Source organism: Calliphora vicina, chromosome 2 (assembly GCF_958450345.1).
Source record: "Calliphora vicina chromosome 2, idCalVici1.1, whole genome shotgun sequence".
Classification (NCBI taxonomy): domain Eukaryota; kingdom Metazoa; phylum Arthropoda; class Insecta; order Diptera; family Calliphoridae; genus Calliphora; species Calliphora vicina.
The window spans coordinates 51,094,211-51,166,299 of NC_088781.1; the positions used below are offsets into that span (position 1 = coordinate 51,094,211).

General features: G+C 31.0%; 1 protein-coding gene across 1 annotated transcript; it reads right to left on the reverse strand.

Moving 5' to 3' along the window:
- Window positions 1-29,228: 29,228 nt before the first annotated feature.
- LOC135950443 (uncharacterized) lies at window positions 29,229-34,361 on the reverse strand. The gene has a single exon (XM_065499987.1). It carries the CDS (start codon window positions 34,359-34,361, stop codon window positions 29,229-29,231), a length of 5,133 nt encoding a protein of 1,710 aa, XP_065356059.1.
- Window positions 34,362-72,089: the final 37,728 nt, after the last annotated feature.

Genomic DNA, 72,089 nt, shown 5'->3' on the forward strand with positions numbered 1-72,089 from the left:
TAATCAGAGGCTGGTTGAAAATTTATATGCTTCAATTGACCACCACATCATGTGTAAATAATTGTGGTATTCCTGTAGCAATTAAACTCATGCCTTGCTACTTGGAATTTAATGTATAGAAAATCTGAAAATCCGAAAATCCAAAAACCAATACATTTACATCATACACACAAACACACACACTCAGATGTATTAACAACACACATAAATATAGGCAAACAACATGTATGATGCTTAAATACATCGACGTAAATAATTATAAATACTGTATAGATTTTAGTAAAACTGTGTGCAGAGATATAAAGTACATTTAACCAAGTGTGTGTTTGTTTTGTAAATGTGGTATAGGCGTTTAATTAGAGGCAATTAACGCTTTTACATTATTAGGTGGTAAATTATTTAAAAGGTTCTTATTTACCAAAGTATTACCAAAAATAAATTCATGCTAACTAAAATACATAAACACGAACTGATAAATACAGCAGCTAAGTACATATCCAAATAAATATTATGTACATAAATAAGTAGGCATTTAATCAACATAAATATGGGAATCATTATATTAATAATAAACATATATGTATTTGTACACAATATAGTTAAACCTAGATACAAGGGTATTCAAATTATTCGATTTTTCTCTCGAATAAAACGAATAATTCGAATAAGAGATTTTAACTTGTTCGAATAATTCGATCACACGTTTAAAAATAATCGAATCATTCGAATAATTTAATTTTTTTTAAAAAAGTAAAGAATAAAGTTTTTATGTAGATTTTTTAATATTTTATTGTTAAAGAAAAACAAAAACTAATGTTAAAGTTAAAAATTCAAGTATTGATAATGTTAAAAAGCATTCGAAAACAAAGTCCATCGTTATATTTTCATTAGAAATATTCTGATCAGATTTCCTCCCGAACAATCTTGTTTTTTAATTCTTTAGTTTCGGTGTTGGAGTTATGCTTTAAACAATTTGAGCTAGTTGAGCACGACCCTGAATTCAAGTACAGTATAAACGTATTAAGATCTTTTTCAAGTCGTTCAATAGTTCGGGTTTTAAAATGAGTAACTAATTCTTTAGTAAATGAAGTATTCACATTTTCAAAATTATTTATAACAAATTGTATTATATACCCTCAAGCTCTATTAATTGTTTAATCAAGTGATCTTAGGAAGTTACACAAATATGTCCAAAGTCTGATATCAATATCAACGTAATCATTATAAATGTCATCCTCAATATCACTTTCGACGACTGTTTCAAAATCACATTCGCCATCACTTTCAATACCACTTTAATCTAAGTTAATATTTTGATTATTGATTGCGATTCTGCTAATATTTCGCCAGCATATGTTCATATTTAGACGTTAGTATTTCAGTTTCGAAATCAATTCTAAAATCATTTAACCTTTTGTTAAATAACAAATATTTTATTCCGTACCTTTTATTTTCATTGGATCAAGTCCTAAATTAAATATTTTGAAAGACATGTTTTTAGAATTGTAACTTCTTGTATTACATATTGTTACGAAATTGTACTTGAATTCAAATATAACGATTTTAACACGGCTGATTTAAAAGTAGTATAATGCTTTCAAATAGCAGTGCTGTAATAGCAAACTATAACATATCTGTGGGCATTATTAACATTGAATAAAAGCTTTCAGTTGACCATTGATCGTAAGTTGGTAACGCTGTTTGCTGCGACCGTATATTCGAATTCGAATATTCAGTTAAAGAACATTGTAGAAAGTACACAACAGATGGCGTATGAATTAGAAGCCTCTAGACAGTTAAAGAGAAATCTAGAGTGCAGATGGCAGTGTTATAAATAGTGGCAGAGGTTGCAGTCGTTAGTGAGTTTATCAGAGACGCTTTTCGAATAAACATCAACTGAGTGCCTTAAAGTGTGTTGTATTATTCAAGTGAATTCGTGTACATTATAAATTGTGTCTGTATTTCTGCGAATTTATAAACGTGTATAAAAAACATTGAGTGGCTATTTAATTCTGTTGTTGTTGTACATTTGAATAAATAAAGGGTTGTTACAATTTTCAAACTACTAAACGGCTTTTATTTGCAATCAAAAGTATCCGGTTTATTTAAAGGAAATAAACCAACGTTTTGAAAAGGTTAAAACGTAACAATATATTTATAGAAGGAGCTATCGGACCACTCATCTACAGTGATCGAAAGATTCCCTTATCTTTAGTTATTTGTCTAATTTCAGAAACAATACAATTTTTGTAAGTTTATTACTTATTTAAATTTGGAATTATGAAAAATTTTAAGCAATTTAATAAATTTAAATGTATATGTAAATTTATTCGTTTTATTCGATTATTCTTCATAAAATTGTTCGAATTATTCGTTATTCGAAAATAGTAATTTTTATATTGTTAGAATAATTATTCGTAAGAAATTATTCGATTAATCGAACGATCATTACTCATACATAGATATTAGGACCACTCACAGAAAAATTTTATTTTGTTACCTACTCAAAAAAGCCTTGCTTTGTTTTAGGATATCTCCCAAAATATTTGGCGTAATCCTTAATTTGTTAATAATATATTTTTGGTCAAAAATATGGCTTTAAATCTATTTAAAAGTTTTATTGTATTTTAGAAGATTATTATTGAAGATTATTATTGAATCGTCATCGTCACTCCGTTTGTAACACATAAAAATATTTATCGCAGACACACATTAGTATTGTGCAACTTCGACAATCTGGACACGTATAGTTTTAGGCTCCGTCGAATTATTGGGTTGTCCGAACTATAGTTGTGACAGTCCTTGAAATAATCCTTATGAATTAAAACATGAACTTACATTTTTGTTGCAGATATATTTATTCAAGAATAAAAATCTATATATATAAAAGAGTAACGTTACTGACTGATTCATCATCGCACAGCCCAAACTGCAGAAGCTAGAATCATGAACTTTTAACTGTGGATTCCTCCCTCCCCAAAACGATCCGCTAAGAAGGGATTTTTGGAAATTCGAACGTTGCGGGGGTAAAAAAATTGTAAATTCGGTAACCTTATATCTTCAAAACTAATAAAGATACAAGAAAACTTAAAATTGCATGTTACTCCATTTAAAAAATAAGCTGACAGGTGTTTCGTACTTTTTCGAAATTCGAACCTTTTAGGGGAGAAAACGGGTAAAAACTATATTTTGGTACTTTTTTGGCACCCAATGTATCTTTTACACCAATAAGCATAGAAACAAATTTTAAATCGTATTCTTTACTTATCAAAAAATAAAAAATATATTTTTGGTACTTTTTGGAAATTCGAATCCTTAATTGATAAAAATTGTGTTTATTTTTGATACTTTTTCATAAAATATGGTTTTCTATAATTTGGCATAGATATACGAATATTTTATTATGAGCTCCCACAAGGATACAGTAATTTATTTGAATAAAAGTTTACCACCGCAATGGGGATAAAAAACGTACCAAAAAAGGGATTAGATCGGGAAAATACATTTTATTTGCAATTATTAAGCCAATTTTGTTAATTTTTTTAACATTGCTTCCTGGATTCATACAAAAATTAACTAACAGGGTGTTATTTGGAGCTCGAATGCCAAGGTTTATATTGGGTCAAATCCGGGTAAACAGTTTGGTACTTTTTTAAAAACATATTTTTTCTTGGGCACATTAAAACAGATTTTAATCTTTTGAGACATGTCTGCAGTATAAACAATTTTTGCAAAATGGAATATTTTTAAATTTCAAACTTAAGGGGTGTTCAAGGAAGAACAGGGAAATTGGTACTTTTCTCCTAATGGTACTTTGTTAATGTTTTAAATTATTTTACTTATCGACATTAATGTTAGCTGATATGTATTTGAGTGAAGTTGGTGTTAGGAATAGGGGATAATATTTAGGTACCAAAATGTGAGAACTGAACTATAGGTACTTTTTTATTTTCTATAACAATGGACTTAGGAACATGAAATTAAGCGTATATGTTCCTGAGTGAGAATTCTAGGGGGAGACTTTTTGGTATTTTTTCTTTATTCGAATGGTTCTTTTTGTAATTCCTTCACCAATGAACCTAGAAACATGAAATGAAGCTTATATGTAACCGAGTGAGTGGGAAACCACAAGTGAGTGAGTGAAAATTGCATACTTCATGGTACTTTTTCTTTATTCTCATGGGTACTTTTTTGAATTTTCTATAAACCGAAGAATTTAAAAGCTGCGGTTTCGGTTTTAAAAAATTGAAACCCGATCGGTTTCGGTCTTTTTTCGATTTTGTGATAATTTATTTAATATTAAGTGCTTTAGAAACAAAATTTGTTGATAATATAGGAAATGCTATACAAATTTTATGTTCAAACTTGACGGGTTATGGTTTAGTGAATGTGAATTCAAAAGTACACAGAGAAAACAGATTCGAATGATTCTGCATTAGTGACCGAATTCTACAGTTATGGCTACAAAATTTTAGAAGGGGTAATAAAATATTGGTTTCTTCAACTGAAATTCTTCTGACTTTCTGTTGATAGAACCGAAAAATTCTATGTGTACAACCGAATCATTCGATTGGCAACAAATTCGGTTGCTATCACGAATTTGTTTTCTGTGTGTTTTCAATGGTACTTTTTGAATATTTTATAATAATAAAACTAAAAATTTAAAATTAGGCGCTCATGATTCTGAATGAATTTGAATTCACAAAAGGTGACTTTGGTGGTAACTTTATTTAGATTTTTCTATAATAATGGACCCTAAGCATGAAATTTACAATTTGTTTCACAAAGGGAGTGGCGAAGCGCACCGGGTCAGCTAGTAATATTATAAAGAATATATATATGAAATAAAGCAGAAAAATCGTTTAAAAATTTAATTCTGCATTTTCAGCGTTTTTCATAACATTTCTATTTCCTAAAAGAAAGTTTTATATTATGAAAATGGTATATTATATTATTTTTGTCCGTTATAGGTAGGTATTCGAAAACAATGGTTTTATCTTTCTACTTTTTTTTTACTCACAAATCGTTGATTTGGGAACATTGAATTTTTCGACATTGTTAAATATCACAATTTTCCTTTAAAGTTAGTGTTTCATGTTTTCGTTTATTATATAAAAACATGGCACTTGGTACGAAATTAGATAAACGTGGAAAAGAACCGAAACTGAAGTAATGGTAGTGCAAAATGCGAATTAATGTGTGAATAAAAAATATTCGAGGTAAAAACGGTAAAACAGTGGAACTTGATTTTTGTTCTTGTATAAAAAAAATTTATCCGGATTCTAGAGGTAAAATTTTAAAATTGTCGAAATGTAAAAGCGTCTGAATTTTTGGAGTGGCCGGACTGGCGCATGTCCGTACTATCGAAGTTGCTTGCACTGTATATACCTTCTGGATCCTCATAAGATTCTAAAATAATCTAGCTATATAGGTCTGACTGTTGAAAACACGATAGGGCCCAAACAAAAGGTGCTAGCCTGCTGAAATTTGTCACAAATACTCTCTAAGGTTTGTTTGCGATTGAAAATGGGCAATATCGATCCATAATATCACTTCGGCCCCATAAATATGTTAATTATGCGTAATACTAACAAAATGTTGCACAAATTAGTAAAATTTAAATTATATTTAAATATTTATACCAACTTTTGTGAGGACCGGTCAATAACACTATACAACACCAAAAAAAATTACGAGGTCCGACCAATAAATTTTGATAGACGAGACGTGTATCGGCGTTTTGAAAGTTTACATCTGAATTTCATTTGAGGGGGGGTTAAAGTTTCCCAACTCTGGTACATTAGTATTGTTAATCATCATAAGAAACCATGTGATCCTTACATTTTAGGTATAAAATGTGTTCAGCAAAGTTATGTAAAATGTTACGGAGAATATTTTTGTAGAATATGTTAACCCTCTAAATCCTCAAGGCATGGGTCTTTTTTGTCTTTCTTTTAAAAATGAGCAAAAAACACCATTACAACAGGGATTTAAGGGGTTAAAATGTTCCGCAAAAATATTATCCGTAAAATTTTACTATAAGTCCCTAAATACACCAAAACTGAAAATTCAACCAGAAAGTCAGAAATAAGACATAACAAAAGAGAGCCGAGGGTAAATTTCGCATTTATTAAGAATTTTATTTCAAAGAACATTTGAGGAATAAAATGTATTCAGCAAATTTATGCAAAATGTTACGAAGAAGATTTTTGTAGAATATGTTAACCCTCTAACTCCTCAAGGCATGGGTCTTTTTTGTCCTTCTTTTAAAATAGAGCAACAAACTCCATTAAAACAGGGAGTTAAGGGGTTAAAATGTTCCGCAAAAATATTGTCCGTGAAATTTTACTTGTAATTTTGGAAAAAAATTGATTTTGTTGTATAGTGTAATTGATTGATATAATCGCTATATCAGAAAAATATTTTCTTCATGATTTTTCGTAAATCATGAAATTTCAGGTTTTTATGGTAAATAATCACCAGCACAACTTCGTTGTCAAAGAAAAATGTGAGATCTAATTTAAATTTTGTATTATATCTCAATTTTCCGCTGTAGTTTGTGGCTTATTCGCATAGACCTTCAAACACCACAAGCAAAATCTCGGTGACCAGTTCATATCATACAATTCAGGATAAAATAAATTGGCCTGACCAAACAGTAACTTTTTCCAGGAATGGGCCACACCGAGTCTTCAACTCGTATGGTACCTAACTGCACTGCTTGTGGATGAAAACCTTTTGAAATTGCTCTCGTTGAGTTTGACAACAATTAGAGTGTCCAAAAAACCGGCAAATTTAAAAAACCGGTTTCCGGTTTAACCGAAAAAGTGTGTTTTTGAAAATCCGGTTTTGATTTTTATCTTTTAAAAAAACCGATTATCCGGTTTCGGTTTTTGTCTTCAAAAAAACCGGTTAACCGGTTTATATTAAATTTTTATTCAATATGAAAAATACGCTAATTTAAAATTTTGGAATTCTTAATGCAATTGTCTTATATATTTTTCGAAATATTGCTAAATGCTACAATTTTCCATACAATGAATCAATATTTTTAAAAATGGTATCAAAGTTTTTCAAAAATATGTTGAAATGAGCTTTTGAAAATATATTTCATTAAAACCGGTTAACCGTCTTACAAAAAACGGTTTTTCAAAAAACCGGAATGTTAAAGAAAACCGCAACCGGTCGAGTTTACAAAGATGAAAAAACCGGTCGACCGGTTTTCGGTTTCGGTTTTGGATACTCTAACAACAATGTTTAATTATTGGCCTTCAAACTTTTCGTCTGTCTTGGGCGATCTTTGTCTTTCGTGTAAAAATCATCACTTCTGAACCACACAAACCATCTCTCGGACATTCAAACCGATTCACCATAAGTTTTGGTGAGCAATCGGTGTACTTTAGCGGCACTTTTTTTCAAATTAAAGAAGTAACGCAAAACATCCTGCATATGATGAAGCTTTGATGGCAAACAATTCGACTTTTTCGAAACAAAAAAAAAAAAAAAAACGTTATTGTTCACACTATAATGCACAGTGGGCAGATTAAAATTTGTTGGAAATTAATCTGGCATTTCTAAACAGCTAGTCCGATCGGGATAAAATTTGATGTGGGCGTAGACAAGGAGTATTCGAGTTTATGTTATTAGATACTACAAACTTAATGAGCGGCGCTATGGGGGCTCAAAATAGGGTACCTTCGACATGTAAAATTTTTAAACACATGCAGATCTGGGTATGGCAGAATTTTTTAAATTCAATTTTGCAATGCCTATAACTCGGAAAATATAAGAGAAAATAGCACACCCAAATTTTATCCCGATCGGACTAGCCATTTAAAAATGCCAAATTTATTTCCAAAAAATGTGTATTCTGCCCCACTGTTTAATGTTGAATAACTTTGTGAGAATATCCACTTAGAATATGGACATGTAAAAATTTTACATGTCGAAGGTACCCTACTTTGAGCCCCCATAGCGCCGCCCTGGAGCATTTGTAGGGCCCATTTTAATAACTTAAACTCAAATACTCCTTGGCTATGCCTAATTATCTCGATCGGACCAGCCGTTTAGAAATGCCAGATTTATTTCCAAAAAATTTCGATTCTGCCCCACTGTGCATAGGCCCCCCATATTTGCAAAATGGATTTTTGGCAATTTTTTAAAACAATTTTAGATCTGAGATGACCAATTTTTTGGGGCACAAAAACTGTAAATCATATCCAAAATACTCCAGCTCCAACCTTGTGAAATTTTGTTACAATATCTCCAATAGTTCCTGACATACTGAATTATTTCCAAAAAACACGTTTCTAAACAAATGTGCATTGGCCTTATCTATTTGTACTTTTTAATCTCCTTAATAATTCAATAAAGACAACATAACTTTATATCTAACACTATATTTGAAGCAACTATTCACAGATATTTACGGTATGTGTAGATTTCATTTGATTATACTAAATAACACAAATTATTTCGAGAAAAAAAAACTTGTAAGCATTAAGCTGGAACGATTGACCAACAAAACTTGTCAATTTTGATATGCTTTCAAAATTGTTCATTTCAAATAATTTCATATAAGTATTAAAAAGCATGCATACAAACAATAATACAAGATTAAAAATTAATCCAATATTATTTTTATTATTACCATAAGTATTTTTTGGTGTTTAAATATTTATTATTGTTATCTGCAGCCTACAAATATTTAAGGATCATATTTATGGCAAAAGGAACAAATTTAAATCCAAAAAGATAAATTCATTACAATTTGCTTTAATGTCCTAATAAATTCAAAGCTCTTTGAAAAGGTAAAATTTCATGTTTTTAAAATAAGCCTTAATATAAAAAAAGGATTTCAAACTTAAATAACTTTGTTAGCCTCAAAGTGGAGGTTGGGGTGAAATATTTCTATGACACTTAATGTTGACAAACTCAGACATATATTCAAACATTTATAAAAAGATACAAAACATATCTACTAACATAGAAAATGATTATCCTTAATAAATACTGAAGAAAAGTGGGGAATGGTGTTGTATAATGTCATTGACCAATCGAAAGACTATTAATGTTCACTTTGACCACAATTTTTGGCATTGTGGGGTTAAAAAACTATTTTCATATACAACCTGTTTTGTTATTTTTATTTTTGTCTTTGGTTTTCTATTTCTTTTGGGGTTGACAGCTAAAATAACACCAGAGAGACTAAATGTCAATCAAAAATAAAGAGAGCAAAAAAATCCTATAAATAAATTTAAGGCTTAAAGATTTGTAATGTATGAGTATACAGATGATACTTTAGGTTCTGGCAGTAGAAAGTTGGCATAGGGAAAATAAAGTTTTTCATTATTTGTGTAAACTTCAGCTCCATAGACATGGCAGATAAATATGATATATTTGTGCTGATGTTTGTAACATGTTAAAGTAAAGAAAAATATCTGTGCAATAGATTTTAAGGATTTTTAAATCTCTTCTTACTTGTTTACTTTTTTTTGGAAAAGTTCTCGTAACATCTTTGACAGATTGTGATGATGCAAACAATTTAAAATGACGTTGTGGTATTTGTGTTAACACCCAGAGTAATTTGTCAAATTGTGTAGATTTGTGATGTTTGCTGGAGTAGAGATTTTTAAAATTTTAAGGATTAAGTTAAAAAACATTTCAAATACTTAACAATAAAAACAAAACTATTAATTTGTTCCTTAACAATGCATAAATCTACATTTTAAATGTGAGTACTTTTGTTTTATTATTCTTCAAATAACCATACACCTAATGCAAACGCTTTTAACAAAATTAAATTGCATCCTTAACAGGAAGACTACAACGAGCTCAAAATAATAGAATTCAAATCCTATCAAGTCATTGCAAATCTATGAGTTGCTCTTGATTATGCTTCCTTGTTTAGTTTTATTTACTCGATACTTTGTTTTCTGCTGTTGTATAGTTTGTAGTTTGTGCCATCATGTAATTGTCTGCATATTCTATTGAATTCTATTAGAGTTACTATACATTCGACGAAGCCATTGTGCTCTGGTTTTATGCTATGACTCGTACGTATCCTATCGAATCAATCAATGGCAACATCATCAACAGGAACTGCTATATAAAAACAACAACAGAAATAGAAACAATAACAATTGCTTTTAAAAATTCACCACAATACAATTTGAATTGATTGTAGGGAGGTTACTTTTTCGACAAGGCATCGGACCTTCTTATCCTTTCCAAATTTATTTATATTTAAACTTGGTATACAGCTTATTTGTGGTCATATACAATTTGAAGTTTCTCAAAACTTTTAAAGTTGCTTTGGTTTGTCTTTTATCGAGGTTCAAAGTTTAAATTTTATATAAGAGTTTTATAAAATTGCTCAATTTCAATTGTATTCAATCCAATTTTTACAATATTGGTCTCATAGTTACGTTTATGAACCCTAGTTTCAACATATTTCCCTAAATATCATTTTATTTTGATCACAGGGTATTGAACCATTAATTTGTCCTTAAACTAACGATATATTCAAAAAGATATCGTCCTGTTTCCAAAAAATTATCCAATAGAAGCCATTGTAGGGTTATCAAAACATATACCATTTAGCGTGGAACCATGATTTCCAAATTTCTCTAGAATAATCAACATACGTCAGATCTATATTTTAGCATATCTTTGTCATTACTCATTCGATTTTTAATGTGTCTTCCAATATGAACTTCGGATCTTCTGAATTATAAACCTGATAGCGGCCATATCCATGGATGAAGCGTTCAAAAATGCGTCCAAATGATATAATTGTTTTATCAAAATGGGTATTCTGTTCGCGCACGTTTCAAGCACTAGGAGGAATACGATCTGACGAAAACATCGCTGATGTCTGCGAGAGCGCTCAGGTGAATCCGAAGAAGTCGAATTCCCGTCGCCCACAAGAACTTGCGTCGTGACCTGGGCTTGCAATTCAACTGACTCAGGAGCTGAAGGTAAACGACCTTAGATAACGGCGTGTGTTCGCTGAAATGGACCTGGATCAGTTTCCAAAAAAAAAAAAAAATTATCTTCAGCAAAGAGGTGCATTTCTGAATAAGTATATCCTTAAAGGTGGATGAGTTAGTACATCTTCAAAGCCAACATAACCCATGACATCGGCCAAATTGAGCCTGATTTATGTGCTAGAGTTATGGGAAATTTTACATTTTGGATGAGCGCTACCCAGCGAAGCCGCGGCGGTCTTTTGCACGATGTTATATTCCATACATAATGGCATCGATAGGCTTTTAAAATGAGCTATGAACTTTTCCCATTTTTCTGGAAACATATGGATTCCGAGCCAAAAGAACTGCTCATCTTTTGAGGCCAAGAACGAATAAAGCCAATATCGCATACTCTGTTTCAAAGTGAGAGAGTGTTCTGCATCGATCGAAGCAAATACTAGTCGAAAGGGGCACTGTAAATGTTCCCTGTGATTGTCTGTTTAGATTTCAGCAGCTCATAATTGATACTACCCTTTTACTCCCACCAGATACAGAGAAATTCCTGTGTCATGTACATTAGGCTTTGGTGTGGATTCAGCTGTAATTCTAAATATTTGGAATTTCTAATTTTAAGACAGCGGAATCTTATTTATTTTTGGATCGATTTTGATGAAACTTAAGAGAAATATAACATGAAGTCTAGTATTTATAATAATAGAAAAAAATGGAAATTAACCCTTAAATGGCACTTGTGGTTAAAATGACCCACTATTGAAATTCCCAAGGTTTTTTATGACTTTAAAAGTTTGGGGTCATTTTTACCCCAAGTGCCATTTAAGGGTTAATTTTCCATTTTTTTCTATTATTATAAATACTAGACTTCATGTTATATTTCTCTTAAGTTTCATCAAAATCGATCCAAAAATAAATAAGATTCCGCTGTCTTAAAATTAGAAATTCCAAATATTGAAAAATTTGACCTTTGACCTTGACGACTTAAGGTTTAAAGTTTTCCAATTTTAATAAAATTTTTAGAATTACAGCTGAATCCACACCAAAGCCTAATGTACATGACACAGGAATTTCTCTGTATCTGGTGAGAGTAAAAGGGTTAAGGGTTTTTTTCTATTATTATAAATACTAGACTTCATGTTATATTTCTCTTAAGTTTCATCAAAATCGATCCAAAAATAAATAAGATTCCGCTATCTTAAAATTAGAAATGCGAAATATTGAAAAATTTGACCTTTGACCTTTACGACTTGAGGTTTAATGTTTTCCAATTTTAACAAAACATTCAGAGTCTATTTAGAATTATTTGGGCTATAATTTTCTGAATAGGTTTTACTTAAAATTCATAACAGTAATGAAATAGAGCACATTCTCCAAAAAATGGCCATATAATTGGTTTTTCTCGAAAATTACAAAATTTAAACCGCAGGTACGGAAAAACTATAAGAGATATTTTCATAATTGTTTCATATTTTTATTCCCTATTATGTTCTCAATAAATCCCAATGAGATGATCAACAAATTCTGAAATTAGTTTAGCAAAATTTTTAAAATTTGAAAATGGAGTTTTGAAACTGCCGTTTAAAAATTTTTATTTTTTGGCCAGATCTGCGAATAGGTTAACGGTATGCTACGAAGATAAAAACTCATATACAAGTAAATATGTGCATATTTTAAGTAAAAATGAGCTTTTATTTTAATATTTATCAAAATATGTTAATTTTGTTCCTACATTTCTGGTTCTAGTTGCCTGAGGCACGTTAATGGCCTGGCGAATTTTTAATAACTTTAACATTTTTTGACCAATTTCGGTTTTTTATGTCTCATTAGAACGACAATTACGTACACATTTCTATTCCTTTAAATTAAATTGCAAAAGTAATTTTTTCAGAGGGCTTGCGGCACGTCTGAACCCCAACCGATTTACCTAAAATTTTTTCAGGATGATTTTTTTTACCAATGTTCACCAAACTAGGGGGTGAGAATGGCCAAAATCCAACTTTCGTTTATTAAGGGCCACCCTAATGACGCTATGTTGGCACAAAATTCGAAATTTTCGAATTAAAACAAAACTTTGAGGTTTACACTATAATGTTCAATAACTAACTAAGAATAAATGACAGATATGTACCATCCAAAAGATAATCCATCTATTTAAATCCCCTATAGTACTTTATAATAAAATAATTTCAAGGACTAAGTTTATAAAAATTAGACAGTTAGTTATAAAAATATACACAAAAAATATATCCCTAAAGTTCAATTATCTCGAGAACCCCGCAAGGTCTAATTCGGAATTTTGTATAGGCCCAGTAAGCACCAAAGCTTGACTATATTTCAAGGCTTCAATTATACTTGCTTTCAACTTGAAGTCCAGTAAAAATGGAAACTCATGGAAAATTGTGTGTGCAATATTCTATTTTGAAAGCATGTATAACAAATATAATCGAAATCTGAAGAGTAATGATATAAAAATTAATATTTCGTCTACATTTTTTGTTTCCTCCCTGTAATTTATTGGAAACTACCTCTACTTACTCTGTCTCTATTTGATTTCTATTGTTTTTATTTTTTTTGTACTTGTATGAGTTGCTACCAATATTTCTGTATTATTTTGCATTTACAAACTAGAATATTCATTTATTTGTTAGTTATTGTTTTTATGTATGATTGCATCATACAAATGCTTTCTTATCGCGTTTTACTAGTTTTTCCGGAAGTTGTAGTTTGTTTGAATATTTCGTCTAAATTGAAAAAGCTTATGAAATGTAAATATTTCATGTCCGCCAAATGTAATTGATTTGGTTTTTCGAACAGGTTATTATTATGAATAATTTTATTACAGTTGTTGCAAGAACTGAACTTACTACTTCGTTAGCGTTAAATTTGTTTATTGAACATTTGTTAATAATTTTAGATTTTAGTAGAAAGCATTACTATTACGAACATTAATCTCTAGTGCTCCTACCTTCTCCGTTAAGACCTTGAATTCCTCATTCATTCTGCAAAGCGGGCCCTAGCTGTAACCGGTACACTTTCTTTGAATGTATGTCGGTTTATCTGTTAGTTTATTTGTGCTTTATAGGTGACTATTGGAAATTTTAGTAAATAGTTGTTGTGGAATATCTATAGTTGTAAAAACCGCAAAAATTCGAGGTATTTTCTTTGATACCATTGTGTGCAGCTTGGCTGAAATGGTTGGCAACAAACATACAAAGTAAATGGTTATTTTTAAATATCTGCAGAACAATAATAGTGACAGTCTTAAAACTTTATACGAATTAATTTCTTATTAAAGTTTAACTAAAATGGGTTTAGGACCTAAATTACAAAGCCAATTGTAATTTTGGAATTCTTTGTCTGAATCACATTCTAATTTTTTTAAGATGTTTGCCTGAAATTGGGCTAGATCGGGTTAGTGTTAAAGTAAATATTGAAATTAGTACAAACGGGTGGGATCAGAACCGTGGGATGGTATCTCTCATACCGGGAAGAAGTCGCGGACCAGTTCTTGCCATTTCCAAACGGGTTTTCCTTTTTATCGAAATAAATATCATGTGCAATCATATGGTATTATTTGTAATGTATTTAAAGAAAATAGGAAAATGTTTTTGAAAAATTTCTACTTTTTGGAGGTTGTATCATATTTTGGTCGATTACTAGGCTCTACGACACCGATTTTATTCATTTTGAATACCAAATTTTTCTGATCATCAAAATTACCTTTGTTTTCGTAAAATTTTTATTTTGACTACGAGCCCTTAGCGCCAAATTATCGTAAGCGACATTTTTAAAATGTTTGTTTTATTGCAGAAATTAAAATTTTATGTTTTAGCGTTCTCAGAATATCAAAATTGTTAATAACATCAAAAATATAGGGGGTAAGATTTTATCGTAAGTCAATGTTTATATTTCACAGTAAACAAATTTTATCGTAAGCGACACATAGTGGTATAGAAAAAAAAGAGGGAAATAAATCTGTAACTTCTAAATGGTTAGATTGGTTTGAATGAAATTTCACATGCGCAAAGAAGAAGTGTTGTCGAGTTTAAGTTTTGAACGTGGAGCTCATGGGCCCACCAGGGGCGCGACCAAGGGCACTCAAAGTAGGACACCTCGGGTATGTTACATTTTTAAAACGATATTATTTCATGGTTTGAGTTCCGATTTCAAAATCTTCTCATCGAGCACTACAAAAAACCTCGTTGTAGCTATCAATTATCTATTATAGCTTAGGAGATATTCGCATTTGAAAATTTAATTTTCAACATTTTTACCCACCCTACTCCAGTTTTTTGTTAACAGCGTATCCAAATATTTCCCGACTTCCCGACTAAAGATTCCCATTTTTGGAATTTTTCAACACTTTTTTGGGAAATGATAATAAATTTCAAAATTCGTTTTTATTTTTACATTTTAAATAGAAAAATCTACATAACTGTGAAATTTTATTAAAAACTATTTATAAATAAAAATTTTATTTCAATTCGAAAAATTTTTATCTATGCAAAAATTCAATAAAAAACATTTTTTGTCATATTTTTCTATAAAGTATTCCATGAATTTTTAATTGTCAAAAGTTATAAATGTTTTTGAAAAATAGATAAATAGCTTGAACGAAATTATATTATATATATACAATAGTAGGTCCAACTTACTATAGCCTTATATACATCGTTGCAATGGACTTTGAAATATCTATCATTAGATATCCATATAGCCTATATTAATGACTTAGTAATCCAGATATAAGGCAAAAATTGAGGTTGCCCCGGTTTTTTCATTATATCTCAGCCATTTATGGGCCTATTTTGTCGATTTTAAATATTAACCAAACCGGAAGAATTCCCGACATAGTGATGTATGAATCATGTATTTAAGTTATTTGGGGGCTACGGAAAGTTGATTTCACCATACAGACGGAATGACAAACTTATATACACTCAGGTCTCGTTTTATGCGGATTCAAATTTATGAGGTTTTTAAATTAACGATTTTTTTGGAATTTTAACAGATTTTAAAATTTTAGATGTTTTTTTTTTAATTCTAGTGATGAAAATGATATTTTACAATATGATGATATGATCTAGTGATGAAAGTGACGCTGAACCAATTCCTAAACTATGCCGACAATTATTCAGTCATTCAGATTGATCATACATATTTACAGAATTTCATTAAAAAATGTTTTAGCTTATTTTTTGGATCATTTTCTGTTTTTTCTCTTATTAATGAATTAATATTATATTTTTGTTTATTTTTTTTAAAGGGTTTTTGTTTTTACTGCTTAAGTAAATGAAATAAATATATTTCTATTGATTTTATTATGCAATTTTGCTTTGGATTTTTAATTAAAATTTGAATTTATGCGGTTTTTCAGAATTTTGGAACTAATCATTAGTTTTTATATGAAGCTAGAGTATCGTTTTATGCGAATTCAATTTATCGCATAAAACGAGACCTAAGTGTATACTAGGATGGGTCAAGATTTTATTTTTCAAAAAGTTTTGAAAGGCTCAGGGATAAAAATGTGCCAAATGGTGTAGTTAATATGTATCAAAAATTTTATTGCATTATTTTAAGTTTTACTTCCTCCGGATCGCGATTGAATTTTTAGAAAGAGCAAATTTTTTACATCATATTAATAATACTTTTTTATGCGAAATAATATTAACTACAGATACCAATATAAAATATTAGAAATCAAATCTGGATTTTTACTGTTACATATCAGCAGAACACGTACTTACGTATTACTTTTTTTATACAAATACCCTTAAAATTGTTTAATTGAGTTTTCTACATATTTCGATAAATTAGGGAAAAAGTGCTATTATTTATTTAGTTTTCATAATCTGAGAAATGGGGCGTAACAAGAATAGTTGGAAGTGTCCCTTATTTTTTGTTTTGTGTGATTTGTATTGCCAACCTATGCAGATCTGATCAAATTTTATGAGTGGACCAGTCATAGCCTTAAATATGAGAATCTAAAATAGAGCCAACATATAAAGAAATAGAAGCCAAAAAATACATGCTGGAGAACGAATTTTGATAACATACCAGAGAACGGTTACACAAATGCCTATAACTAGCCAGATATATTGTGCAGTGCATCTTAACTTGAATATTACAATTACGAACATTAAAATATTTTTCTTGGATACGGGTATATCACAAAATTTTTTAATTGCATATTCGTTTACTAGAAAAAAGATTGGGTAGACCCTAATTGTGCATCATTTGTATGTTGCATATGAATGAACTGCCATTCAGAAACCTGTTTCTGATGGTGGTAAATCAAGACCACAGACATTTTTAGAAAAAATTGCAAAGAACTTGAAAACTTTGAAAAAAGACCAATAGTGAAGTTTAAACCAATTCCCACGAACTTACCAGAGCTTTGCGTTGAATATATAAGCGCAGATCTTCGTCTATATATTTCAGTTGAGAACTAATGTAACAACTCTTGCAATATATACTGTAAATGTTTACGCTTCAGTGTGGTTTTCTATAAAAACTCTTCCCAGGTCTAACTTAGCAGATATTAACAACAACTTTGAAGGTTTGTCGGCCAAGTGATTCAAAGAAACTGCACATCCTGAAAACTTATTAATTGTAATGTTAACAGATCTCCAACAACATATTCGTGAATTAGCTGTCCATCGAATTTTCAAAAATAGATCCACAACGTCAAATAAATTACGGCTGTTTCAGATACAGATAAATTTTAATGCTACGTCATACTTCAAAATCTGTAGATGAAAAAAATCTTCTTCTGTTTATCGAAGAAGGAAAAAACTCATGCGGTAAAGAGAGCAGTCAAAGCTGTGAGTAAAGCAACATCAACTTTGTGCAACAAAACAAGAAGAGAATGATTCATCAAAGAATTCATAGAATCAGATAGAATCGAGAAAATCAACACCAAAATTTTATAGCAATAAGAATTTTGTCGCTAAATTAACACTTCATTATTATTTTGATTATCCTTTCTTTCACTTCTGTAAACATTTTTGTAATACTTTTTTTTCTCTAAATATTTAATATATCAAGGTATTTATAGACGGCAATACTGAGTATTAATATTTGTCAAAAACTCAAGTATCATAATACAATTCCATCGTCTAAACAAAATTTATATTAGATTTTCAAAAAATACGAATGATTTTTTTGATTTACTGTCAAAAAATACTCAAAAAATACGAATGATTTTTTTGATTTACTGTCGGTAATCAAAATTTGTTTAAAACAATTTCAAAACTTTTTATTTTCATATGTAAAAATAAAGTTTGCTGGAAAATATCAATCAACAAAGAAATAAAATATTTCTTGAAATACCGAATGACTTCAATAAAATTTCAAATTTAAAAAGTGTTAATACTCAGTATTGTGGTCTATAAATACATTTATATGTATGTAATTATAATTGATTTCTATTTTTAAAAATAAATACAGTTACCTAGAATAAACTTGCTTATCTTATATGGTCTATTGTCATTTTCAATTAAATTTTTGAAAATTTCAACATAAAACCGGAGGCAGAAAATTATTTCCGATTGCAACCAAACTTGGTGACATGAATATATTTATAATTTGGCACATTTTTGTCACCGTGCCCATAAAAAAACGTAAACAAAATTTTTCTTCATACACGGGTAACCCACCCTAGTGTATACCCTTGCCACTCATAGTGAAGGGTATAATAACCTAATAGGTATGCTATATTATTTATGGGTATACTTTTTGTTTATTTTCAAATATTACTCAAATTACGCATTGGTGGTCAATTTTATAATAGCAATTAGTTATAAAACTAAATTTAATTTAAAATAACAATAAACAATATTAGTTGAAGTTTAATTGCAGAATTTACTGTATTAGTTATATTGTTTGGACTTTAAAGGAATGACGGCATACAAATATAACATCATAGTTAAACCAAAATGCAAACATTTTCTCAAAGTTTTGATGGAAAACAAAATATTCCAGAAATCCTTATATTTAAAACAAGATAAAGTTTAATTTCATGTGGGTACTATAAATTTTGTGAGTAAATATATCCAACCTAATTTATATACATTTAATCCCACGTATATTACTCCATATTTAACTTTTAATTTTCTATCCCACACATGATTCAACTCTTAAATAAATATAAAAATATTGACTTAATATGAAAAAAAAGTTACACAAAGTTTATCTTATTGCTGTTATAGAAATGACATTTAATTTCCTTAAAATCATGTACAAATACAGATAACCCTTATGCTGACCTAGATCATTTCAATGTCAGGTTGTATACATATTTACACAATATTTAAAAATATCTATTCATATTGAATGCCATGTATGTATAAGTATGTATATGTTTGTTTTGCATTATTTAAAAATAAAGAAAACCCTTTAGTAGGTAAATATCTACAGGTGCTATTCATATTATGTGGTATTCAATAATAAGGTTAACAAAACGAATGGGAAAATGAGGACAGATGTTAATTAAACTAAGAAAATTGCATTTTTTGCAAAGAAATATTATATTTTTAATAAATACTGTGATTCTAAATAAGCCACACTTTAGCCTTGATTTAAATTTTAAAATGAAATTTGAACAACTTTTAAATCGACCTCAGATTAAGTGAAGCAAATGTCTATTCCAGAAAAAGTTCTCCAAGTCCAGAAAATAAAAAAAATTCAGATATATTTTATATAAGCAATATTCCCCCTTTGTTTTTACAATTTTGCAACAAACATGCCACAAAAAGTAGCAATATGAGAGTATTATTATCAACGTGTACATTAGGGCGACCTTTATATTGTGCTTCTTACTTTTTCGATGCTTCTTGTTTCCTCAAATTGTTCACCTTCATATAAAAACCAAATACTGAAAAGTTTAGCAAAATCAGATAACGTTTATAGGTTGCACATTAGAATTGTATTCCAAAAAAGTTTAAAAAATTTAAGTGTTAAAAAAAATTCTAGTTAAATAAATGTTTAATGCAAAATGTTACAATTTCTATGACATCGTCAAACCATTATAACTTAATACCAAAAAAAAATCATACAATTTTATGCATAATGTGATCCAAATCCAAAATTTAAAATTTCTAAAATTTAAATTTTTTTTTTGTCAAAGCCAAAGATATTGTCCTCCAAATGGTGTTAAATGACAATATCAATTATCGAACATTGTTTTCGATAATCTCAGCATGCTTCCCATCCAAATCGATTAATTTGTGGAGCAAATACAAAGATGCCATGTGTGCCACGAACAAACGTACAAGTATTGAATTGACAACAAAAATATGTGTTGAAAAAGATTGAATTGGAGTTATTTTTTTTGAAGCTCACTGTGGAACTGAAATTACTTTTTTGATCGTATTGATTTTGGCAACGATACGCTCGCGGAATGGTATTGCACTTGAGGAGCCGCAGAACAAAAGGTACTTTTTCGAGTTTTTTTACAAATTGATTTCTTGGTATTTTTATAATATTTGGGTTGAAATCTTCAAAAAAGTACCTTTTGTTCTGCGGATCCTCACTTGTGGAAGGCGGTTGAACTGCTCATTCAGCACTTAAGTTGCCATTGAATATCCAAATTAATGAAAATCAAACAATTGCAAGAACAGTGCGATGGCCAATGTTTTGCAGCAAAGCAAATTGATCGTTTCGGATGCGTGTACAATGGAGCATAAAGTCTTTGGAGGCATTAGACAAAACGTTGCAAACTTTACGAATCAATCGGTTTCGTGGTGCGATGATTCTATTGGCGGGTGACTTTCGGCAATCATTGTCAGCTATTTCAAGGTCAACACCAGCCGATGAACTTAATGCATGTTTGAAGTCATCCGTTTTGTGGAAACACGTCAAGAAACTCATATTGATTGTGAACAAGCGTGTCGAGCTGCAAAACGATCAAACTGGAGAAATATTTTTCAAACAATTGGACAACTGGACATATTTAACGGAAAAAATCCCAGTTTACATTTCGACCTTCTGCATTCAATTTCCCATCGCTTTCTTCCAGTTCACCGAATCAAAATCCGAACTCATCCAAAAGCTGTTTCCAAACATTGCACAAAATTACAAAAATCATGATTGATTGGTTAAGCGAACGTGCTCAAAATGAAATTTCTGTCGAATTGATGACGTACAAATCGGTGGATTCCGTTACTTCCCAAGATGATGTCGTCGACTAACCAACCCAGTTTTAAAACTCACTGGAATTACCCGGTTTACCGCCCCCCATTTGAAAGTCGAATCGGTAATCATAATGTTACCAAACATAAACCAACCACGTCTTTGTAATGGCACCCGACTTGCGGTAAAAAACTTAATGAATAACGTCATCGCAGCAAAAATGCTTAAAGAAAAGTACAAAGGAGAAAACGTTTTGATACCACGGATCCCAGTGGCTCCGACCGACATGCCATTCGATTTTAAATGCTTGTATTCACAATGACTATTTACAAATCCCAATGGCAGTCATTGCGTGTTTGCGGCATTAACATTTAAAATCCACGTTTCTCGCGTGATAAATTTTATGTCGCCTGTTACCATCAACATTATATTTTTACGCGCCAGAGCATAGAAATGAACGAAATTATTATATCATAGCAAAACAATAGAAAAAATTATTTTAATTGGTTACCTGATATTTTTTAATTGAACATCGATCTATCAATAAGATTCATTGCAAATATTTTCAAATCAAATGTGAATCAAACATAACCCAACTTGTATAAAAATAATCATTCACAATCATTTTCTCTTTTTAACTATATTTACTAATTTCAAACAGCTTTTCACAATTTCACAAATCGAACAGGACAACGTCTGTCGGGTCAGCTAGTTTTTAATACTTATTTAGCATTTTATTTAGCAACAATTTTTCTAATTTCTCGAAGTTGACAACTTAAACGTTATTCGATTTTAATAAAATGTTCAGCATTTGATTTGTAGATAACGGATGAAGAAAAATTTAAGGACCTTGGGGGCAGCAAGTACAAAACAAGGTTCACCCTACTGTTCATGTATATACAATATTATTCTATTACTTAAAAACATTCACATTATCCACCATTCATCCTATTTGGTTTCAGTGTTTCTAAGTGAAGGATACAAAAACACCAGACACACTCATATCATGTATTTTAACACCTTAATAGGTGTTGATGGTTTTACATCAAGTGTTTAGATGTTTAGAAGGATGTTGGGGGGAGATAAAATGTAATGTGGAAAAGTTCATGTTTTCTATGGGTTTGTAGGTATAGTGCAGCATATCCCTCATACAAGAAGAAAAAAGAAACACCGACATACTCGTACATACATATAAATAAATCAGTATCTTTTTTATACCCTCCACCACCATAAGTGGTGAATGAGGGTATATATAAGTTTGTCATTCCGTGTGTAACATTGAGAAATATTCATCTGAGACCCAACAAAGTATATATATTATTGATCCTTATGAAATTCTAAGTCGATTGAGCCATGTCCGTCTGTCTGTCCGTCTGTCCGTCTGTGTAAAACACGCTCACGTCCAAAATACGCAAACGAACTTAGTAGAGTTACAAGAAAAGTGTTTATTATTGTCCTAAGCAGTTTGGTATTGAAAATCAGCGAAATCGGTACAGTGGAACCAAAGTTATGAATGAAAATGTGGGACAACCTCAAAAAAAAATTTATAATTTTCACATATTTTTGGACATTTTTTGTAAATATATTGCAGCTAATATCATAAAATTTTGCACTCGTTACTTTTATGATAAAAGGAGTAACTCTGGTGAAAATTATAAGAATCGGTCCATGATTTCTCCTAGCCCCCATACAAATTTCTTCCCGAAATATGGTTCTATGGTCTATAAATGCCTACAAAATAGGAATATCCACATGAAATTCAGCAAAAATAAGTTTCGTGGTAAAAGAAATTATATTACAAAATTTTTCGTGGATCGGCCCATATTTGACCATAGCCCCCATATAAAGTACACTTCCGAAAATCTCTTAAATAAGCATAAATGTCTTATTAAAATCGCTATCAAGTTGAAATTCGACATGAATAATCCCAATATATACCAAAATTGCTGTACCTAATTCTATGAAAATCGGCCGATAATTGGTTATAGCTCCCATATAAGGACCACTTCCGAAAAACAATAACCTACATAAATATCTAAAAAATATCAATATCAAAAGAAAATTTCACAGACATCCACAGTTTATATTTAGAAATCATACTACTATATTTTGTGAATATCGGTCCATATTCGACCATAGCTCCCATATAAGGTCCACTTCCAAAAATCAGTTAAGTACTCATAAATCTCTTATAAATACATTTATCATGCTAAAATTCGACAAAAATTATACTCATATATATAGATATCACTGTACCAAATTTTATGCAGATTGGCCGATAATTGGTCATAGCTCCCCTATAAGGCCCATTTCCGAAAAAAGATATTAACCTTGAAAAGTATTAAAAACATATCGATATCAAAATGAAATTACTCACAGATCCAGTAATTTGAATCCAGTAATCATACTTCTGGATTTTGTGAATATCGGTCCATATTTAACCATAGCTCCCATATAAGGTCCACTCCCGAAAATCACTAATATCCTCATAAATTTCTTACAAATATAGTTATCAGGTTGAAATTCAAAACAAATTTATTCAATATATACAAAAATCGATGTACCAAATTTTATGATGATAGGCCCATAATTGGTCATAACCTCCATACAAGAACTACTTCAGGAAAACACATTACCCTGCACAAATATCCATAAAAATCTACACTCAACCAAAATATTACACCGATGAGTAATTTGTATCCAAGAATCGTACTACAAGATTTTTTAAATATTGGTGCATAATTTGGCATAGCTCCCACATAAGATCCATTTTTGTTAATAGCGTTGTTTATATGAAATTCTACAAAAATAGCCCTTAAATACTTAGGACCATAATAGGTCATAGCATCCATATATTAAATCAAAATAGTACACAGATCAGTAATTTGTATTCAAAAATCATAATACTGAATTTTGTGAATATTGGTCCATAATTGGCCACAGCTCTCATAAAATTCACGTAAAAATATTTTATGACAATCGAATCATAATAGGTCATAGCTCCCGCATAGGTCCCACAACCAAATATTTTGAAATTTGTCTAAATATATTTGTATACCCTTTTTTATACTCTGTTTCTTCACTTGAGGTTAAAAGGGAAAAATGTTGAGGTCCAGACTTAAACTCGACAACACTTCCCCTTTGCGCATGTGAAATTTCATTAAAATCGGACTAAGGGTTTAGAAGTTACAGATTTGTTTCCCTCTTTTTTTTCTCATACCACTGTGCGCCACTCAGATATTGTAGATCGTTTAACCCAGTTCCAACAAAGTGTTTACGTTTACCTATGTAAGAAAATAATAATTTACACGAAGATTTAGAAAAATTAAATTTAGACCACAATTTCTCAATTAAAAGACAATAATTAAGCGTGTCAAACCTTCTAATAGGAATTTCAGTTATAAATTGCTGAATTAGATACAATTTTTAGTACATTTGAAATAAAATATCTTCTACGTAAACTAGTTTTTCTAACAATTGTTATATTATTTCAGCTTTTATACCATCATATTTAGGTGGAGGGTATTTAAGATTCGGCACGGCCGAATATAGTACTCTTACTTGTTTTTGAATGCTTTTGTAAAAGTATTCTCATGTGGTTTATTTATTTTTTGTTTGATGGCTTAACAGTTGAGGGTTTCTTTTGTGGAAACATATATGCACGTACATATATTTTTACAAAAATGATTGACATTTTTCAAAGAAATTTAATTTACTATTGACAGGACACATTCAAACTTTGATATATTGGAAATTTATTTACCTAGAAAAGGATCAACAAATTTGGTGAAGTGTGATCACACCACACATTCATATATATACAATATATTCAACTTTAAGGATACCTACATACATATATGTTTATGAATCTAATCAAAAGTTGTACTTGTTGATTTAAAGTTTTTGAAAGTTAAATATAAATTGGTTGATATATGTAGTTGCATAATATTGTAATTAATTAAATTTAATTATTTAATTAAATATTATTAAAAATAATCTTTCATTATATTTGTTTGATTGTTCGTTATGTTGTAGTATTATTTTTAGTTTAATATTAATTAATTTAAAGTTGTTTTACTATTTCAATATTTGTGGTTAATTTACTGTATATAGTTTGAAATAGTTTTAACAGTAAGATAAATAATATTTCACACACGAAATTTTAATAAAACTGAAAGTTTGAAAATGAGAAATAAACGAGAAATTTATTAAATATTTTCAACAAAACCCAACTTGTAGGACAAACCATTCCTTGAACCTGAACCAGGTTTTCTATCAACCCGATACTGTTTAATAACATTGGAAACAGTATCGAGTTGATAGAAAACCTGGTTCAGGTAGAAGGAATGGTTCACATTTTGTTTCTAAATAGAAAGTATTTTCAAAAGAGCTCTCAACACATCTGGTAGGAAAGCAGTCCGGTTAGCTCAGTAGTCGGACTATTTGATACGAAAGGTTAAAGCCAATGCAGGAAATTTGATAACAAATTTTTAATTTTCCGGGTCAATATTTTTATATTGCTGATGCACAGTTGTTTAGTAACTTTTTTTTTGAAAATAAATCGGTATCTTGGGAACTATTAGAGATATTGTTACGAAATTTCACATGGTTTGAGCTGAGGTGTTTTTGAGTTGATTTAAGTTTGTTCAGCTTCCTAGCGCTAATGGGGGCAAGTACGTAGCCCCTCAAAGTTGGTCACCACGGGTCTCAATTTTTTTCAAAAAAAAAATCCATTTATGATCCGAATGAGCTGAAATTTTAAATATAAATAGTCCTTCTAGAGATCTACAAAAAATAGTTCCTAAGATACAGAATTATTTCCAAAAAAAAAAATGTTTAAAACACTGTGTGATTCTCGAGGAAATGTTGTAGAAAAGTTTAGGACCCAAAAGCAGAAAGTTTTTCCAAAAATTTCTTGGTATGGCAAGCAATATGAATATGTTTCCATTCATAAGACTTGTGTCTTATGTGTCTTCTTACCATAGTGACTGTTTTGGTCACTATGTTAAACAAGGTCTTGAGTGGTACAAGAACAATAATGTCTTACTTGTACCAAGAGAGGCAAATCCTCCAAAATGCTTGGAGCTAAGACCAGAGGAGAGATATAGGGAATTGAAGAGCATAAAATAGGTGTCCAAAAGTGAGGTAGATTTCAAACGAAGATGAATTATCTGTTCGAACAAAGGGAAAGAAATCTCAATAAAAATCTTAATGGAAGGGTTTCCGGAAAATGTTCATAAATTCATAACTGTTGATTAGAACTATAAAAATAATACTTTTATTAAATTGTAATAATAACACTGTCCAACAGCATTTTGGGAACACAATAGCGACCCTATAATTCAGAAAGGGCATGTTCAGAAGATAGCTAAAATTTTCGTAGAATATTTGGATACTTAAATGTTCTGTTTGAAAGGACTTATTTTGATTTTCTCAAAAAAATGGTGAAATTGACCCCTAAACAGAGGAGCTAGAGGATTAAGATCTTCCACAAAAATGATCCCCATAAAATTCCATAATATAACTCTGACCATACGAATTCTCTCAGATATTAACTTACAAACATTTTTTTAGTTAGTATAAAGCTCCCTTCGATCAAAAATGAAAACATTAACCCACTGTAAAAAAAAAATTCAGACCAGCTGGACTATAAGTTTATTCTACAAAAATGATCTACTCAACATGCTCTTTCAGAATTATAGTGTCACTATTCTGTTTCAATCAAAAAGTCTCAATTTGTTGGACAGTGTAACTAAAGTCGAATAAAAAAAATCAAAACTAAACAAAAAGTTTAGTGGTTTCATTTTTATTAACATATAGATTTTTTCGATCTCAGTCCTTAATAGTTAATTATTGTTAGCATTTTTTGAATTGTCTGTAATATTTTATGCCACACTGTGTTTATACTATACATAAAATTACTTACATATATAGAAAAGTAATATTCAGAACTGTTATTATTTGGCTTAATATATAAAACAATATTTGACTAAATTCATATGTAGTGGTTTAATTTCCAAAAAATTTGCTTAGATTTTCAACTAAATTTACACTAATTAAATATTTCTCAGAATGCATTTAATATCTATTTAATGGAATGTTTCATGTTAATTGGGTTATTACATTTACATTTACAACACAAAAACTAAAATAACCAGTAAGATTGTTATATTCGGCTAGGCCGAATCTGGTATACCCTTTAATATGTGACAGTAAAGTATTTATCTGATATAGGGGTTATATGGAGCGTAGGGTCAATTATGAACCGATCCTCATAAAAGCTGATAGAGCTTTAGGTTAATATAAAACTTGTTTATGTTAATGATGCAAGAGTTCTTATGTAGCAATTCTGTTTCTTTGGAGCACACAGAGTACTTAAGTACTTTTTGTTTTTCTCGATCACTTGTCTTAATAGCCCAATTAGCCTGTTGTCAATATTCTCAAAACTTTTTGACAATTTGCTGCTAGATAGCATCAATTTTTTTTCAGATGGAAGCACAGTACTATCGAACAGGTAAATCGGACAACTACTCTTATCAGGAATACCTTCGACAGCACGCAGTATTGCTCTGCATTATTTATTGATATATCGCCACTATGTACAAAATGATTAGATTACTACCTGCCAATGTATATAAACTGCTTAACATTTACATTTAGAAATCAGATCAAAAGATGTGATCGAAACTTATCGCTGGTGTACTCTAGTCTCACATCGGCAAATTGGAAAAATGACTGGTCAAATGAAAAAAGTCAATGCATCAAAATGTACTCATGATACATTTATTCTATGACGAGAAAACTATCCTCCCATAGAGATAAACAATATCAAAATTGCAGAACAGAGCCATGTGAGATATCTTGGTATCCAACTAGATCGGCGATCCATATTGAAGCAAAGGTTACACAAATAAAATTAAAGTCAATTCAGAGTTACAGCCCACGGTCTACTCTAGACTTGGAATACAATGCACTTTTATACAAGACGGTCATAAAACCGATATGACTATACGGCAGTCAGCAATGAGGAACAGCCTCCTCATCTAACGTTGAGAAATTACAAAGAAAGCAGTCGGCTCTATTAAGGACAATAACAGTGGCCCATTTTACATTCGCAATAGTAACATACATAGAGATCTCAATGTCACCATAATATGCGAGAAGATCAAACTCTCCAGTTTAATCTACCTGTAAAAACTAATGGATCACCAAATGTTGCCAGGGAGTTGCTGTCATTTGAGGGTCATAGACAACTGAGACGAATGGAAACACTGGATCTGGCTAGATAACCAATTTATCGAGCAATTATGCTGGATATTGCAGAGTCAATACCAACTTTAGTTTGAGTTTGAGTTAAGATTTAAATACTTATTATAAATTTCTAAAAAGAAAGATTCATTAATGAACTTCCATTTAATTCTAAACTTCAAAACATCATAAATATTTTTGTACGATGAAGAGCTTTTTCTTCACCGGCAACGATATAGAGCAATTCTGTATATTTCGAATTGTTGTCTATATGTTGCTGAAAAGGTTTGTTGGGCAGTGATATAAACCGAAACTAAAAGAAATTGCGACCGTGGTACCGACAAAATAAAAGAGGAGATGATTCTTGCTTGAATTCAACTATGACAATGTTTTCTTTATTTAAAATTAAAGTTCTTAAGCCTAACAATTGATCATGTAAATAAGGGCTACACTGTTGTTGTTGTATGTATTATTATTTGTCTCTCACTTCCAATGTACCAATTCAACTTATTACTAATAAGTATGTACCTATATGTATATGAATGTATGCAAAAACAAAATACTAAATATATTGCATTTTTAAGAACAACAACAACATACTTGTTACAAGAATTGAAGTGAGAAACATATAATAAAAAACTAACGGGTCATTACCAAAATAAGTTACAGTGGTTAGTATGAACAAAAATGCTAACAAATTACAGTGACAACAGTGAGACAAAAATATGAACAAATTTAATACAATAAAAAATGGAAAATAAAACAAATGAATCAAATGAATAATAACTATAAATAATAACAATACAGATTATTAGTAAATATGATACGGTGACCTAACATTCCGGCCCCATTGAAAGGACACTTTCAAGAAAATAGTAAAGCCAGTCTGTGGATAGGGCGACGTATAATTCCCTTTGTTGTTTTGATGTCGACAACTCTAACTCGATCATCTCTACCACGAACAATATTGATGATTTTACCCATGAGCCAACGCTGCGGTGGTAAATTATCTTCTTTAATGATTACTAGGGAGCCAGTACAAATATTTGAGTTGGTGCTAGTCCATTTATTGCGGGTCTGGAGCTCGTTTATGTAGTCGTGGGACCACTTCTTCCAAAATTGTTGTTTTATGGCGCTTATTCGGGCCCAATACTCAAGTTTATTGATTTCAATTGGAGGGACATCACGTTCTGGCAAACTGCGTAAGGGAGCGCCTATCAGGAAATGGCCTGGTGTAAGGGCTTCAAAGTCACTGGGATCGGATGATAGGGGCGAAATGGGCCTCGAATTTAGAATTGCTTCTATATCAATCATTGCAGTTGCAAGTTCCTCATATGTGAGCCTTGTGTTATCGAGGGTCCTGGTTAGGTGTCCCTTGGCCGATTTGACGGCCGCCTCCCACAATCCGCCAAAATGTGGTGCCCTAGGGGGAATAAAGCGAAAATTAATAAATTGATTTGAGCAATAATTTATTATAAAATTGGAATTTTTAGGATCAAAAAGGAACGATTTTAGTTGAGCCAACTTAGAGTTTGCACCAACAAAATTGGTGGCATTGTCACAGAATATATCTGTGGGTAGACCTCTTCGTCCAATCATCCTTTTAAGAGCAGCAATAAAGGCATCTGTTGATAAGTCTGATACAACTTCTAGATGGACTGCTTTAGTTGCGAGACAAACAAAAACAGCAATATATGTCTTGTATGGTACCTTCCCTCTAATTCTTAGGTAAGTGTTTACTGGACCACAAAAATCAACAGCACATCTGGCGAAAGGCCTTGAAGGGTTAAGTCGTTCTACGGGCAAATTGCCCATCATTTGTTGAAGCAACCTTGGACGATAACGAATGCATTGTGGGCACGAATTAACGATACGACGACATAGGTTTCTTGAATTGATGATCCAAAATCTCTGGCGGATTAACGACATTAAAGCCTTGGGTCCTGCGTGGTAATTGCTGATGTGTAGATGACGCACGTAACAGTCGACGAAATGATTTTTGCTGGGCAAGATTATAGGGTGCTTTTGACCTTCAGAAATTGCTGCGAATTCCAAGCGACCACCGACTTTGAGCAAGTTGAATCCATTTGATGAATCGATGAAGGGATTGAGACACTTTAGTGCACCTTGAGGATCGTTTTTCTTCAGAGCTCGTTGTATATCATCTTGAAAATGATGTTGCTGTAGATTAAAAACTATTCTGAGCAAGGCGTTTTCTAATTCTTGGGGCTGTAAAGAATCAGAATGGAAAATATTAGTTTTTGTTTTTTGAGAAAAACGGAGCATCCACGCAACAATACGAATAATTTTTAAATATGAGCTATAATTTTCAACCGAATCCAGAATGTAATTAGATGTTGCTTCCAGGGAGAGTACAGTTTTGCGTTTTTCTCGGTCGATATCTTGTTGATTTTCTATGGATAGTTGATCTATTTTATTAGGAGGCCATTTACTAGCACCGAGAGTGAGAAATGCTGGTCCATTGAACCAGATAGATGAAGCGAGTTCTTCTACAGTTGAACCACGAGACACGATATCAGCAGGATTAAAATGCGTTGGAACATGTCGCCAAATACAGCCAGTAGTTAGATCCTGAATTTCCGATACTCTGTTGCCAACAAAAACGGATAACGTAGAAGAATGTTGCTTTAACCAGTGAAGAACTATTTGAGAATCTGTCCATAGAAATACTTCAAGATTTGGTATTGCGAAAAGATTTTTGACTTTAGAGTATAATTTAGCCAAAAGTTGTGCGCCACATAGTTCAAGTTTTGGCAATGATTTTCTTTTCGTCGGGGCAACTCTAGATTTGGCAGTAAAAAGACGAACAGAGACATTTCCTGAATAAGTTTTAACACGAAAGTAGAAACAGCATCCATAAGCGCGAATTGATGAGTCACAAAAGCCATGAAGTTGAACTGATTGAGATTCAGCAGCGAGACAAAAACGAGGGATTTCAAGGGAATTTAACGTTTTGAGATCAGAAACAAAATATTCCCAAGCCAAATGTAGTTCTTGAGGGATAGATTCATCCCAGCCAATTTTGAGAATCCACAATTCTTGCATGATGATTTTGGATTTTATAATAAGCGGAGCTAAGAGTCCTAAGGGATCGAAAAGTGATGACGAGAGCGACAAAATTGTTCTTTTGGTGATTTTTCCATCAATTTGAACTTTAGGTGTAAACGAAAATAGAAATACATCTTTTTGTTGATCCCAAGTAATACCAAGAGCATTGGTCACAGCTAATTCATCAATATTTAGATCTTTTATAGTTTTGTCGTCTTGAAAACTTCTATGATTTGAGTGCCATTTGTCCAATTGAAACGAACCACGAATTAGAATTTCATTCACCTCTGTCTTAATTTTAGTCAATTCTTCTATTGAATCTGCACCACCGATAAAATCATCAACATAAAATGATGACTTTATAGTTTTTGCACCAAGTTCGAATTGGTCCATGTACTGGTCTGCGAGATAGTGAAGACTTTTAATGGCTAGGTAGGGAGCAGCAGACATTCCATAGGTAACTGTATTCAACTGATAAGTGCGAATTTCTTCTTCTTCAGAATTTCTCCACAAAATGTACTGGAATTTTCTATGGGAAGAGTCAATAAGCACTTGCCGATACATTTTTACTATATCAGCTGTAATAACGAAACGATGAAGACGAAAACGAAGTAAAATTTTGTACAGCTCATCTTGAATCGTTGGACCAACCATAAGAATGTCATTGAGAGACCTTTGAGATGATGACGGACAGGACGCATCGAAGACCACCCTTAATTTTGTTGAAGTACTATTAGGTTTGAAAACACAATGGTGAGGGATGAAATAATGAGGCACATCTAAGCGGGGACTACGAACAAGACTCATATGTCCACAATCTTCATACTCCTTCATAAAACTCACATATTGTGATTTGAGATTGCTGTCACGAGCAAATCGTCTCTCTTGAGATGCAAATCTTTTAAGAGCCATATTTCGCGAGAGACCTAAAGTGTCAGCGGATTCTTTGAAGGGTAATTTAACAACAATTCTACCGGAAGATTCACGATGGACAGTATTATTGAAAAACGATTCACAATCAGCTTGTTCTGGAGTCAAAGTATTTGAGCCAGATGGAATTTCTTCGATTTCCCACAATCGTTGTAATTTTAAATCAACTTCCTCTTCTATCGAGAGCATACAAGAAGAACCAGTATCGTGCGATTGGTTTGATAAATAACGACCAGCTACAATCCATCCAAATAGAGTTTTATGTAATTTTGGCAAATTCGGACCAAGTTTAATTTGACCAACTGACAAAATATCAAAGAAAGTTTCTGTACCAATAAGCAAGTCAATTCGTTTTGATTTGAAGAAGTTTTCATCTGCAAGCTGAGTATTTGGGGGCAAATTCCAGGTTGAGACGTCTAATTCAGCATCAGGTTGATAAGAAATATGAGGTGTGACACAAAATGAAAGGGACACTTCAAAATCAGTAACTCGAGATTTCACATTTGTTGACGACCTATATTTCGTTTTACTATGAGTATTACCAATGCTAGCGACTTCTGTAGTTTGTTTTCTACGAGGCAAGTGCAATTTTTGAGAAAATTCATCCGTAATGAAATTCAATTGAGAGCAAGAATCCAACAAAGCACGTCCGAATTGATAGTGACCTGTAGCGTCACGAACTAGAACCATGGCAGTAGCAAGAAGCACCTGTTCCGGTGAGGATTTTTCCATATGAGTATGGACCGAGGCATGAGAGTCATTCAAGGCAGCACGAGAAGTAGATGGTTCAGCAGTCGGGGACGAGGGCCTAGAAGCTGACTGAGACCGATGAAGCAAACTGTGATGCAAGCGAGAACAAGATTTGCACTTGAATGTAGAGGAACAGCTGTTAACTTGATGCCCTTTTGACAAACAATTAAGACAAAGCCCTAGTCGTTTGACATTTTCAAAACGTTGACCGACATCCATATCTTTGAAGCGAGGGCAACGAGTAATTGTGTGGTCAGTTTTTGTGCAAAGAACACAAACACGTTTCGAAACCGAAAAAGAATAGCCAGTTTTTGAGCTTTTATATTTGGACTTACCAGATTGATGATTGTCAGGCTTACGGTGGGCCACATTTGTATGGCTGGTGTCAACCGATTCCAAAAATTGGCAATGCCTTTCAAGAACCTTGGAGCAATCATCCCATGATGGCAGTTCAGTGAAATCCAAAGAGTCTTTCCATTTTCTTTTTGTCTCATCATCAACCTTTTCCAAAACTATGTAGATCAGCATCGAATTAGCAATGTCACTATCTGAGCCTAGAGACAAAAGGGAGCTATAAAGAGCAGAAACATTATCAACGAGACTTCGTAATTGTGCGCAATTGTATTTGGACATGGCTGGAAGTTCAAATAGAGTGGTAATATTTTCCATAAAAATCAGTGAGCTATTGTCGTAACGCGTTTTCAGCCTTTCCAGAGCCTTTGGGTAATTTTCATTCGTAATCTGGAAAGCCTTGACCGTTTCCAATGCTTGGCCTTGGAGGCAGTTCAGCAAATGGTTAAATTTTTCGATATTCGATAGGCCAAACTCACGATCGATAACTTGGTTGAACGACGTTATAAAATTTTTGTACTCACTGTACTTACCACTAAATGTGGGCAATTTGAGCTGAGGCAATTTATTGTTGTTAACAGGAAAACAAATTGTAGAGTCGGACATGGTTGTATTGTGGACATCCTCACCAAGTTGCGCTTGAATATTCATCTTCGCTGCGATGTACAAGTCTTCAATTTCGGGCCTACCATTGTCATCAGGATCATATTTCTCAATTTGGGTTTGATACGTCAGTATCTGCTTGAAATATGACTCCAAAATCCCCAAACGGCACTTCAACTCGGCTGACGAAAGTGTCTTACCTTCACCCCTTCCATTGGCTTCAACTTGGTTTTTGATGCGGGTTATACTTTTCTTAGTATTAGCCCGTTGCTGCTTAACTTCTTCCAAAGTCATCTCGAAAGTTTCAAAAAGTTGGGTTAGGAGAGCCAAAAAATTTCCAAAAAGAATTCACAAAATGGAGACACAATTTGTGATTAGCACTGTAATCGACGCCAATAATTTACGCCAAAAAATGATTATATACAAGCCTTATATATTTATTTTATATATGTACCGCAATATTGCGAGCGACAAAAATTTTGATGTACAGAAAATATTACACTATATACTGCAACCAAATAAATCACGCACTGTTTATGTATTTTTGTATATAACGATAAGCGGCAAAAATTAAAGTCACTGTTATTTATTTATTTATTTTTCCACAAAAACTGTTTTTATGTACCGAGCCAACAAATTTTATATTTGGTTAGATTAAATCTCAATTAATGCAACTGTAATATGTTTATGCTTTAACAAACATTTATTTTTAAAGAGCTCACAAAAATATTTTTAATTTATATGTTTGTTCAATTTATGCCACAACAATTTGTTCCAAAATGTTTTTAAATACACTGTCTCTTTATTTTTCACAAAAGTTTTTATTTTAATAAAATTGTTTTTTATTTTTAGTTTGTACCACAAAGTTTCTTTTTTAACAAAATTGTTTTTTTTCTTTTTTGTTTGTTTAACAACGAACAATCCACTCACGCACGACCTGTACACTTGTAGATTTAAGATGTACTTCAACGAACAAATTGGAATGTACCACGGACCGGCAGGACGACAAATTTAGCAAAAGTTTGGATAAATATCGTGCCCCACGTTGGGCGCCAAAATGTACGATGAAGAGCTTTTTCTTCACCGGCAACGATATAGAGCAATTCTGTATATTTCGAATTGTTGTCTATATGTTGCTGAAAAGGTTTGTTGGGCAGTGATATAAACCGAAACTAAAAGAAATTGCGACCGTGGTACCGACAAAATAAAAGAGGAGATGATTCTTGCTTGAATTCAACTATGACAATGTTTTCTTTATTTAAAATTAAAGTTCTTAAGCCTAACAATTGATCATGTAAATAAGGGCTACACTGTTGTTGTTGTATGTATTATTATTTGTCTCTCACTTCCAATGTACCAATTCAACTTATTACTAATAAGTATGTACCTATATGTATATGAATGTATGCAAAAACAAAATACTAAATATATTGCATTTTTAAGAACAACAACAACATACTTGTTACAAGAATTGAAGTGAGAAACATATAATAAAAAACTAACGGGTCATTACCAAAATAAGTTACAGTGGTTAGTATGAACAAAAATGCTAACAAATTACAGTGACAACAGTGAGACAAAAATATGAACAAATTTAATACAATAAAAAATGGAAAATAAAACAAATGAATCAAATGAATAATAACTATAAATAATAACAATACAGATTATTAGTAAATATGATACGGTGACCTAACAATTTTCATTTAAAACAAATTTTTAATCTGTATTTTTTGTTCGAATGATATATGTTTTGACTTTTAAACAGAAAAAGATTTGTAAAAATCAGTTGGCAAATGGCTGAGTTACGGCAGTTTAAAGTCAGGCTGCTCCCCAACTAAAGCAAAATACTGTCGAAAAACAGGTTATCACAAAAATTAACATAATTCATAAATTTTGAATTGATATTTATTTACTTATGTTTTGGAAAGCTAAATTAGTGTGTTTTTTCACTTAAATACGAAACAAATAATATGCTGTTTCACGATCATCTTAGATCGTGAAGAAAATTAAAATTTGTTGAAAAATGTTCGTTGTTTGAAATTTAAACGACCGAAACTCAGTTATTTCCGAACCGATTTTCAAGGAGTTTCTTCTGTTTGAAAGGCAAATCACTTTATATGACTTAAAAATGCGGAATTTTTTAAATTTAAATAACATAAATTTATTCAAAATATTGTCCATTTTCAGTTATGATATTTTCCCATCTTTCTGGCAACATATGGATTCCGAGCCAAAAGAACTGCTAATGCTTTTGAGGCCAAGACCGAATCAAGCCAATATCGGATACTCTGTTTCAATTGAGTTTATCGATTGAGGTTCCATGTAATGGTCTTTAGATCATAATAGATAGGACCCTTTTTCTCCCTCCAAAAACAGATAATTACCTTAGCGCCATGGATATTTGGCTTTGCTGTCGATTCGGCTGGTTGGCTGGGCTTCACATGCGATTTCTTAAGCTTCGGGTTATCATAAGGGATTAATTTTTCATCGCAAGTAATGATTTGGTGCAAAATTGATTTTCTTTTATATAGTTCAAGCATCATTTCACACATGCAAAATCTTCTTTCATGATCTCTTGGCTCCAATTTCCCTGCTTTTGGATGAATTCTGCTGCTTGCAAATGTTTCTTAATTGCTGCTTAAGTAGCCCCCAATGATTTTGCAAAGCTCTTGTTGAATTTTATCACAATCTTCATGGAGTAATGCCTCCAATTATTGGTCCTTAATCTTTATTTGCTGGCTTGGGTAATCTGTTTCTTCCATTTCCGCTTCTGAACCGCACAAATGGAGTAATATTTTCCATTTTATACCAAATAAGAAACAAACCTGATCAACATAGAGTATTTGTGGAAAAGATTAGACAGCTATCTTCTATCGTTTGGGCTCTATCGTGTTTTCAACTGACAGATGGACGGACATACACACAGCCTCAAAAGTGAGTAAACACCAGCGAATTTTTTGTTTTTTTAAGATCATAAAAGTCATTGTAGTCCGACTTAAATCTTTTTTTTCACAACAGAATCTATTATTCAACGCATTCTCCAACAAACCGAAACTTTTAAATTTCAATCGATAGATAAATTTTAGGATTTTCATTATCTTAAAAAAAAATCATATAATTTTTGGTGTATACTCACTTTTGAGGCTCACTGTAGCTAGATCGGAACCCGAATATATATACATACTTATGTGGGTCTGCAGCAATTATTTTGATGTGTTACAAACGGAGTGACAAAATCAATATACCCCCCATCTGTTTTGATGGTTTGTATAAAAATATAAAATTTTCAATGATTATTAATTCTATAAAAATATGATTGCAATAATACAACAAAAACTACCTACATTTTATAATATAATTAGTTCAATTACATAATTTAACTATAATACAAATTATTGAATATTTTTATTTTAATAATTCTACGAATTGTTAGTCAAATAAAATTAAATATAGAGTCAATATGCATAAATATGAAAAATTTTATAATAAAACTTTAATGGTACTTAAAGGCTAGAAAAAAAGTACAAAGTACTTTGTGGGCACATATGTTATGTACTCGTAATTAATTATTATAAATTTTATTACAAAACTTTTGTTTTACATTTAGTTGATATAACATTTTTCAACACCTGCATAACTACATATTCAATAGTAATTAATGAGTAATGTAACAGATTGTATAACACGGAAATATTTGTAAGATCTGGAGTGATTTGAAATTATTTACAAATTAGTAAAGTTTTTTACTCTTGATTTCGATTAATCGATTATGTATGATAATTTGATTTGTTTAATCATAATGTGAAGCAAAAAAAGTATAACTATATTTCATGAATCTCTACGACATTATGTATACTAGGGTGGCCCGTTCGTATGAAAGATAAATAAGGTGTCTATGTTTCCAACTAAAATAAAAGTTTAGCTGGTTTGGAAATTTTTGTACTGTCGTCAGAATTTGCTGAGCTGAATAAACGTATTTTACTATATATAGTATTGAGAATAAATAAGCAATACAATGCTTGTGAAATATATTTTATATGTTATATTCATTTTATTTCTGGAACCAGTTAAGACTTGTAATATTTTCTTTTGCTTTTTATAAAACATTGTATTTGAGAAAAGTTTAAAAGCCTTTTTATTGATAACTGCTCTGTTTGTGCATAATAATGTGCTACATAGTAGTTGACAGTTTTCTGTAGACTGTCATTTATAATAAAATATCAAGATAATTTTTTGTGTTCCTTAAAGTACATAGTTTATTATGAAAAAAGAGTTATAAAGTAATTAAAACATATATTAAATAAATGGTTTTATTTGACGTTTAAAATAAGGGCATAATGAAAAACTTCGATAAAAAAATAAATTGTTGAACCTCGCTCTTCTGAGTACGATAATATTTGGTTTACATGCTGTGCCGAATCTTATATACCCTTCACCAAATTATACTTTAAAACACAAATTTTAAATATTTTTAGGTAAACAAATTTTTTTTTTTAATTTTTTGTAAAATTCTTTATTCGAATTGTTATTTTAAAATGTTTTTTTTTTTAATTTTAAATTTTTTTTGTTGGTTTTTTCAATTTTTTTTTCCGATTTTGACCCATTGTAGGTCCAACATACTATGGCCTTATATACGTTGTTGCAAAGGTCTTTGAATCCATATTGTCAATATTAATGACTTAGTAATCCAGATATAAGTCAAAAATAGGTAAAAAATCGAGGTTGTCCTGTTTTTTTTCTCATATCTCAGCCTTTTGTGATTTTGCTGATTTTAAATAGGAAACTTCTCGAAAGCATGTCTGACAGATTTATTGAAGATTTGGATCCCGAAGATATCTGGGGTCTTTAGAAAATTGATTTCAATAGACAGATGGACAGACCGACAGACCGACAGACAGACAGACGGACATGGCTTAATCGACTCCGCTATCTATAAGGATCCAGAATATACAAGGTGGCGCAAAAGTAATCCTCCTATCAGAAAATGCTATAAATTTAGCGATTGGCCCCTAATGTCAGTTCTGTTTTGACATTTGTGTAGTAAACACATGCGAAATACACATTAATAAACAATGTTACGCTACACTGCTCCAGAACGCGGAATATTGCTGACTATTTATTTGACCAATAATCGGTCGGTGACTTTGGCACAACGTGAATTTCGTCGCAGATGAGTAATGAGGCCCATTTCCATCTTAGCTGTTACGTAAATAAGCAAAATTTACGCTTCTGGGACACTGAAAATCCGCGTGTAACTCACGAAGAGCCATTACACCCGCTCAAAGTCACTGTATGGTGTGCTGTTTTCGCTGGAGGAGTCATCGGACCTTTTTTCTTCGAAGACGTCGCGGGCCAAACGGTTACTGTGAATGGTGAGCGCTACAGAGCAATGATTAATGAGTTCTTTTTGCCGCAACTTGATGAATTGGGATTGGAAAACATGTGGTTCCAACAGGACGGTGCAACGGCACACACTGCACGTGCCACAACCGATATGCTGAAGGATACATTTCCCGGGCGCCTAATCTCCCGTTTTGGCGATTTTCACTGGCCAGCAAGATCACCTGATTTGACCGCTCCAGACTTCTTTTTGTGGTGCTTTTGAAGTCGCGGGTTTATGTCAACAAGCCTTATACTATTGCAGCTCTTAAAGACAATATCCGTCAAGAATGTGAGGACCTATTGCCGGAAGTTTTGGCCAAAGTGATGGAAAATGCCATAAAAAGTGTTCAAATGACAATCAACTGTGGCGGCGGCCATTTACATGACATCATATTCTCGACTTGATGCAAAAAAAAATTAAAAGACCAAATAAAAATAATCCACAAGAAGAATCAAAGTTTTTAATTTTTTTTTATTACAGCCAAAAAACGTCGGAAGTTTACTTTTGCGCCACCTTGTATATACTTTATAGGGTCGGGAAATTATATTGTGGAAATTACAAACAGAATGAAAAACTTATATATACCCTTCTCATGAAGGTGAAGGTATAACAAGTATGTAAAATACCCAGGTATTTTTCAATTTATTTACAATTAAATATTTTTGTGATATAGGGCATATATGAACCGCAGTATGTTCAGTTATGGACCGAATCCTCACACAAGTTGGTAAAATGCTTTAGGTTCATATAAATCATTAGGTTCATATAAATCACAATAATGAATGTTCATTTAATTTTCTGAGGGCGACCTTGTAATGGGACTAGTTACAAATGTTCTCCGACCTTATCAACAGAGAGTATTTCTGGAAAATTTCAGCCAGGTAGCCTCTTACGTTTGGACCCTAACGTGTTTTCAATAGACATACATAGGTAGATCGTCTTAGAATCTTATGAGGATCCATTATACATATATATGTTGGTTCTACGACCATTTTTTCTACAAACTGACAAACCCCACAAAAGCTATGTTGGGTATTATTTTGGACCTTATTTATGGAAGTACATAGAATATGAATACATATGTATTTTTATTTATGTACATGTACTATGTTCTTTGTAAGTATCTATTATAAACTTCCTTCCAAAAATGTTCCTGGATTAACTTCATTCCGAAAGTTAGGTGACTCATACTAAACCAAAGAGTCGCTATCACATAAAGAGTATTCACTTGTTACCTTTCTCGATATTGAAGGAGATTTTAACAATATCAGGCCTGATGCCATCCTATCTGGACAAGGTTATCCTGGGGCATTTCCTGTAAAAGGGAAATTGTTACTTACTGGTGTATTAGGCCAAAGGGTATCAATTAAATCTTCAAAGCAGTTGTTGGAGTGGTGGCACGCCTAGGAAAATTGTACCGGAAGGCCATTGAACGAGTTCTAAGGATTACATGCGCTATAAGGTCTACCTTATTTAAGGCACTTTTTACTATTTTAAACTGGCTACCAGTTGATTTGGCGGTGATACAAATGGCTCTCAACTCTTCTGTGAGAATGAATGCTGACAGTTCGTAGTCTGGTAAGGACCTTGGGCATTCTAAAGTACTAAATTACTATGGGCACATACATAGTAATGTCGATTACTGCATCGAATAACCTTTCTTCGATAGGCATTTCCATATTATTATCCCGTATAGGGATTTATGGCAGCGCGGACTCTCCCCGCCTAAAGATGTCATAAGGCTTTAAAAAGAGGAAATAGGGTCGGTTAAGGTTTCTTTTTTGCGAAATTTGGGATAAAATCTTACTTTAGGCTACCTAACTTCTGTAGTGCTCCTCAGGCGGAAATTACTGCCATTAAACGTGCATCCAATTGGCTGAGGTATTATCGAATATCTGGTTATATATGTATATTTACTTTTAACAAGGATGCCGTTAACGGAATATCGAGTGTCTTCACGAACATCCAGGTTAACCGAGGAATGCCGGGTATCCCTAAATGAGATAGCGAAACATTCTACGAGAACGTTTATATGCGAACCTGGCCACGATGGAAGTCAGGGTAATTGTATAGCAGCAGATTTGGGCAAAAGGGGTGCGATAATGAGTGAGGAGGCGATCGACCCCTTTTCTGGTATTTCCCTTGTTAAATGCTAGATGGCTGTTCAGCAGAAACTATATGAGATTGCACAGGTGGACCTTCCTGTGCTACAGCGAGGTCGACTTGGCCCGTATATGATGTCAACAGGACGAATCTACTTATAGAATACCGTCGTGAGCAAATAAGTCTAATTGTCTCATTTATTACAGGACACTGTTTAATCGGGACACATGCTAGAAGAATGGGTACAATGATTACTGTATAAGCTGTCATAATGAAGAAGAGGAAGATACTGTGTATTACCTTTTCTGCCAATGTCCGGCTCTGACAAACCTGAGGGAACGCATCCTCGGATTTCCATTCATATCATTCTTGGACGAGCTATCAATGATGAATCTACCCCTTCATCCGGGAATCTGGTTGGTTTAATTTAGAGGTAACGGAAGTATTTTAAATACCCTGCCGTCTACCTTTGGGTATCGTCTACCTCAATGGGATCAGATTTGAATGGACCCAAGTAAGCTGCTTGAGGAGCGGCTGCCCATGGAACCTAACATAATTGACATTAAACATAATAACTGAAATACTTTTCAAAGGTAACTTGATCAAAAAGAAAATAAAATAATAATTGGATTAAACGATTTGAGGAAAAACTTCTGTTAAGGTTTTTCGATCTCACTCGTTAATTTGGTGATTGATTTTATAACTAATAAGAGGTTACTTTAACTGGAAACTTAATACAATTGCAGTTGTGGTTTTATATTTCTAAACATGGAAAATGTATTAAGATTATTGAGTAACAATATACTTTCTATCTTATTGATTATCATACCGATATCAGACCGATTTTTTTTCTGTGTTTAATTAATTTCTTTAAAAATTAGCTAAATTTTAGTTTATTTCTTTGAAATTATTTGTACAACAAGAATGCATTCCTTAACAAGAGTGCGTTTTATTTGCAGGTAAAGTAAATTACAAGTTGTTACATAGACAATGACAGTTTTATTTAAACATTTTTAAAACTAAAGTTTGTTAAAAAAAACCTTGAATTAACAAACAAAATTTATAGTGAAACAAAACTTTTAATAATTAATGCATTTTAACAAGGATTTATACATAACTACATATGTATTGCATATATTTTTAACGTTTTGTAAAGAAAATTTATTAAGAACATTAAAATACTTACTTTAAAATTTCTTTGCTAAAATTTAACGAAAATATGTATCAGAATTTTTCTTATTTCATCCTAAACACCATTTTATTTACACTTTAAGTAAATTCTAATTAGAATTCTAAATCAGTTTATACTATTTAGTAAATTATTTGCAGTAATTTGTATTTTATCTATGCAAATTAAACCAAAATGAGATACTAGATATTTAGTAGTTAAAATGTGTTTAACATTTGAATATTTTCACTCAATGAATGAGTGAGTGAGTGAATGAATGAATCATGTAAATTTTGTTGGAAATATTCATACTTGTTATAGTAATGTACATAAGTATCCCAGCAATAACTTTCATTACTAAGTAATGAATAAGAATGCTAAATTATGGCACTTCTCTACTTACACAATAGTATTTTACCAAACCCGCTTATTAATATCTCATTACTGAAATATCATTAAAACTAGTTACAAGTAATGACTTAAAAAGCTCATTGATAGTTAGGTATCATAGAAGCCGTTATGTAACAGATAATAAATAAGTCATTATGGGACTACTTGTAAGTAACACAGACGGTATATAGTAGTCATTGAAAAGTAAGTTATTGAGTAATTGCAAGTCATTATTAAGTTTTTGCTGGGACAGCTATGTAGATGTAGTATTATGGTAGCAGTTAGTTGTAATAATTATTACACAATGTAATAATAGCCTGTCATTGAAACTGTAATATCATTTTGCCGACAAGATTGTGTAATTTATGTATGTAAGTAGTTGCTAAATTCTCACAACTAAAGGTAATGATGACGTTGAATATTATTGCATACAATTCTACATTCCGTTTACGTATAATATGTTGATAGATGGATGGTTTGATTGAAGTAACAATATTTTAATGGAAGGTTAAACGTTGGTTATAGATATGAATTATGTGTGTTACAATTTTGGTTTTCAGAATGAGTATTTTGTAAATACATAAGATACATTTGCGATAAGTAAGTAATTGTCAAAATTTAATAATAAATTTGACACAAATTTTAACAAGTTTTTAATCAGGCTGTGATTAAAATGAAGTGCGTATATTGCATTTGTACTGATGTTTTTAACACCCGATAATATTAGTCTAACGCCAATTTATACCGACCGACTTTTAAAAAAAAACTTTCTTTAAAAACATACCGAAAAAATGAGTTTTTTATAGCAACCACAGTGGATTATATAAGGTGAATGCATCTCATAATTGATTTTTGCAAATGATAGATATTAAACATAAAACAAGTTCTATCGTAAAGTTAATATGTCAAGCAATAATTATTTAGAAAAATTATTGTTATTATGTCCACAGAAGTATTCGAAAATGGCGACAGAACGTACTACTTTCGACTTTAAAGATTTGGGGAGTTAAAATTATACCATATTCAAGGGCGTATTTTTAATATTTATTGTTATTTCTTTTAGGATTGTTATACCTTGTTGGAAAGGATATCTTGTCCAGATTCTACCTTTGCAATGAGTTTTCTATATATTGTTAGCAGATTTTATATTTATTCATTTAAAATATATATTTTTTTTGGCTTACCTACGCAACTTTGACTAAAATTTTAACTATTGGCGCCGTTTGCCGCCGATCTAGTTTTAACATAGAATTAAAGCTTAACTTATTATCTAAAAGATATATCAAAATTAGCTACCTATGTTGAGCATCTCAGAAATTTAAAAAAAAAAAATAATCATCTTTTTTTGATTTAAGTTGCTTTTCATTGCAACTTAATTAAAAGGTGTTTTCATTTTTTTAAACGGATGAAAATTGTAAAAGTTATTCAACTTTTCATTAACACCTTTTATAGTATTTCTCCCTAAGCGCATATGAATAAAAAAAACCAAAAACTAAGTATAAAAAAAAAATATCTCATTTTTGTCTATATAAAACTATCTTTAAAACACTGTGCAAAAAAAAGGTTTTCAAAGAAAAAAATTAAAGGAACAATTGTTGAATTTGAAAAATTACGAAAAAAAAATAAAAAAATGCGAAACTTTTTATAAAAACTTACATAATTTCATGAAATATGCAGACATTTATGAAAGATTAATTCGATGACTCTCCATAATTGTTTAAAATTTTTAAATCGGCCTACAAATATGTGAGTTAGAGGTACTGTTACTTTTCTACTGTTACTTTTATACAAAATTTAAAAAAAACAAGTAAGAGTACTATATTCGGCCGTGCCGAATCTTAAATACCCTCCACCTAAATATGATGGTATAAAAACTGAAATAATATAACAATTGTTAGAAAGACTAGTTTACGCAGAAGATATTTTATTTCAAATGTACAAAAAAATGTATCTAATTCAGCAATTTATAACTGAAATTCCTATTAGAACGTATGAAATTTAACAATTTATATACTTAATATTAAGTTAATACGTTTGGATCAACATTTTTCCCTTTTAACCTCAAGTGAAGAAACAGAGTATAAAAAAGGGTATACAAATATATTTAGACAAATTTCAAAATATTTGGTTGTGGGACTTATTTGGGAGCTATGACCTATTATGATTCGATTGTCATAAAATATTTTTACGTGATTTTTATGTATTTATATGTGAGCTGTGGCCAATTATGGACCAATATTCACAAAATTCAGTATTATGATTTTTGAATACAAATTACTGATCTGTGTACTATTTTGGTTTAATATATGGAAGCTATGACCTATTATGGTCCTAAATATTTGAGGGCCATTTTTGTAAAATTTCATATAAACAACGCTATTAACAAAAGTGGACCTTATATGGGAGCTATGCCGAATTATGGACCAATATTTAAAAAATCTTGTTGTACGATTCTTGGATACAAATTACTGATCGGTATAAAATTTTGGTTCAGTATAGATTTTTTTGGATATTTGTGCAGGTTAATGTGTTTTCCTGAAGTGGTTTTTATATGGAGGTTATGACCAATTATGAGCCTATCATCATAAAATTTGGAACATCGATTTTTGTATATATTGAATAAATTTGTTTTGAATTTCAACCTGGTAACTATATTTGTAAGAAATTTTTGAGGATTTTAGTGATTTTCGGGAGTGGACCTTATATAGGAGCTATGGTTAAATATGTACCGATATTCACAAAATCCGAAGTAGGATTACTGGATACAAATTATTGATCTGTGCGTTATTTCATTTTGATATCGATATGTTTTTAATATTTTTTAAGGTTAATATCTTTTTTCGGAAATGGGCCTTATAGGGGAGCTGTGACCAATTATCGGCCAATCTGCATAAAATTTGGTACAGTGATATCTATATATATGAGTATAATTTTTGTCGAATTTTAGCATGATAAATGTATTTATAAGAGATTTATGAGTACTTAACTTATTTTTGGAAGTGGACCTTATATGGGAGCTATGGTCAAATATGGACCGATATTCACAAAATCCAGTAGTATGATTTCTAAATATAAATATACGGATGTGTGTGAAATTTAGTTTTGATATTGATATTTTTTAGATATTTATGTAGTTTATTGTGTTTTTCGGAAGTGGTCCTTATATGGGAGCTATAACCAATTATCGGCCGATCTGATCTTTTGGTGTATATGGGGATTATTTATGTCGAATTTCAACTTGATAGCGACATTTATAAGACATTTATGCTTATTTAAGAGATTTTCGGAAGTATACATTATATGGGGGCTATGGTCAAATATGAGCCGATCCACTACAAATTTTGTAATATAATTTTTTTTACCACGAAACGTATTTTTGCTGAATTTTATATGGATATTCCTATTCTGTAGGCATTTATAGACCATAGAATCATATTTCGGGAAGAAATTTGTATGGGAGCTAGGATAAATCTTGGACCGATTCTCATAATTTTCACCAGAGTTACGCCTTTTATCATAAAAGTAACGAGTGCAAAATTTTATGATATTAGCTGCAATATGTCCAAAAATATGTGAAAATTATCAATTTTTTTTTGAGGTTGTCCCACATTTTCATTCATAACTTTGGTTCCACTACACCGATTTCGCTGATTTTCAATACCAAACTGCTTAGGACAATAATAAACATTTTTCTTGCAACTCTACTAAGTTTGTGTGCGTATTTTGGACGTGAGCGTGTTTTACACAGACGGACAGACAGACGGACATGGCTCAATCGACTTAGAATTTCATAAGGATCAATAATATATATACTTTGTTGGGTCTCAGATGAATATTTCTCAATGTTACACACGGAATGACAAACTTATATATATATAGCACAATACAAATTTTATGAAAAAAACCATTGGAATTATTTTTTTATTTTTTTTAATTTTAATTGACAGATGGCAAATTAGTCAGGGAATACGTTGCACAGTGGAAAATTTTTTTCATTTTCGGATCAAAAATCTGTAACTTTTGAATGGATGAGGATTTTTGTAAGATTTTTTTTTTGTTGAATAGGTGGGACTTTAAGCTTTAATATGCATTTTTAATCATAAAAATCTAATTTTTTAAAAAAAGTTATGAACGGATAGAAATATATTTCTGATTTTTATACCCTCCAAAAAATCAGAAAGGTATTTCTATCCTTTTAGATTTCCAATATTTTTTTTTTTCAAAAAAATAGTGAATTAAAGATCCAAATATTGAATACCACATTCCAAAATTTCATCCTTCTATCTTCACTACTTACGTGTTAAATAATATTTTAAATTTGCATTATTTGATTTTTTATATTTTATTTTAATATTTCATTCTAAAAAACATAACAAAACCCTTATGAAAAGAAACGAAGAATACTTTTTAACAAACAAGTAAAATGGTATAGTCGGGCAAGCCCTATCAACCAACAAAATGAATTCCCTACAGCCTACATTTGAAACGTTTTGGAGTATGTCCTGAGAAAGTAAGCACATTTTTTTAAAGTCCCACGTAGCACAGCTTCCTACAAAAAGAAATTCCGTGGAAAATACTAGAAAGCTGATTAGCTTTATGTATAAACATTCTAACAACTACGAAGTTCTTCACGTATGTAAAACTATGTCCTATTCAACTAAGCAAATATTAAAAACTCGTGTTATAGGGCCCATACACCACACCATCATGAATGTGCAATCAAATGATTGTGCCAGCTGATTGGCCATGTATGAGCTTGTATTGTGATTGTACCAGCTGCTGGTGCTTTATCAAAATTAGTTTGATATTTTTTTGATTGTACTAGTATGATTGAATCGAGTGTTGTAAAATTAGGTCATAAAAGTTAAATAAAACCTAGCTTTCCTTTGTTTTCTAGCAATTTCTTCATCCAAACGCGTTTTTTTACTTTATTTGCGTTTTAGAATAATAGCAATAATAAATGCATTACAAATTTTATCGTTATTCATTACAATCTTTTCCACACAATTTTTGATAAAAATTTATTTTGTACCATCATGCTGGTGTAGTGTGTGTGCCTAGCGTAATTGCACAATCACTTGATGGCACATCATTGATGGTGTTGTGTATGAGCCCTATTACTTACATAAAAACCTCAAAGTTTACATTAGAGCTCATTTTTATTTTTGTTCAAATAAGCTATCTGCTTATTTCACTGTTAGAATCGAAAAAATTTCAATTTGTAAAAAGTGCTATCTGACATATAAGCGCGAATATCAGGAATTAATAAAAACTTAATATATGTAGGATTTAGACGTCGTTTTTAAATAACATTGTAAAATAAACTTTTTTTATAAAATGTTGATTTTCCTTATAGCTCTATTTGAATATAAACCCTCGATATAACAATTTTATGTTTTTCTGTAAGGTATTTTTTTTCGAATATGTTGCCCCTATTTCTTCGGAATTTGATCTATTTTTATTAAAATTTCAAATTTTGGCAACATGTTCTGAAATCCCTAAGCTGGAATCTGTGGACCCTATGAGCAAAATTTTAAAAAAATATAATTCTTGGGATTTTCGCTCTAATTTTTAGGTATTGCGGGATTCCCTTTGACACTTTGACAAGTTTTTTTACACGTTATTTAAAATCACAAATTTAAAAAACAATTTCAATGAGTTTTGTGAATTAATAAAGATTTTATTACATATTAAAATTTTTTGAGTTTCTAAAACTAAAATTTGTATCAAAATTTTAATAGGATTGCAAATATTAGGAACAATTTGATCCATATTTATTCCGAACTATTTTTTTTCTTTTGTTTAGATAAGCTAATTTTCTCTTACAAAAATATTTCAAGTCAGTATCTCAATTAGAATAAAAAATATGCGACTTTGAAGCTCCGTAGTTCAAAAATATTGCTTAGTGCTTTCCAAAAATATAAAAATCTTTGAAATCGGATGTGAAACAAAAAAATGTCATGTGAATAAAAATTTTACATGTCGAAGGTACCCTACTTTGAGCATCCATAGCTCCGCCCCTAGAAAATTTGTACAGTCCATCTTACTAACTTAAACTCCTTGTCAAAAAAAAAAATAAATTGATTCTGCCCCACTGTGCATTAAGTGTAAACAATAGGGTATTCAATCGATTAACCGTTAATCGGTTAATCGATTAATTTTAGACGGTTAACTGTTCGAATAATTTTAAATTGCCGATTTTCAAATAACAAATAAACCGATTAATTTGTGTCGATTAACCGATTAACCGAAAATCCTTTTTTTTGCACTTAAAAAACTGCTTTTGTATTTATTTATCCGTTTCAATTCAAATACAAATTTCAAATTAAAATTAGATATTTTTTGAACATCCTATAAACATGATTAGTGAGTTGTATAACAACTGAAATATTTAATTTACATGTATTTGAAACTTGGTTTATATTTACATGTATACACGAAACTTTTTTTGAAATGAGTCTTTTATCATAAATAAACGAAGCTGTTAAATTAATCAAAATCTAAAACAATCCAAAAAGGAATATTCTTTATCATGCTTTTGAGAGTTTTTTTCCAAGAAAAGTTTTATTAAATCTAAAGAAAAAAATCGTTTTAATTATATTCTTTTTATAAAAGATTATTTCAGAAGATCTCACTAAAACCCTACAAAAACTCACACATCGCTAATTTGCTGCAACAACGTCATAATTCAAAAAAAGTCGTTTTGAGAAAAACGTCTTTGAATATTTTATGACATTTTGCTATTTCTTAAATAAATTTTCAACATATCATGCGATTTCAGAAATATAAATAGTAGATATTAATATCTTTCTAATCTGTATTTAACCCAAATTTTTACTTATCAAATATACGAGAAAACATGAATTTTAATTTTGATGTTTACAACAAAAAAACAATCTCACACAAAAAATAATTGACTTCCTTGAAAACTGATAAAACTATATGAAAGATTATAGAACAGCGCATATTTTGTATTACTCAGTTCAAAAAACACGGATTTTGAGTTATGACGTTGTTGCAGCAAGTAGGCGATATGTATACAAAAATGATCTCAAATACCTTATTTGCTGTTTTTTTATGTTTTTGTACACAAAATTTGTTGTTGTATTTTCAATTTAAAATTAAAATAGAAATTATTCGGTTAATCGAATAATTTTAAATTAACCGATTATTAACCGAATAAATCTAAACCTCGATTAATTATTTGCTCGATTAACCGATTAAACTAGAAACCCGATTAATTGAATACCCTAGTAAACAACAAAGTTTTTTTTTGGTTCGAAAATGTAGTATATGTATGTACAAACAAGGCGTCCCACAGAGGGATGACTTCATACATTTTTGTGAAAAAATTATAAGGAGTGGTCGCAAAGTATTCAGAATTGTATGGACTAAATTATGAAAAAATTAATTTTTTTCAAAATCGTCCACGACTAACGCCCATATAATCCAAATTAATTTTTTCGCATAAAATTTTTCCTATCCAAGCAAAAGTGTAGAAATTTTGTTACATACCTTTTCTGAACCGCAAAAAGAATGCATGATAAATTTCATTAAAATCGGCCATGCCCGCCCATGCAATCCAAAAAAAAAGTCTAAAAAATTTGGTACATACGTTTTCTGAAACAAAGAAAGAACGCATTCCGAGTTTCAATGAAATCGGTCACTCGAGTACCTCGATTTTTTCACCATATTTTTTTTTAAAACAAACAATTAGTTCTAGAAGGATTTATTCACCAAAAATAGTTTTTAATATTTATATTATAGTATTGTTTGGTAAAGGGTATATAAGATTCGGCACAGCTGAATATAGCAATCGTACTTGGTTAGAAATAATTTTGACAAATTTGTGACCAAAAACTAAATTTTCTCGAAATTAACCCATATAGAATCAAAACATTTTAATTCTATAAAAACTTTTTGATATTTCGATTAAAAGGCTTTTTTTCAGAGATCGAAGATAACTCGTCCATATACCAAAAAACACAAATTGTGATTTATTTTTTTTGTGATAAAAATAAATCACTGAAAATAACAGTTATAAAATTATTTTTATTTAAATGGTTTGGTATGACCTTTATTTGTTTTTGTTGTTTTTTTAATGGTTTGGTGTGAGATAAAAAATTAATTTTTTTCTTGTTCTTAATAGCTCTTACTTTCACTTTTATTTACATACAATAACATATTATTAGTAATTTTTAACAAATTATGGAAATAATATGATAAGTATGAAGTAATGAAGTCTGAGTAACAGAAATGAATTTTTTTTTTTTTTAAATTGTTATTAATCTTTTGATAAATTTTCTATATTTAAGAGTTGATTTGCATAAAATGCATTTTTGCGATTTATTTTTCATGTTCGCAAATAAAAGTCACCTTTACGAAAAAAATAAATTATAAATCACTCATCCAGATTATTTGTGTTTGCTTCTTTTCTGTTTCTCTCAACCCTAAAATGTTCTCGAATAAATCACTCTCTCAGTGATAAATCACAAAAAATTATTTTTAAATGGCTGCGAATGAAAATTTACCATTTAAATGAAAGTGAACCCGTTATTTTCGGTCTCTGCTTTTTTTAAAATGTAAAGTTTGTGATTTGAGTTTTGCATAAAATTTATAATTTTTTTTGGCCAGAAAATTTTATTATTTTATATTTAAACATATGAAACAAGTAAAATAGGCAACCTTTACATGTTATCAGAATTTGCTTGAATTTGCAACATTTGATTATTAGATGATGAATAACAATTTTTGAACTTGGAAGCATTAAAAATCTTTAAAGTCTGAAATAAGTGCTTGCCTAATATACATACATTATTCCTTGCTGCTGTATTTACTAATTTTTAATTATTTTCCAAGATTTCTTTTCCTTTCCGAATCTTTATAAACTTTAGTCTTTTAATTTCATAATTTATAGTAATTTTTGTTATAAAATTTTAACACATTCTGTTGTTTAAGATCCATGATGCGCTTTACGTTTTTATTTTTTTTTTGTTTTTTTTTATTTTTGATGCTTCCAAGGAAAACAATTTAATTTCACGCATACTAAACTTTTTCCTTAAACACTGTCTTAAGTTAAAATCTTGCCAATAATTTATAATGAAGTCATTTTGGGTTTTATATTTGAGCTCATAAATTCCAGCTAAATGTCAACAACTTTATTAAGAAGTTAAGACTTTTGTAAATATTTTCTTTAGCACTTTTTGTCTTCTGTGGATTTCTTATTTTTTTTTTCTTAATTTTTGAGTAGAGTATTAAAATATAAATTTCAAATTTAATTTACTTTTAGGTAAATTCTATTGTCTTTTGGTTTTTTATTTTTTCATTATTTAAAATCAGTAAAAGGTAGTGTAGGCAACCAGTAAAAATAAATTTTTATTAAGGATGGAAATTTACGTTTATCACTGTTAATAAGATTTGATTTTGTAATCAAAACGAAATAATATGTAATCCAAAGAAAGTTGTTAACTTTTTATGAACTTCATAGAAATAAAATGCACTTAAATAAATATAAAATGTGAAACAATAAATAAAATCACCTCAACAGGAAATATTGGACAGTTCTTCAGGCATCTGTAAAATATTTAATATTCTAAAGCGCTTTTGTTATCTACTTGAATTAAAGGTATTTGTATCAGTTCTAGAGAATTGTGTTGCTGGTAATGTAAGAATTGTAAATTTTATATTTTATATTTAATTTTTCAATTTCATGTTTCGTGGAAATTAAATTTTTTAATTTGATTTTATCTTTTCTTTATACTTAATCATAAAAAGTACTTACACATTTTAGAATTTACAATTTACTAAAGAAAACGCAAATATTAAGAGTTGGGCATACAATCTTAATGAATAAATATACAATAAATTTGTTGTAATCAGAATGCTGCACAGTGGGGTAGAATCAAAATATTTTGGAAAATAAATCAGCTGTTCTAAGTGCCTGATCCTAGTTGAGTATAACTGGCTGGTATATTTAAATTGATAAATAGTGGCCCAAATGGAAAGAGGACGATATTATATGATCACTTATATTTTCAGCCAAAAATTAATTTTTTACATGAAAATTAATTGGAACATAGGTTAGGTTAGGGTAGCAGGCTACTGCATGGTGAAAACGTTTGTGTCCAAGCAATAGGTTCCTTTGTGTTACCTGAAAATAAATATAAAAGATGGACAGATAGAAATGACAAGAAAAGAGGACAGTCAGATGAAATAAATAAGTAGAAGAAGTGAAGAGGAAGGTGGTCCGAAGAACAGATGAGAGGAGAATATTATGCACCAGTCAATTAACGGATATTTTGTCTCTCCGTGGAGATTCTCGTGTCTGGCATGATTAGCCAATTGCTAATCCTGATTGAGGCATTTATGTAACTGTAACTTCATGTCCGAAAGCTCAGAAATACTATTTAAGGAGCGATATCCCATAAACCTTGTGCGTAGATCTGCTAGTATCGGACAATGACAAAGAAAATGAAAAAAAATCTCATTCTCCTCTTCATTTTGACAATTTCTACAGAGGTCGATATAGGGCAGGCCAAGACTCTTCGCATGGTTGCTAAATATGCAGTGTCCACTAAATTACTAAATTGTGAGCGTGTCAGGCCAAGAAGATATTTTGTTTGACTTGGTAAGCTCATAGTAAAAGTTACTAATTTGTAGCATGCAATTATATAACGGAATCACGCATAGGAAGTCTGTGTATACGTCAGACAACAAGGCGTATTTTCCAACAATTGATGAGCAACACAGTTTCCCGTAATATCTTCGTGTCCACGTACTCACACGAGTACGACTGTTCAATGTTTCGCCATCCTGTTTAAAGATGCCCGGCATTCCTGGAATAAGCCTGAGTATCAGTATTTATATGAATATCCCTGCCTGATATCTTGTTATAACTAAGCCATTTAGCCGCCCTTTTAATGACAGATATTTCAGCTTGAATAGTGCTACATTTATTTGGAATTCTAAAAGATAGCCTAATTCCGATTTCCTGAATACAGACACCTACACCAACCCAATCTCCCTTCCTAGAACCGTCCGTATAGACTCGTAGTGTTATGTAAATGTCCGTACATTTGTTCCATGTCATACGGAATTGAGAAACTATAGTTCCTCGATAGGAAGGGCCTGGAGATGCAATAATCAATATTAAAGAAGTGGCCACTTAAAATCGGTACGGATTAAAGTGAGCATAACGAGCATTTACGTTTAACGACTGCTCAATATATCTCGAGTGAACGAAGATTTCGGCAATTTGTTTAATTGCTATGTTTTGGTATAACATCAAGTAGACAAAATCCTCTATCCATTGATGTATAACATGTCTACCTTATGTTTTTTACGTGTCAAATAAATTAGGGAAAACTAAACAACTCGCTGAGAATTTACCTAACATAAAAATTCATAAAAAAGCATGTTGCCTACATGACAACATTTTTATCAATGTAAATAACAGTGCAAGGTAAATTATATCCGAGTTGTTAAGTTTTCCCTAATTTATTTGACACGTAAAAAACACAAGGTAGTCATGTTATATATTAATGGATAGAGGATTTTGTCTACTTTTCAAAAATGTATATAACTTTTGACAATTAAAAAATTCATGGAATACTTTTTTGAAAAATATGACAAAAAATGCTTTTTATTGAATTTTGCATAGATACAAATTTTTCAAACTGAAATAAAATTTTTAATTATGAATATTTTTTAATGAAATTTCACAGTTATATAAATTTTTCTATTCAGAATGGAAAAATAAAAACAAATTTTGAAATTTGTTATCAAGTATCCCGCAATTCCCAAAAAAAATCTTGAAAAATCCCAAAAATGGGAATTTTTTTATCCATACCAACACAAACGAAGAATTAGAATCATTTTAAAAATTGAACATCTCCTACTTTAAATAGTGGTAAAAATTTAAAAATATATAAAGTCTTTGATCGCTTATATTTCAAAATTAGAAACCATTTTTTATATGAAAATTAACTATAAGGCGGTAAATAGAGGTCCAAATGAAGAAGGGTAGGTAATTTATGATCACTTATGTTTTTAACCAAAAACCGAAAGGAAATGCCAAAGAACAGACATTTATGATCACTTATATTTTTAAAATAAAATTTTTTTATGAAAATTAAATGACTTATAAGTGTAAAAACGAAGATAATCTGTGATTACTTATATTTTCAACTAAGAACCGATTTTTCATATTAAAATTAACTGGAACATAGGCAGGTTAACAGGCAGCCACATGGTGAAAACAGGAAAAAGGGCAGCTCATTTGGGTACAAGCAATAGGTCCCTTTGTGTTATCTGAAAATAAAGATAAAAGAGGGACAGATAGAAATGTAGAAGTGGTGGTCAAAAGAAGAGTTGAAAATATTATGCACAAGTCAATAGATGCATATTAAGTCTCTCCGTGGATATTCCCGTATCTGGCTTGATTAGCCAAATGTTATTCCTGACAAATTCATTGATGCTCTCTAATTTCATGTCCGAAAGCTCAGAAAGACCATTTAAAGAACGATATCCCATAAACCTTGTGCGTAGATCTGCTAGTGCCAGACAATGACAAAGAAGACGAAAAATGGTCTCATCCTCCTCCTTATTTTAACAACTTCTACAGAAGTCGTTATATGGCAGGCCAGGTCTCCTTGCATGGTTGCTAAATGTGCAGTGTCCGGTTATCACCTCCACTAAATAACTAAATTGTGAGCGTGTTATGCCAAGAAGATATTTTTTCGACTTGGTAATCCCACAGTTAAAGTTACTAATTTGTAGCTTGCAATTATATAACGGAATCACGCATAGAAAATATGTTTATCCGTCAGGCAACAATGCGTCTTTTTCAACAATTCATGAGCAACACAGTTTCCCGTAATATCTCCGTGTCCACGTACTCACATGAGTAGGACTGTTCAATGTTTCGCCATCCTGTTTAAAGATGCTCGGCATTCCTGAAAAAGTTTGATATTGTGTACATACCTGTCAGAGATTTGATTGCGCCCTGAGTATCAGTATATATACGAATATCCCTGCCTGATATCGTGTTATAACTGATCCATTTAGCCGCCTTTTTAATGACAGATATTTCAGTTAAAATGTAGCAACTTACTTGAATAGCCAATGTATGCATCGGATGTCCTTGATAGGGTTTTAGGTTTCCAGGATAGTTTACTATCCAGAATAACTCAAGTATTTTGAACTGTCCGATCGTGTACTTCTTTGTGAACAGTACAATCTCGCTTTTGCTTGGGTTTACACTCAGTCCACTATCAGCACTCCACAGAATTAGTATACTGATTGCATTTTCCAACCGTTGTGATATCGTGCCCTAGTGAATCCCAGAGACTGCATGTCATCCGCGTAGACGACAGTCTAATAGCCGAATGATCCTGTAGTGTAGAAGCTTCATGATACACCTTACAGTTGATTGATTCAGACCAAGATCTTGTAGGGCTGAACCTATAGTTACAGATTCTAGATTATTGAAAGCTCCTTCTATATCCAGAAAGGCCACTAATGTGAGATTGTCAAATTCGAGGGATCTCTTAAAGTAACCCACTAAAGAGTGAAGTGCTGTCTCACCAGATTTGCCCTTCATGCAGCCATGTGGAGAAGAAGATAGTGATCCTTGATTCAAAGACACTCGATGATTCTCTCAAGGGTTTTCAGCAAGTATGATGATGGAATTATTGGTGTGAAATCTTTTGCTTTGGTGTGTGATTTCGGAATGAAAATCGCAATGCATTCTCTCCGTGACTATTAGGTGGTAAAAGTGGTCCATGTGAAAAAATAACGATAATCTTCGATGAAGACTTTTCATTTGAAAATTTAATATAAACGTGGCTGTAAGTCGATACAAGCGGTAATAAAAAAGCAAGAATCGGGTTTTGATACGAAATTTAAATTCAAATTAAATGTGGTTAGTGGTTCAAATGGAAAAAGAACGATAAGCTTTGATCACTTATATTTTCCACCAAATCGATTTTGCATTTGAAACAAAAATCAGGCGATAAGACTATAAATAGTGGTCCAAATGGATCACTTATATTTCCAATTAAAAATCGGTTTTTGTTGTGACGTAGATATGATTTAAAGAATTGAAATGTATCTTCATGTGCTCAAGAATAAAATATTTTTTTAAAAAAATTACCCATATTTGGCCTAATCTACCTAGAACTTCGCACTTGAGCTCCAAAAAAACCTTTCAGTTAATTATACCTTACATCACCATAGTGGTTAGTGCTGACTTTTGTAACGCCCAGAAATATTAGTCCAATTGATCGCTGTAACTATTTCTATCAGTCCGCCTGGCTGGCTGGCTGGCTGGCTGGCTAGCTGGCTGGCTAGCTGTCTATGTAAATCTTGTGGTCAAAGTAGAGGTCCAAGTTTTGAAGATATTAAATTTGCTCAGCTCAGAGACGAAGACTACAGCTTCATAAGTCAACAGTTTTATTAATAGGTCAACAGTAAGTAATTTTACTCTTTTATACTGTGGTGGGTATATAAGATTCAGTTCAGCAAGATATGCAACTCTTACTTGTTATTATTAACCTTTTAAGTTAAATTAATTTTTCATAGTTCTTTTGTCATTATTTCTTGACTAATATGAACAATAATTTAATTAAATTTCACTTACTATTGTTTTGTATGTGAGTATATGTACCTACTTATATTGCAGCCACAAAATGTTGAATTAAGTAATTTATACCTACGAAGAAGATAAAATATTTCCTTTTATTCTTTTCATTTTAATTCATTTCTGATTTATATTGCAATATTTTCTGTTTTTGCACACACTCATATCTATATTCATACAAGTGTGCGGATATTTTTAAGAAATTGTAAGATTATAGTCTCATGTAGTTGCTGTTATAAATCATTTTGAATTCCTTTGTTTGATTAATGGCATTAAATCATTTGCCACAATATAGAGGGTATTAAAAAGATGCTTTTCCGATAACTATTTGAATTTTCTATTACTTCGTTGTTCTGATAATGTTATTAGATGTTTAGAGAATGTTTTCAAAAAAATAAATTTATTCACCGAAGTAAATTCAGCGATGTTTTGTGGCTTTCGCAGTTATAGTTCACCAGATATTACATAATAACTATTTAATTCATAATAACTATTCAACGACCACTTAAAAATATCAACATAAAATAGCCTATTGTTTCTTCGATATATAGAGACACATACGATAGAAATTGTAAGAGGATCGGTCCAGTTATTTAGGCTCCTCCTAAAAGTCACAAATAAATACATAAATGAAAGATAATTCGATGTATTATGGACGGAATGACTAAAAAAGTATAAACCTCATATTTTTGGTGGGGTTTTTCGAAAGTGGTCCTGGACAAGGATTTTTATATATATTAAAACTAGCTGAACCCGTTCCATGTTCCTGGCCCTTAGAAAACATCTATTTTATATTGCATCTTGATGTAGCCAGATGACGGCGGATAGTGTGCTGGGCTATCAATGTGAGGCTTGCGGGTTCGATTCCCGTGTGGGTGTATCTGAAGACAAGCAAAAAGCTTCGCAATTAGTGTTTGTTTTTAAAAATGTGACAAAGTTGTAGTAGATCCACAAGTACTGTGTCATGCAATGCGCTTGAAAAAGAAGCGAATGTATTTTATGGCATATAATATTTATGAATTCATCTTATGGCCAGCGGATATACAATGTTTCCTGTTTTTTTATTTCGAGTAAAAATATATAAATTGTTTGGTGTGCCAACTTGCGAGCAAGCCACATACAATTGACCGTGTGAAAAACATGAATTTTCCAAATGTAAGCCAAAAATAGTAAACGATTTTTTGGCCTTGTGCTTTGTTAATAGTTATAGCAAAGGCAAGACGATACTGAATTCAAATGGTAAGTCGTTGAAAATCACCGGTATGCTTGGAATCAGCACGTCTTCGCCTTTAAATCTGCCACTGATGATTGGTGCCTCAATTAAATTGGGTGAAAATTTTCATGGTCAATCTTGTATCGGTGATCGAATCTTCAATGTTAATAAATGTGGTGACAGTCCGGCTGGTTCAAATGAGTTCAAAAATCAGTAGGATAATTGCCGGCTTGTTTTTCGTTTATTACTGTGTCAATCAATTTGCATTTCATTGTTTCCCCAGGCAGTTTCAATTGAATTTGCTCATTGAGCTTGTTTACATCATAATTTTTTGGTGTCAAAATTTCACGCTCCCACAGCCAATCCGATTTTTTGTAGTTGGTTGTAAGACTTGGAAATACCTTGTCGACAACGGATAGAATATTCATTTACATTTTGTAGAAGTTCGGCGGGTAAGAAATCTCATCAATTGGAATTTTTCCATTTCCGATGTCCAACAGTTTTTTTGAGAATGTTTTTCCAGAAGGGTCTTGCAGCCAATGCACACGCATGTTTTTCGAAAACATGCCCTGAATGACGTCATTTGAAAGCATGAGTTGTACTTTCGGATATTTTGAAGGAAGTGCTTAGAAATCGGAGTGGAGCCGGAAATTTTACTTAGAAGTGGCTCAGGCGGCTCAATAATTGGTGGCAAAACAACTTTACCGTTCGATCAGCACATTCCCGGGTTTCCTTAGGAAACTTCAAAACGCTGCAATGTAAGCAAAGTTGGTTTATTGCGCCTATCAGCACGTCCTTGTGATTCCTGTAGTCGTCATCCTTTTTGTAATTAAATGCCGCCAACTTTAAATCGATTATTTCTCTTGACCGAGCCATTCAGGAGCGATTGGTTTCTACTCTTTCGATATGCTGTTGGGGTGTCTCTGCAGTCTCTAACAAGGGAATTTGTGTACCATAGAGCCATATACCAAGCCAGCTTGTCTATTTATCAAAAGAACAATGTGTCCAAAATTTATTGATTTATCTGCAATATATTAAAAAAATAGCAGAACAATTTCAAACATTTATTTGGTGTTTATCTCACATTTCCGTTCATAACTTGGGTTCTACTAAACCGATTTAGGCAAGTTTCTATACCAAATATTTTCAATCAATAACTAATATTTGGGATAATACTAGGGTATTCAATCGATTAACCGTTAATCGGTTAACCGATTAATTTTTGTCGGTTAACTGTTCGAATAATTTAAAATTAACGATTTTCAAATAACGAATAAACCGATTAATTTGTGTCGATTAACCGATTAACCGAAATGTCTCCTTTTTGCACTTTATACAGAATTATTTTTTAAAATTTAATTTCTTAACTCGTGAATATTCCCTTCTAGCAATAGTTATTTGAAGTATAGTACGTAAACTGAAACTAAGGAATTTGGAAATGACATTTTTTCTAGAATATTCTATGATAAACTTTGTGATAATGAGTTGAAGGACGACATGGTAATAGACGAAACTAAAGACATTACTGAAACGAGTCTTTAATCAGTACTTAACGATACTATTAAAGTATTCAAAATCTAAAAAAATATGCGTAGAAAAAACTAAAAAAGATCGTGCCTTATTTTCGATTTTTCGAAATCTACAATCAGTGAGATATTTCAAGTCAAGTTTAATTAAAACTAAAAAAAATCGTTTAAGATTGAAGCATTTAAATTACATTCTTTTTTAAAAAGATTATTTCAGAAGATCTCCTTAAAATCTAAAAAAAGAACTCACATGTGTTTATTTTTATTTATTGTTTGGTGAATTATTATGTTTTGTTTGTTTTTTATGTTTTTGTTCTTTTTAGTAACAAAATGCTTATATAAGTATACAAAATTCGCGTTTTTCTTTTCAATTTAAAATTAAAATAGAAATTATTCGGTTAATCGAATAATTTAATATTAACCGATTAAATCTAAACCCCGATTAATTATTTGCTCGATTAACCGATTAATCCAGAAACCCGATTAATTGAATACCCTAGATAATACTCATCCCCGTATGTGCCCTTTCGTTCTTTCAACAGACAGACTTAGCCAGATAATTTTATAAGGATCTCCATTTTGGTTCTACGATTTGTTACAAACGGAATGATAAACTCAAAATACCCCACATCTTTTTGGTGGTGGGTATGATTTAACATAACACTACAATATGCGAGACCCTCTTCGTCATCATCCTCTTGATGTGTATTCATAAAAGAACAATTTTCTGTTACCGTAAAAAGTTGATTTACGAAATAGTTATACAATACGAGCAATAATGTACTCATATTAAACATTATAAGAGGGTGGGTCAAAAAGTCCGATAAAAAATTATTTTATTTCTCAACATAGTCTCCGTAAGATAAAGTGCATAGAGTTCGCTTTATCCAACGTTTTTTTTTTTTCAATTTTTATATCCTTTCCAAGAAATAAGATTTGTCGAGGTCACAAAGTATGTATTTTTTATGAGAAGATTTCATCGTTGGTATCAAATCTCTTTCCGCCGAAACATTTCTTCAGGCTTGGAAATAAGAAATAATCAATCGGGGCTGAATATGTAGAATAGGGTGGAAGATGGAGCATTTCGTAGCCTAAGTCATAGATTTTTGCCATGGAAACTGCACATGTGCGTACCCTTTTGTGCACCCGATTGAGGAAAGCCTTGTTATACCCAAGTAATCATTCTAAATTGAAATCACTGAGCCATGTGAGATGCATATGCGCAATTACATATCATCGTACGTGACATTTGTACGCCGATAGAGTGGAACAGATTTTGCAAAAATAAGAGTATCTGAAAAATAATTTGGTCTTTATGTTCCATTCGAAATATTGTTGTCCAAAATATTGAGCAAAATAAGGGTATATCGCACGTGACATAAAACGGAAGTCATTTTGAGGTACATGTAGAAATATGCGAAAATATTCTAATCGTGAGAGGCGTTATGTTTTCTTTTAATTTCTTACACTAAACGAAATATTTTTCCTTTACAATCCATCATATTTAAATAAAAACAATATTTGGATGATTTTATAATAAATAAAATTTAATATCGTACGTGACATACCGTACGTGACAGATTTTTCTATTATAATAAAACAATACCTGTAAATATATGTATACAAAAACTAAAAAAATCAATAGAAAATATACATTCGGTTTCAATAAACAATTTGGCAATAGCAAAAAAACAATCAGAGTCAAATTCATTTCATACTACAAGCTAATTGGGAGCCTAGTTATCACCGCAATTTTAGCCTAAAACGTTAAAAATTAAATATAATCAGTTTAAACTATTATTTTTGTCTTTAAAATGTTGTAATATGATCTAAATTCTTTCACATAGTAAAAAAAAGTTTCAAGGCTTTTTGTTTTTTCAGTCGTGGTAGCGATTTTCGTGAAATTGCCCATATGGCTTCCACAATTTCTCACTTTCAGTCTCTGAGTGGCCTCAACTGGGCGTCCAGAATGTTCGACATCTTCCGTGTACTGCCACAACGAAATTCAGTAAACCACTTTTTTACCACTGAAATTCATGGAGAGATCCCGTAAGCTTTGCCTCTATTTGAGAGATGTTTTTTTCCGCTAAAAATAATTAAGTTTTTACAATTTCACGAATTGTCACGAAGTAGTCTGCTATCAATGGCTGTCAAACACAAACTAAGTAATGCAGCTTATTCAAATTTTGACAGGAGTAAACTGACAGCTGCCTGTTGACATTAGTAGGGTTACCTTTTCAGTTAACACCCGGGAAATTTAAAATGTCGCGTACTTGTTGACCCACCATCTTACATACAACAAATAAGAAATAGTACTACTATTAAAGTTAATACACTTGAATTTTCATAATATAAGTAACAAAATCGTATTGCATCTAAATGAAGAATTTGTTGTAGATGTTCTTAAATCAAAGCATTTTCCAATTAACTTAGATTCTAGTATATGTATTAAAAATAAACTAATATTGTTACCCTATGAATATTAAAATTTCTATAAATTTACACAAGTGCATGTAAGAGTATCTAAATGATAAAACTACATAAACATTATGAACAGAAAGAAGCGTTTCAATTTGATTTTGTTAAAATTCAAAGTAATAAAAATTATGTTTGTGATTGGATTAAAATCTTTAAAAACATGTTGACTGGGAGTATGTGTTACACTTCTTTTTACTTTCGCAAAAACAAAAACAAAATATGAAATATTCTTGTAAAATGTTTCAATATACATACAAACTTGCATGGGAGTATGTAAGTATGCATGATGTTGTATTTTTATTATGTTTAATTTTAATTAAATTTTTAGAAAACCAATATGTTGTTACTTTTAAAAGATTGTAAGAGTACATGCATGCATTCAACATTACTTAGAGGGAAATAATATTTAAATCAAAAACATTTCACTTGATAAGTAAGATTATTTGTTAACAAACACATGCCAAAAAAAGGAAAACGAAAATGAAATGAACTCTCCTGGGTTGTTGTGTTTGTTGGAAATAATGTATTTAAAAACTTGTAATATACATTTCTTGTTTAAAGTTTTTAAAATGAAAGTAAGGATTTTATTTTCCTCTTTCTTAAATTAAAGGAAAAAGAAAGTTTTATCTTCTTTAGATAAACGTATGCAAATATATCAACAAAGAGGTAAAAACATTGAAATATCATTAAAATGATTCACGGAAATAGAAATATTTGAAATACAGTTCACAATTCAGATTTTTGTTTTTTCACAAACAAATTGACTTTGAGTCTTTAGAGCCACTTGAACATCATCATTTTTATTTCTTTTAATTTCGAAAAGCTCTCTATTTTAGTTTTTGGAATAATGAAAAAAAAAAATAAGGTATTTATTCGTATCATATGAAGCTGATGTTGGATTTCATTGATTTGAGATGCTTTTGAAAGATAATTATGTCCTCTAGATAATAAAAAAAATGTTTTCTAAGAAAATGCAACTGCAGTTTTCATATGTACTTTTGAAAATGTTCTCCACATAAAATATAAATTTGTTTTTTTTTTGTACCCAACATTAAAAACGTATATGTTTGAATTTATTTCGATGGTACAACTTCAAAATATTGGTTGCGGACCCACATAAGTATGCATATTGCTAGGAAATTGTATTTGAATTCAACAATAACGGTTTGTAACGGCTGCTATGCCCGATCTAGCTATGCCCTTCTGGCTGTATGTTGACAACATGTTAGGGCCCAAACGAAGGGAGCTAGCTGGCTAAAAACCACGGTCCATGATTTCACCTAGCCCCCATACAAATGTCCCCTCGGAATACTGTTTAAGCAACTATGTATGTACTGTAAAGTATATCGAAAATCGTTAAATATTTGTCCCTAATCAACATGCTAGGTTCACCTCAGAAAATGACTTGAACATTCATAATTGTCTTATAACAACAGCCTCAACAACTCCCATGGGAAATGAAAGTTCACCATCAACTTATCAAAACTGCCAAAGGCTTTCGAAAAGTTAGCTCGAATTTCATTTTTATGGCCACTTGAAGTTGGTCCATTTTTGACTAATTTTTTAACTATGAGTTAAAATTAAAATATAAATATATAAAAATATTTAATTGAATATAATTGGGCATACTCATTGTTGCATTGAATCTAATGTGGCAAAATATATTTTTGCCTTTATTTCAACAAATGGTGGGAGGTATAGGCGTGGTCAAATAAAAAGAAAATATAAATTTTGGATTAAAATGCACTACATGAAGTTTATTGCTTTTTTCAGAAAAATTTAAAACTATTCTAGATCAAATGAATCTGAAATTCTATTGAATACTACAAGTACTCTTAAGGGTTAATTTCCATTTTTGTACTGTTATTGTGAATACTAGACTTCATTTTATATTTTTCTTAAGTTTCATCAAAATCGGCCCAAAAATATATAATATTTCGCTATCTTTCCATGAGAAATTCCAAATATTGAAAAAATTGACCTTTGACCTTCACGATTTAAGGGTTAAAGTTTTCCGATTTTAGTAAAACTTTCAGACTATATTTAAAATTACCTGGACTATATTATTCTGAATAGCTTTTACTTAAAAATCATTACAGTAAGGAAATTCTGGTCATTCTCCAAAATATGGCCAACAAATTATTTTGTTTTCGAAAATCGAAAAATTTATATCGCAGGTACGGAAAAACTATAGAAGGTATTGACATACTTTTTTCACATTTTTATTCCCTATTATGTTGTCCATAAAATAAGAAACTGCCGTTAAAAAAATTAAATTTTTTTGGTCATACCTGCGAATAGGTTAACGGTATCCTACGAGGACAAAAACTCATATACAAGTAAGTATGGATATATTTTAAGTAAAAATAAGCTTTTATTTTAATATTTCTCAAAATATGTTAATTTTGTTCATAAATTTCTTGTTCTAGTGGCCTGAGACACGTTAATGGCCTGGCGATTTTTAATAACTTTAACATTTTTTCACAAATTTTTGTCTTTTATATCTTATTATAACGACAATTACGTACACATTTCGATTCTTTTAAATTAAATTGTAAAAGTCATTATTTAATGGCAAAATTTTTACAAAAACTGAAAAAATTGCATATTTTCCCCTTGTAAATGCACCTCAAAACTTCAGCGTCGTTGCGCCACCAGTTAACGTTATCCTATCATCCTAATATTTTACACAATGTGTTTCTACAATACATAGAACAATTCTAGAGGGGGGACGGTCAAAATTCGCAATTTTATTTTTTCGGAGCACTCTAATGTACAGCATGAACTCAAAAACGGCTGCACCGAGAGTAAAAATAAAATTACCGAAAAAAAAATTATTTTTCCCAAAAAAATTTTTCTCAACAAAAAAAATTTGTCGACCAAAAAAATTCTAATCAACGTGGACCGAGTTCAGCTAGTATTTTTATATTTTTATATGTTTTTTTTTTTTTTTTTTTTTTTTTTTTTTTTTAATTTTCACTCATAGTGCAAAAAATGGTCAAAAATTCGAGCTAAATTTTCAAAACCCTTTGGCAGTTCTGTTTACTTAATGGTCTACTTTCATTTCCCATTGGAATTGTAATTATTAATAATTAATATCGTGAAGAAATTGAACATAAGCAAGTTATATGTGAACCTAAATCTTTCTACTAACATTTGTGAGGATCGGTCCATAATTTACCCTCCAAAAATAAACCCATGTCAATAAATTTTATATAAATAAAAATCAAATGTCGTTAGTTGGTAATTGCATCAGTTGGGAATGGCTGAACCCATAGATTTTTACGGAATGAAAAATTTACCATGCCCACTTTTTTCGATTTATCTAAAATCGGAAAACGAGCAACGATATTGTTTTTACTGAATGAAAAATTTTTCACACACACACTTTTTTCGATTTATCTAAAATCGGAAAACGACTGAGCCGATTTGGCTAAAAAAATTTTCCACGCTCCCTAATATGCCCACATATCAAATATATCTGCAAACAAGTTACCAAAGGCAGTGACCTGGCTGTGATTGGAGTTAGCTCGAAAAATTCCAAAGATAGTGTCACTCAATTTCAAATGGGCCGCTATGTTAGCTGTAACGAAGCAATTTGGTGCATTTTTTCATTTGCCATTCATGAAAGAGCTGTTGTTCATTTAGCCGAACATCTGAACTGACTGATTTATGGAGTAAATACAATGATGCCATGTGCGATGGAATAAACGTTCCACTGTTGAATTGACAACAAAAATATGCGTACGACACACAGTGCTTTGTTCAATGGACAAAAATCAAAAACAAGATCATGTCTTTGATGTTAATGAAGTTTATATTTTTCAATAGACAACTAAATAACTTATTCGTGTAAAAAAGACTTTTTTATAAATAACTCTTTTTGTCGTCACTAGAGGTCGCTAAAATTAGTACATTTTCAACATAAATTTTAAAATATATTTTTTTATGGTTAACTAAAATCATTGTTAAAAGTTCGTTTTAAAAGATATAAACTCGCAATTGGCTGCAAATGAAAGAATATGAATGTGGAATTAGGGAAAATAACTGTTTTTGTCAAAAAAGGTTTAACAGTTTAATCTGCGCAATTTTTAATAATTAACATTTTTTTTATTGTAAGCCTGAAATTCTAAAACTTTGTTGGAATATTAGTAAAACACATGTTAATCTATTTTGATTATGTTTTACTATAGAATAGCCATAAGTATTATCTATAAGAAAATGTAATCATTAGTTGTCCTTTCGTAAGAAAACTATTAAAATTTTGTTTTTGTTTAAATGTATAAATTACCATTTCGTAAATTTTAAATTTTTGGGGATATAGCTGCAGATTTTTGGTTTTTTAAAATATAATACCGTTTTTTCTTTTAAATAACTAAGAAAACAAAAGTAGTTTAATGGCATAAAGTGTATTAATAGGTCTTTATTTGGTTCTTGATGTTATATGTTTTTTTGCTGAAATCAAAAAAATTCCAAAGTTTGATTTAATTTTGAAAAAAAAACATGATAATCAATTTTAATTTTTCTTTAATTGTATCTAATGCATATCTCTTATTTATTAATGTGAAATCATTATTTGTCCGTTTTGACTAGAACTTTAAAAAAAAATTGTTTTTGATGGCACCCATAAATTATACATTTTTACCGTAAATGTAAGTAACTCAATAATTGAATATAACCTACATATCCTTAGGTTGAGATATTAATATGAGCTTCTGCTGATATTAGGAACACTTAAAGTATAATCCAACATCCAGTTTCTAATATTACAGCTGAACCATAAGGCTATCAACATTTGAAAATGTCCGTCCATCCGTCCTTCCGAATTTAGAAAATATATACAATATTTCAGTATTTTTTTAAAAAAAGGATATATGGAAGTTATGTAAATCCTTGCTAGAGTTGAAATGCTAATAACTAAATATATTATAAGAGAACAATAATTTCTGCAAATTAATAATTTTATTCAGGTTTATAGGTTTTTTAAGGAGAAGGATGTAGGCAGCCACCCGAATCCTTGCTGCGATTGTAATAAAAATTTTCACAAACATCAATAACTTTATTAAAATGATTATAACCAAATTGGTTCCAAAATAAGAAACGATTTATACGAATTTTTTAAAAAAAATTAGATGTTATACAGGATATTGAAATCTTGATGTCTTGAAATTATGAATATCCTTCCGATAAAATTTTCATAATTTTGCATATAATATTATAAGAGAACAATAATTTCTAAAAATTAATAATTTTATTCCGGTTTATAGGTTTTTTAAGGAAAAGGATTTATGGCAGCCACCCGAATCCGTGCAGCGATTGTAATAAAAATGTTCACAAACAACAATAACTTTATTAAAATGATTATAACCAAATTTTAAAATGTTAGCAGTATAACTATGAATTTTATTCAAAATTATATGTTCAGGATATATGGGAGGTACCCGCGTCCTTTCACGAATTTTATCAAGAATTATATTTTTTCTTAATCTATCTTAATATATTCTACAAATTTGTATTCGTCTGCAATAACTCCTTCAATTTTTGTCCATTGCCTATATGAAAACAAAGCACTCTGCGACAGTCTTACCAAAGTTGTTAAATATGGAACTGGATGTATTTTTTTACGCTCCCGTTGGATACGCTCGCGGAATGATATTGCACTTGCTGCATCAGGAATTGCAGCTACGTTTTTGAAAATTGATCGAACAATATTTCTAAGAACAGTGCGATGACCAAAGTCTTTGGAGCCATTAGACAAAACGTTGCAAAATTTACGAAACAATCCAAGCCGAGTTGGTGGTGCGATGATTCTGTTGACAGGTGATTTTCGGCAAACATTGGCAGTGATACCATGGTCAACGCCAGCCAATAAACTAAGTGCATGTTTGAAGTTATCCGTTTTGTGGAAATACGTTAAGAAACATAAATTGATCTGGAGAAGTATTTTCCATTTCGAGCGATTCAATTCCCGTCGCTTTCTGCCAGTTTATCGAATCAAAATTTAACCTCATCCGAAAGGTTTTTCCAACCATTGCACAAAATTACAAAAATCGTGAGTGGTTGAGCGAACGAATTGAATTTTAGGATTCAAAGTGAAATTGCTGTCGAAGTGAAGACGTATAAAGCGGTGGATTCTGTTACTTCTCAAGATGATGGCATTAACTAACCAATCGATTTTTTAAACTCACTGGAATTACCCGGATTACCGCCTCACAATCTTCAGCTGAAAGCCGGATCGTTAATCATAATGTTATGAAACTTAAACCAGCCACGGCTTTGCTATTAGGTGCTGTTAGCACAGTAATTTCGATAAAAATCTTGATAAATAACGTCATCGAAGCAACAATAGTTAATGGAAAGTACAAAGGAGAAGTGGTTTTGATACCGAAATGCCATTCGATTTTAAATGCTTGCAGTTTCCGGTACAGCTTGCATTTGCAATGAAAATTAACAATTACACAATTAACAGTGCAGTCATTGCGTGTTTGCGGAATGATTATGAATTATGGTTATGTGAACATCGATCTTCCAATTAAAGTGTAAATAGAACCCAATAAGCATAGTGTAGAACTAGAGGTGCAACTGAAAGTAAGCTGAAGGTAAAAATAATTACTCTCTCCAAAATTGTATGGCTGACACAACTTGTTGTTAAAATAAATGATTTGAAGAAAAATACGCACTACTTTTTAAAATACTACTAAAATATCATCCACAATATTAGCAATTAGTATATTTTTATTAATCAATCATTAAAGCAAGTAAGTAAATATTCAAGAGCAGAAGGTAGTGTTTTAGATGCCAAAAGACACAAATAAACACAACGAAATTAAAGAAAACAAAACTTTTTTGAATATATATATTTCTAAAACATTCTCAGCCTCAATGAAACTTATTTTGTTTGTGGACACGAGCATGAACATGTCTTTAGTGTCTAGAATAATGTACGCATCTGCTAATAAGTTGAAAAACAAATTGTATACAAAAACGCCTTAATTAATTTGTATACGTATAAACTCATTGATTTGAGTTTGATTTGTTTTAATTAAATTGATTAAAACAAAATCCAAGAACACGTTCCCTATAAGTCATCCATGTGTATGAATTATTCAAAGAAAATAATTAAATTAGAAATAGTAGCTAGTTTTATCAAATAAAAGAGATTTTTATACATAAGTAATTTTTAGAAGAATTTAATAATGAAGTTGGTTTGTGAGTAGAGCAACAATTGTGCTAAAAATGTCATACATTTTGTAGTTTAGCGTATTTATGCATGGTTGATTTAAATAAATAAAATAAGATGTTCTATAATTTTAAAATAAACATTTAAACTCAAGTACATATTTGATTAAATCCACTACCATTATTATAATTAACATCACCTATCACCACTAAGCGAATTTGTTTAAACCTATTAACATCCTTAAAGCCTTTTTATGCATATTATCACTGTTCTTAACATCAAAAATTATTCAACTCTAAAGTAAACTTTTATTATATTCCACACTAAATGCCCACTAAGGAATCACCATCAGATTATGGTAATTTTCTTAGAGCAGCCAATGCAATCACTTGACTATGATACTCGTAGCGGGATTATCATTGTCCTTCTTTTAGTTGGTATTCATCTTTCAAATAAGCCACCGTTACTTAACATTTGTGTAAAATTTTTTGATTTTTTTTTGTCGTCTATTTTAAGAACTGCCTTTTTAAAAATAAAACCAAAGCAGTTAAGAAACACATTCACAAAAATAAGCTGTTGGTTAAGAAAAGATTGCCAAAATGGGTTTAATTTGTCAAATGATTTTAATACAAAAGATGCTTCAAAATCTTTATTACTCATACGCATTAGTGTACTTAGATTTTATTGTGCATCAATTACACGCAGTGTAAAGGGCAAATAGGAAAGGGCAAATAGAAGTGGTATATTTCTATGTATGCTGAATTTTGTCTTTAATAATCTAACTTAAGTAGCTTTTGAGTTAATTCTGTACAATTTAGTGCATAAATATTTATTTCATATCAGTTGATTTGGTTCATTTCATGCTAGAAAATAATATATAAATATTTTTTTTGAAGAGTCATCAGTTTTCCTTTTTTTCACATACGTTTCTTATTTTTTTTTGCATAATCACAACATATGTATTTAGTTTGCATGTATGTTTGTTTGATTGTTAATGTATTTTTTATTTTGTGGGTTTTGTATTCACAAAAATTTCCATTTTATGCAAATCCATTTCCAGCATTCGGTTTTTTTTTCATTCTTATACATTATGCACATTTAAAATAGGATGTTTTAAAAGCTGGTTTACTTTATCTACTTTTCAAAATCGTAGAATATATGTGTACTAGGGCGGTTCAAAAAACTAAATTGTTGGGATTTTCAATAACAATCAAAGCTTATGTATTTGGAAGATATAATTTCTAAAAGTTTTGTTATTAGTGAGCTGGATCCAAGGATAAAAGCTTGTTCCAAGTAACTGAATATCACAGGTCTATGAAAATGTGAAATTAAATGATTTCAGAAGTTTATTTTTTAAGGTTTTTTACGATGGAAGACCTTAGGACATTCCCGTGCGATACTCCAATAGTAATCTGTCATCATATGTTCATCCCAGCGACCTTGGTATGAGGGCGGGGTAATAAGTCTGTGACTTTTTGAATGAATCACAGTTTTTTGGAGAAAACAATCATTTTATTTTTCAATACAATCTTCTTTGAGGTCTATACACTTTGTTAAATGTCTCTTTTTTTGTTGTTGGTTTCAAAAAATAAGATTTGTGGAGATCGTCAAAATATGTATTTGTTTGTGAGATGATTTCATCGTTGGAGTCAAATCTCTTTCCGCCAACACATTTCTTCATGTGTGGAAACAAGAATTTGTCAGTTGGAGCTGAATCCGGAGAATGAAGTGGATGAGGTAGCAATTTGTATCATAATTCTTAGAGTTAGCCCATGTGTGCACCCTTACATTGTCCTGGTAAAAAAGAACTTTTTTCTTGGACAAATGCGATCGTTTACCAATTTACCCAAAGAAATCCATTATTTTGACTGTTGTTTGGTCTCTGGTGTGTTGTCGTGGTGAAACGGCGCAAAAACTCATCCTTATTACGGTCCAAGAAC

Bases quoted from the DNA above. Each gene is read 5' to 3' on its own strand.
- LOC135950443 (XM_065499987.1), bottom strand. From the start codon at position 34,361: ATGACTTTGGAAGAAGTTAAGCAGCAACGGGCTAATACTAAGAAAAGT.